The following is a 70573-nucleotide window of genomic DNA, read 5'->3' on the forward strand; positions in this document are numbered from 1 at the left end:
AATGACCAAAGCAATTATTATAAAAGAAAGCATTTCATTGGGGATTAGCTTGCAGCTTCAGAGATTTAGTCCATTATCATCAGGGCAGGAAGTCATGTGAGCAGAAACTGAGAGCTACGTCCTGATCCCTAAGTAGAGAGAGGGAGAGCAAAACATGGCCTGCTATGGGCTTTTGAAACTTTAAAGCCTATCCCTAGTGACACCCTTCCTTCCTCCAACAAGGCCACAACTACTCCAACAAGACCACACCTCCTAATCCTCCTAATCCTTCTCAATAATGCTCCTGGTGACTAGGAATTCACATATATGATCCTATGGGATGATTCCTATTCAAGCCACCGCAGAGTGCACACTATTGAACAGGACTAATCACTGTTAGTTTCTGTTTGGGACAGCTGGCTAGGGTAGATTTGCCAGCCTTTTCCACTATAAAGTTATTCACACCCACATCTGTTGTTTTGGGAAGAACATCACCACGTACAGCTTAGAGTTAAGGAGAGAGGTGTTTCATCCCCTTATCCCATACAACCATCAATTTCAGACTGTTTATGTAAATTATATAGACTTTCATACGTGAGAGAGTTACCTTACCTCCTAGTTGGGATGATCAATATATTTTTAAGGGATTTATTTTATTTTTATTTATGCATATGAATATGTGCGTACATACGCCACATGTGTCCATGGAGGCCAGATGAGGGCATCATGTCTTCTGGGACTGGAGTTCCAGGTGGTTGTAAGATACCTGATACGGGTACTGGGAACCAAACTCGGGTCCCCTGGAAGAACAGCAGCACTCTTAACCACTGAGCCATCTCTCCAGAGTCCAGGAAAGTTTAATATTTCATTTTGAACTTGTATTTTTTTATATTTTATTTTTTTAATTTATTTATTTATTAAAGATTTCTGCCTCTTCCCCGACACCGCCTCCCATTTCCCTCCCCCTCCCCCGATCCAAGTCCCCCTTCCTCATCAGCCCAAAGAGCAATCAGGGTTCCCTGACTTGTGGGAAGTCCAAGGACCACCCACCTCCATCCAGGTCTAGTAAGGTGAGCATCCAAACTGCCTAGGCTCCCACAAAGCCAGTACGTGCAATAGGATCAAAAACCCATTGCCATTGTTCTTGAGTTCTCAGTAGTCCTCATTGTCCACTATGTTCAGCGAGTCCGGTTTTATCCCATGCTTTTTCAGACCCAGGCCAGCTGGCCTTGGTGAGTTCCCAATAGAACATCCCCATTGTCTCAGTGTGTGGGTGCACCCCTCGCGGTCCTGAGTTCCTTGCTCGTGCTCTCTCTCCTTCTGCTCCTGATTTGGACCTTGAGATTTCAGTCCAGTGCTCCAATGTGGGTCTCTGACTCTGTCTCCTTTCATCGCCTGATGAAGGTTAATATTCAGGAGGATGTCTATATGTTTTTCTTTGGGTTCACCTTCTTATTTAGCTTCTCTAGGATCGCGAATTATAGGCTCAATGTCCTTTATTTATGGCTAGAAACCAAATATGAGTGAGTACATCCATGTTCCTCTTTTTGGGTCTGGCTTACCTCGCTCAGGATAGTGTTTTCTATTTCCATCCATTTGTATGCAAAATTCAAGAAGTCCTTGTTTTTTACTGCTGAGTAGTACTCTAATATGTATATATTCCATACTTTCTTCATCCATTCTTCCATTGAAGGACATCTAGGTTGTTTTCAGGTTCTGGCTATTACAAACAATGCTGCTATGAACATAGTTGAGCATATACTTTTGCATTTTGAACTTGTATTAACAGAAGAGGGTTTGTCCAGTAATGATTTGTATTGAAATAACAGCTTGGCTGAAAGCATTTCTAAACTCTGAACTAATGTTTGCTGGGCACTTGGTACCATGTGCTCTCCTGCACATCTTTCCTGTGTGTGGTTTACTATTCTGCATAAAGAAGCAGACTCAGAGAGGTTCGCGTTTCTTGTAAGCCCCATGTATTTCTGTACGTGTCTTACAATTACACCTTAAAAGTGGGGGTGAGTTTCTTCTTGCTCTCCACAGGCATATGTATAAGCCCTTCCATTCTTTCTCCCTCCATCTCTATAGTCATCCATCTTCTCTTCCCTCTCAGCCTGGCTATACAGGAACTAGGTGTTGAGATGGCTCCAGAGGCTACCACAGAATCAAGGCTTGGGTTTTCCCGTGGACACCCAAGTGCTCAGACAAGAGGACCCAGAGGCCTGAGAGCCTGAGTTTGAATCCATAAAAGTCCAGGTATGGCTGTGCATGCCCTGCAGTCCCAGACAGCAAGACCCTGGCCACCATAACAGCACCCCACCTCCACCTCACAGAAAGTGCCCTTGTTGCTCTGGGCATAAACAGCATTCACACCTATGAGGACTTGAGAGATCTAAGAGCCTGATTCACACTCTGAGCAAAATCCCCCACCCAGATGTTAAAAGGCGAGAGGGCATGGAACAAGGGGAAGATTCAGAAGCTGCTATGGTTGGAAAAGAAATCCTAATATGACCACCTGTGGACGGTTAACCCACCTGCCCCCACAACAGCTGCCGGGGAGTAAGGTTTGGTAAAGTCTCAGCAATGTCAGGATTCAAGCACTGATACTCAAGGTTTGGTCCTCCTCAGGGCTATCTCTAGGCTCTGTGCTAGGTGCCGTGATGAGGGGAAAGAGTGCTTGGGTACAGAATTTCACTATTTTTTTTCTAAAACCCTATAAGGATGTAGGGTGGGCAGTAGAGGGTTATATCCTCACTTCACCATGGACATTAAAACTCCCAGAAGCAGTAATTCTCCAGAAATGTTTCTGATCAGTGGTCACACCATTTTATTCCACATTGGGCTTTTGTGTGGATGAATTGACTAGAAGGAAGAGGAGGACAAGGATGAGGATGAGGAGGAGGAGGAGGAGGAGGAGGAGGAGGAGGAGGAGGGTTGGGCGCAGTAGAGCCAATGTTATGAAAAAAAATCAAGGGACAAGGGCAATGGCACAGTGGGTAAAGAATGTTTTCTGTGCAAGCACAAGGTACTGAGTCTGAATCCCCATCCCCTACATAAAAGCCACATATGACTGTGCATGCCCTTGTCACCCCAGCACTGGTGGGGAACAGAGACAGGAAGATCTTTGGGGCTTGCTGGCACACAACCTAGTTCCAGGTTTAGTGAGAGACCCTGTCTGAAAAGAAAACTGTAGTGAGTGATAGAGCAGAATGGCCAACGTTCTCCACACACCCACAGGTGAACACATTCACACAATTCATCCACACACCAGTCACAAAAAAGAATTAAACTTAAGCCGCCTCTATTAATTCCACTCCCAGGATTTGGAGCACCCTGGTTGATTAGAATGCCCAGTGAAACCCAAGGAGGGCCCCAGAGATAATACAGAACACTCCAAGGTCCTGCATCTAGTAGGTTTACCTGCCATCTTCTGGATAGTTGTGCCTGGCATGGGACCCTCATTTGGAAACCTTATTTAGGTGGCATGTGCCCAAGGAAGTCGTCTAGGTCAAGCCTTTCAGTCTAGAGAAGACCACTTCTGCATCCCCACTTGTGTGTGTCTGACGTCTGCTGCCACTTGGCCTACAGTGTAGACACAGAGGAGTCAGGTGAGGTCTGAACAACTAGAGTTTGGAGTACCTGGAAAAGGACTGATAATCAGAGAGATGAAGTTATGCTCTCATGGTCACACAGACAGTGAGTCAGCAGGCTATACAGTGCAGAAACCTTTACACCCCTCCTCCAGGCACACAATCCCTGCCTCAAGAATGAAAATAATACCTTTATCTTATCTTCTTCCATGTAACCCCAAACACCATGCCTGCCACATCCTAGGATCTAAAATAATGTTGACTGAAGTTTAGAGGTCTGGCTGCCATACCAAATTTGGGGTTTCCTTGTTGAACCACTTGAGCCACACTGGACAGAAAGTAGAGACAATGCATGGTCAGGTATAGGAAGAGGCCCTGGATGCAGAGCAGTGGCCAATGGCAAAGACAGAGGTAAAGGTCGGGAGGGGACACATCTCACTGGTTCCCAGTGCTGGTTCTGTCCCTTCTCTGGACAATGCTGTTCCCTACTTCTTTATTTGGTAACACCAACTACAATCTGTCCCCAGTTCTCAACTGTAGCGATCCCCTCATCCATCACGGGCTGGTTCAACACTTACCACAGATGAAGACAACTTGGCATTCCAGCTGGGTGATTATTTGATTAACATCTGTAGTCTGCCTTAGTGTCCAACCTATGACTTACAGGTCACATGTACAACTCTTGAGTTTGAACTTTGTAGATGTCAATGTTTTAACATAATGTCAAAAATCCCAGGAGGACCCTGTATTGTTCACAGTGGTTGTCCAGCATCCTCAATTGTCTAGCACTGAGCAAATGTTATATAAATGTGTACTAAAGTGAATCAATTCAAAGATGATGATTAGAACTTGATTGGTCTTAGTGATGGATTGATCCTGTGCCCCCTACCCTTGTGGTATCCACATGAATCCTGTGGTAATTGGAAAGAAAATGACCCCCTACGGGAAGGGCACTCATGGAAGGTGTGGCTTTGTTGGAGGAAGTGTGTCACTGTGGAGGTAGGCTTTGGGGTCTCATATATGCTCAAGCCACACCCAGTGTCTCAGACTACTTCCTGTTGCCTGCAAGTCAAGATGTAGGACTCTCAGCTACTTCTCCCACACAATGATGTCTGCACGCTACCATGTTGAACCGTGATGGTAATGGACTAAACCTCTGAAAAATGTGAGCCACCTCAATTGAATATTTTTTCCTTTATAAGAATTGCTGTGGTCATGGTGTCTCTTCACAAAAATAGAAACCCTAACTAAGACGATTTCCTTAAACTGTAAAAATCATCAACTACACAAACAGGGTCTTTGCAGGTATGGCTGAATTAAAGATTACAAATAGGGAGAATTAGCTCTATATTCAATCACATGTAAGGTCTTACATTTTTGTTATAAAAGCGAGGCAGAGGGAGATTTTGTTCGCACACACATGCTTGCACATATACACTCGCACACACATACACTTGCACACTTGCACATGCTCTCACATACATACTTCCATGAGGAATGTGACTCCCCTTACCTTAATTTGGCATAATAAACCCAGTTTGGGCGCCTTTGTTCCAGCAGCCACAGGAAACTAGAACACATGGCCCTTCCCCTTCACTCCAACCGGCCTTCTTGCCAGAAACTGCCTCTGTGCCCAGACAGTTCAGATTGAGAGAAGAAGGAAGAATCAAAAATAGAAACAAGAAATGGGGAAAGAATGAAAGAGGAAGAGAGAGAGGGTGAGGTTAAAAAAGTCTAGACATCAGAACACAGGGATAGGATTGCTCCCATGTGGGAGAAGGAATCCACACTGTAGGAAGAAAAACCCAGTGACCATGCTTGCCCTATCCCTGTTCCATAGACACCCCTGAGTGGAGGTGAGAGAGATGGAGATTCCCAAATCCTTTGTCTACTGGTCTCTGCCAGCCACTAGCCATGATTCACACGGAGACTCCAGCCTGTGGCCAGCTGAGCCTCTCTCACACACTGGCCTCACAGGTCCCCACCATGACAGCTTTGTTCCCACCCCATCACCTTTGCAATATTGCTCCCCTCTTCCCAGAACGTTCTCCATCCAGATACCCCCATGACTCCTTCACCCCCTCCGGGTCCTTGCTCAGAAGTCACACACTAGAGCGGTTTTCCCCATCCACCCTTTTCTCATGTAAACATTCTCAGCAGCACACACCACTGCCTGGCTACCATTTACACTGTTTGGTGGCCTAGATGACAGCCAGAGCATGCCAGATGCTCGAAAGCTGATTCCTGGGGAAGAGTCTCACTTGGGAGTGACTGGATCAGGATGATAACGTTTGCTTCAGAAACTGCCGGCTCATCTCCCATGGCAGCTCAGAGTCCTGTGAAAACTCTGCCAGGGCATTTCTGCAGCTCCTGTCTGTATTTGCACCCGTGGCATCTGCCCGAGGGATAGATGATCCCAAATACCTGTTCACAGGCCCCATGGCTCATCCTTTACCTGCCAGACTCCCAACTGGTCTATGACTGGGATTGCCTTCTAGGTGACTTTTTGTCTGTGGCGAGTGTGAGAGGGGTGGAGCCATGTGGACCTCCTCTGCTTTAAAATGGGCAGATAAAGTAATTATAGCAAGTTACCCAATGCAATAATGTTAGTTTCCTTTCAGCTAAAAAGGCACAGACCCTTTTTATACCCAGCTAGTTTGCCTGACACCCAGCTGAGTCTGTGCAGTTGAGCTAGTCACCTGATAGGGAGGAATGCCACAAGGAAGGCAGAGGCCCTGACATCAAACCAGGACCCCGGAAGATTTGTGCTACTGACTTAGGTTTTCATATGCAGAGGTTAGAGGGAGGAAAATTCAGTGGAGAGGCAAGAGGCATCGAGTCATAAGCTCAAGACCACGCTGTGATAGAAATCAAGCCAACCAGAAGGATCTTGGAAGCATGCCCTAGGACAGCCAATGGGCAAGCACTCAGAAATCACTTCTGTCACTTCTAAATGAGACACAGTAGTGACTACCTAAGAGAATTTAATGACTCTCGGAGCAGCTGCTCCTGATTTCCAGCTTTCCAAAGTGCACCTTAGACTTTCCGCAGTTTGTAACACGAAGCAGGAGTCTCTCTGAAATGCCATACCTTGTATCAGATATTAGTAAAATGTCTACATATTTATGAACACTTGATTTATGTGTGGGGTATGTGTATGTTTGTGTTTATGACTTACTAGATCCAAGAATTTTTGTGAATTTCTGAGAGTCATCAAAATTTTAAAGGTTTTGCCAGGCGGTGGTGGCACATGCATTTAATTCTATCACTTGAGAGGCAGAGGTAGGAGGATCTCTGTGAGTTCGAGGCAAGCCTGGACTACAGAGCTAGTTCCAGAACAGCCAGGGCTACACAAAGAAATCCTGTCTTAAATTTTTTTTTAAAGTTTTAAGAAGTGTAAAAGTGGTCTCATCACACACAAGAACTCTAAAAACATGCCACCAAAAAAAGTTTATTTTTCTTTCATGGGTCCTGGTAATTTTCCAGTTGTTTTTTTGTTTTTGACAACCTGAGAAGAAGGTCTGGGGCAGGGCAGTGCCTACAGAAAGGCCGTTTGGTGCTGGTTATCAAGATACCTGGGAACATGCCTACTCCTTTCAAAGTCATGAAGGTGTCTCTGTTTGAAACGTTTGGGGAAAGAAGGTGAGAAGACCATGGCTGGCTGTTCTTCTGTCTCCAAAGGTCAAAACACCACAGAATGAGCTTGGGGGTGAGGTGTGAACCTGACATTGTCTTAAGACAGCTCTTCCTCTCTGAGTTTCATTTTCTGGCAAATGACAAGTGCTTCAAGACTACCCTGAGGTCTTAGCTTCCCTCTTCCATGCCTTTCTCCCACGCGCTTAACTGCTGGCTATGTGCACGCTTCTCACCCGCCCTCCCTGGCCAGCCTCCAGTTACCGTTTCTTGTATTTGTTATTGATTCTGTGAAAACGTTAAAATGTCACTTTCAAAATGTCCTAGGAAGAGTGATGAGCCAGGACAGATGACCTGACATCCTAGCAGGGATCCTGAGGATTGGGGCCCTGGAAAAGGGATGTCCAAATGTAATAGACTATGTTTAGTCCACACTGGATTGAAAAAATACCCAATCTATATTAAAAATAACCATAGGAGCCTCAATGCCTTACGTGATCTTAACACTTTCCTCTAAGCTGACCATTCTTGTATTGCATTGTTATTTGTTGGAGGTCTTGATCCCCCAAAAGTACCAAAGTCTGACACATTTTTTAATCCCACTGTGCCTAGGCAAGGGTATCTGACAAATATTTGCTCACTTTAATCCTGATAGGTTGAAAAAAGTGCTGCCATATACATTTTACAGCTGAGAATTCTGGGATATAAAAAATCTGTGACTTAGACAAAGTCACTGATGACAACTGACAGGCCTAGAATTGAACCCCAGTCTGGGGTGTTTCTATCCAGCATACTCACTGCCCTCAGGGCTGTGACGGAACACAACCTTTAAATTCTTCAAGCCGAGAGGTTTGAAGGGGTCACATGTACTTTCTGCATCACATACTGGTACCATCTTTTTGGAGTCTCGTGTTTTCTGGGTGAACTTGCTTGCTCATGTACAAATTTAAAAGAAGAAGAAGAAGAAGAAGAAGAAGAAGAAGAAGAAGAAGAAGAAGAAGAAGAAGAAGAAGAAGAAGAAGAAGAAGAAGAAGAAGAAGAAGAAGAAGAAGAAGAAGAAGAAGAAGAAGAAGAAGAAGAAGAAGAAGAAGGACAAGACAAGCCTGTTGTTTGAAAGAAGCCTTGGCTATCCACAATGAGTCCAAACCGAAGTGCAGCATGTTTGGTTCCACAATGACTATGGAGTGTCTCCTTGGCCTGCCATTGGTACAAATACAAACCTTCATTTGCATGAATGGCTTGCTGTGATTGGGGAAACACCTTTCCTTAGAAAAGATAGAGAAATGGTTTCCTGTGGCTGAGTTTGAGCTGATGCATGTCTTAGGATCACTGTGCTGAAGTTGGATGAAACGAATCAATGGGATTCACCACCGTCTGGGTCACTGAAATGGGAGCTAAACATTGCCAAGCATTGTTTAATAGAGCCGAACATTGTCACATGCTGTTAGTACTATTAGTTCTGCCTTGAGCTTTTGTTAGGTCTTTAGTTAAAACACTCTTTTTAATGCTTTGTGTGAATTATTAAAACCATCAGAACCAGGACTGTCGGCAAGCCTTTCCCTTGCTCCTGGCTTCCTATTTTCCAAGCATTCCTCTTTGGAAAGCTGGCTGGCTGGTCTTATAGTAGCCTGGTTCCTTTGAACACACCACAAATGCCTTGCGGAAGCAACACTACAGTCAAAGCTGGGTTTTGCCTAAGAACCATGGTGCTCCAGCCGTGGCTATTTCAAACAACTCACACCTATCTTTCACGCTGTCACAAGCGTTGGTAAACTCTAGCAGCAAGTTTCATCCAGGTCAGAGGAGAAATATTTCCCCTTGGTAGCCCATAATTTTTCATTTACATGAATGGCTATGCCGTGACTCATAGAAACTTCTTCATACACCACTTCTGGCTATGTAACAAGCTGTTTGGCTGACTTTTGAGTGGGCTTGGAAATAATCTCCTAGGCTTCCGGTGCTGCAACATGGTGCCCAATAAAAATGATTCTGGAATGACCTTCACTCGCTCTTGATTCTTGTCATAAGAAGTGGACTGAGTTGGTTGCATGAAGAAGAGACGTTTCAGTGGGAGCAACAGTACCTCGGTGGTGGTGGCACCGCAGCAATGGCAGAGGTGCCAGTGCATAGATGGTAGTAACAGAAATCGGGTGTCTGAAGAAGTCCAGAGAACAGTCAGGAGGGGAGACAGTGGGGAACAGAAGCAGGGTAAGCAACAAGATACAGTGGAAGTATAGAGAAAACTTTAAGGACCTGAAGTCAAAGGACTATAGATCATAGAAGGAGTTACAAAGCTCTGCCTAGTCCTATGGGTAAGCGGTCTTGACACCTGATATAGAAATATAGGGATAAGGGTCTTAATACATAAGGCTCAAGACCTTAGGCATTGCTAGGAGTCATGGGTCCCCCAAAGGCAAAGCTTCAGAGTTCTAAAACAAGTTGGTACTGACTACACTATAGCAAACTGCTGGGAGCCAAAGCATGCATTAGTTGCACCAGGCACCAAAAAAAAAAAAGCCCACAATAAAAGCCGCCCCCCCACTTGAGCATTTAGAGCCATGAACGTCTAGTCTCTAGGGCAGTGGTTCTCAAACTTTATGTTGAGACCCTTTCATACGGTTCCTCATGTTGTGGTGACCCCCCAACCACAAAATTATTTTATTTATTCTTCATAACTGTAATTTTGTTACTGTTATGATTCATAATGTAAATGTCCAATATATGACCCTGTGGAGCGGTCAAGACCCACGGGTTGAGAATCGCCCCTCTAGCACCTAGACCCATAAACTTCTAGCTCTGAAGGCTTGGAACTGTAAGCCTCTGGATGTATCAGCTCAGCTCATATGGTTTGGGCACTTATGGAGCCAGGTCTGTGATTAAATAGCTACCCCTCACCTATTCCAGCCAGTTGATTGGTAACATAAGTACTGTTTACAGAAGCCTAGACAGCCCCCATGCTGGCTGACCGGGTCTCTTTCTCTCCCCAGGGGAACCACTGAGGGAAAGGCCTCACCTGCCACCACCTGGACCACAGCTTCTCTTCCACTTAGTATTAGTTAGGGTGAAGGCAATGTGTGTCTTGTGTGGTCCACGGGAGTGGAATCTTACCACTGCACCACAGCTGGGAATTCCTCTTGGAGGATGGCGAGGTTCCTTCTGTGAATCATCAGGAGGTAAAAGAAATAAACAAGAATGCGTGGGTTCCGGGAACAGAGAAAAGGGCCTCCTCTTTTATGGAGCGGCCTGAAGAAGTTGAAGATAGGGAGTGTTAGCCTGTCCCACTGTATAGACTGCCCAGTGTAGAATGGAACTGGGCTGGTGACCCTCCAGGTGCCTGTGCTGAAGTGATAGATTTATTGCTTCAATATAATTATAATTGCCATGTCCTGAAGCAAGTATAAATGGCAATACCTTGGATATTTTTGATATCTGCACATGTCCCACAGCGTTTTAAAATGCATCATGTCTGTGTACATGCCTGGAGCAGGCTGTCATAGCTCAGAAGTCTCTATGTGAGACAGAAAGACATGCTGGGAACCTGCCAGGGGGCTCTGGTCTGGAAGCCCAGCAACAGATCAACTTCCTTGATTTGGAAGACAAGGATTGGGGATGCTGTTATTTTTGAAGAAAGAGGAAATGATACCCTCAAAGACAGGAGAAGTCAAGGCCATCTGGGTTGTTGGAGGAAGGCATGCTCTCCTTTTAAACAACTGGGGACATTTCTGTGTGTGATCTGTGCTCAGCTGCTTCTATCTGAGTTCACAAGGAAGGGACAGCACATGGTCCATACCCTCTCCTGCCAAGATGGTGCTCCGAAAAATCACTCAGGTGAAGGGAGGTATCCCAAGAACACAGGCCCCTGTCACGCATAGCCCATACCACAGCCAGAGAGAAGCCACACAAATCCAGACTGAGGGACAGTGGACGGGCTCCGCCTATACAGCAGATGGCAGGTTCTGCTGGCTATTTCTGTTAACCACATTTGCTCCACTGGTGAAGGCTACCTCAGTCGTCTCCATATTTTTGTGCCCAGCCCTCCAATAGCCCAATAAGACTATAATGGTTTCAATCATGCAGAAGCTAGTAGAGGCCCAGGACCTTGGGCTAAGTTCACAAAGCTGGTAGTGGACAAGCTAGAATGAAGTGCTCCCTTTCAAAGGCCCATGGGTTCTGCTTTGAGTATCCATCAAGAGGAGGATCCTTGGCAGAGTGTAGGAGTAAGGAGGCTTTTAGCCCGAGTCTGCTGCTTCAAGCAGCCAGCAAGACTTTTACCTTCACCTGGAAGACCAGCATATCTCCCGGGTTCTTCCAAGCTAGCTGGCAGGACAAGCTACCATAGCCAGCAGAGTTCCACAGACTGAGCTGCTGAGACATGACAGGCAGAAGAACTTGAATCTGGAAACCATGGCTTGAATTCTGCGGAGTGAGTCACCAATTACTTAGCTCCACAGTCAGTGTTCTGATTCTATTGAAAATGCAAATCTGCTTCTGTCAACAAAGCAACCCAGCTGAAGTGCGTGCGGCAGCGGCGGCAGCAGCAGCAGCACCCTATTCAAGTCCCAGCCACTGTTCAGAGGACATCTCTTCTGAGCCCCATCATATTTAGCCAGCAAAGTGTTGGGCAGAGAGCGAAAGGGAGTGGTCATGAATTAGTTTCCACAGATCCATTCAGAAGGCTCCTCCTGGGACTAGAACCGGACTGAGCAGGCCTGGAGCACTGGCCTAGCCTTGGCAGGCCCTATACCTTGCACTTAATCCTTCTCACCCCAAGGTCTGCCAAGTTTCCCTAGGCAGCTTCCTCTTTTCTGTCTCTAGCTCAGACTCCATGGCCTCGGGGTTTCTCTGTTATGTGCTGCTTTGTCAGAATGATCACAAGGCCCGGAACTTCCCCAAACCCGAGTCCCGAGACAAGCTGTGCCTGCGGAGCACTGTTTCCTGCTGCTCAGATGACTGAGCCCTCTACCCCTGTGAAGTCCATGGAGACAACATCATCACAGGGACCCAGATGGAGCGGAGTGAAAGTGATACAGCGGAGCCATCCGGACTTCAGAGGTACTCTAAGCGCTGCCTTGGAAGCAAAATGTCTGCCTAACCTGCCTGGGCCCACCACCACACCTCCTTCTCAGTCCTGAGCAGCACCCCCCCCACACACACACACACTCATTCTCCTTCAACTCACTTGACATTGTGATTTGCAAGGATTCTTCCAAGATTCAAAGGTGCCATTGACAAAATAGGAAACAACATAAATACTAGGGTCTAGCAGCCCAGGACTGACCTCAGCTCTGCTGCGTACTGCGTGAAGGAAATCTCTGCCCTCTGCCCTGGTGTTCCCATCTACAGAACACCGACTGCTGGGGCCCTCTCGGTGGCTGACAGAGCGGCACAGGCAGGGGCAAGGCCTGGATTTAGCATCCACTACTGCAGCTTCACGAGGGTTAAAACCAGTCTCACACTGGGAAACAGGTGTCCCATGTTCCCAGAAGGAAAGGGGATTGCTCAGCATCTGGCTGATTCCCGCTATGCTATGAAGTGTTTTGTGGAGTCCTTGGTGCACCCCAAGAGTTCGAGCGCGTGAAAATCCTGTTACTTATCATCTGTTCCAACACAGGTGCTGACGGCAGAACCTCAGAGCAGATTTGTCAGATCCAAAGAGCAGGCATCACTCAACACAAAACAGCACGAGTGTGGGTCCTTCTAACAACTTTACTTTTCTAAGGGGTAGGAATTGTTTTTTTTTGTTTTTTGTTTTTTTGTTTTTTTTTGGTTTTTCGAGACAGGGTTTCTCTGTGGCTTTGGAGCCTGTCCTGGAACTAGCTCTGTAGACCAGGCTGGTCTCGAACTCACAGAGATCCGCCTGCCTCTGCCTCCCAGGGGTAGGAATTGTATGCCTGGTATAGCGTCTCCCCTGGTTGCGATGGAGGAAGGAGGGACAAGGGAATAGCTTGCACTCAAAGCTGGTTGGGCCCTGAGCAAAGCGTCAAACTATGTCGGCCCCTCAAAGTGTCCCAATCTCTTCCTATCCAACTGCTACTCGCCTACTGCCAACTCAGCTCTCAAGTCTCAGCTACCAGGCCACCTCCTCCAGGAAGCCTTCCCTGTTCTCCGCCCTGCATCCACTTGTTAGTCTGTACTTTCCTTAACAGAAACTGCAAACATCCCTGCTCACTTTCTGCCTCCAGCCAGGTGGTTTTTAGAGGAAGGGGTTTGGTTTTGGTAACACTTTCCCCCAGCATCGGCTTGTGACGGTAAGCGTTGGTCTATGAATGAACAATCTTGATCATCCTTCAAAACAGCCATGGAAGGGGGCTTTAAACGTCTTACAACTCAACGAAAAACTAAAATAAAAGGCTGCTGAAGCAGCAACACCACAGTGCTCTCTTTTGAAAGGGTTATTAGGAGCCAGGCCTTGGTGGCACACGCCTTTAATCCCAGTAGTAGGGAGGCAGAGGCAGGCAGATCTCTGTGAGTTTACGGCCAGCCTGGTCTGCTAGAGCTAGTTCCAAGACAGACGCCAAAGCTACAGAGAAACCCTATCTCAGAAAAAAAGGGGGGCGTTATTAAAAACAAGGAAGTGACGCCTGGGTTCTTGCGTCATACCCGGGTACTCCCAAGCAATGTATACTCTTACCAGTGGAGGGACAGGTAGTGTAAAAACAACAGTTTTTTTTAAAAAAAATAAATAAATCTTCACACATTAAAAAATCTGAGGCTTTCCAACTTAGCTGATGTGAGGGTGTGGTAACAAGGCTGTCTGTCCCCTGAGGGTGGTCCTGGATAACCATGTGTTGGATGCTGTGGTTCACAGCTATTATCCCCAACTAGCCATGGAGCTAGGGCAGCCTGCCCCCCACTGACAAGCACCTTTTTTAATGAGCACCCTCAAGTACAGAGCAGGGTCTCAGCCCACTCGGCACACACTCAGTCCAGTCCACTGGGCATAGTTCACCCATCCCCATTGTGTTTAAACAAAGCTCGTATCTCCACAAGCCATGGGGGGGGGGGCGCATCATTCGTTCCCAGGTCATGCACACAACGCTCGTGTCCCACACCCCAAGTTGGAGCCCCTTTCTTCAGGTAAGGGGTGTCCAAAATTTTTGACATAGTGGCAGGACCTTGTCATTTACAAAGTTCACACTGAAGAAACACTAAATTCGATTGCCGGGGGAGGGGACCCTTAATAAATATCTCATATCTGTACTGTTTTCAGTAAGTTTCCTATTTTAAGTGAGGCAGGACTGGGAGTTACACTGAGGATCACACAACTTGCTGATTAAAGGTCGGATTAAAGGTCGCCCATAGGTGCTCCACACAGTAGTGTGTCTTCAGTGTGACCAGTAGGCCCCAAGGGGAGTTGGAAATGTCCTCTTAAGAGCAAGAAATCCTAGTGACTCCAGCCCCCCCCTTTGTGCCCTCCCAGAACAAAACAGGGTTTCCAGGACAGCATATGTATGTGCCTGGCAGATGGGCCCGCAGGTGCTGTGCACATCTCGATTAAATTCGGTCGACATTCACCCTGAAATCCTGTGAGTGGTACACTCCTGTGGTAGCAGTGCCGCCTGCCAATAAGTGAGGTGGACAAAGCCTGGTCTCTCCCACAGTGACATCATTGGTGAAACAGGAAGGCAGACTGAGGTCTTGGCCACCGAAGAGATACTTGGGTGTACCAGGTCTCAAGACATCAGGCCAAATATCACCTCTAACCTGCAGATTCAAGACAAGAACAACCTAAAATGCACGGGGGGGGGGGGGGGGGGGTCGTGGACTCCCTCCAAAAGTATGAAGTCAGGTAGGGGACAGTCTCTCGCTGTTGGTTTAGCTGAGAGCTAGGGCAACACCGGGACTCTCACAAGTGTCCTCACACACCTGTGCTTTGGCCTGGCACAGCCAGTCAGTTCCTGGCCTCGCTGGCCACTATAGCTCTGCTCCCAACCACAGCAAAAACTTACAAGTTTCTACACCCTGGCCACCTGCACTGTGAACACACACACACACACCCTGCGGCCAGGCTGCCCCATGATGTTGGGAGCCAAGCAAGCAGAAGGGCTCAGCTGCACTTTCACCTTGAGACCAAAACCTCAGGAGATTCGCCTTGACTAGCCTTAGACTACAGAGGTTTCCGAACTCCGCGAAATGAGGGCGGGGCGTACCAAGGCCCCGCCCCCAGGCGGCGCTCCTGCCGGCCCCGAGGAGTCGGCGACAGTCTTCAATTCTCACAGCCGCGGCCGGCGGCGCAAAGGCCGGCTCCCGCAGACGATGCGGCTGTGCGCCCAGGATGCTGTCGCGTTTGCTCCTGCTCCTCGCCGCTCTCGCCAGCCTGAGCCAGGGCTCCCGCGCACACGGTAGGCTCCCCAGAGCTCGCTCTGTTGCTTTCAAACTTACACTCCACGGAGAATCGGCTTGGATGGCCCTCTCCGGACCTCCGCGATTCCCAGCTCCGGCTCCTTCACGCTGGCAAAATTGGGTCTTGGGCTCACTATTGTGAAAGTGGAGGAGGCTAAGATTAACCGTGGCAGCTCTGGAGTGGCCATCAAAGGATGTGTCAGGTCTATAGTTCCCATCCCGTTCCCCTGTTCCCATATCTATCCACCTCACAGCAAACCATAACTTAACCCTTGCTTCTCTAGGGCTCTGACTCTTCCATGACTTCTCCACTTCTTAGACTCCTCTCCCCTTACTGAACCCTACCCTACCATCTCACCCCTATCCTTCCCCTTCTCCCATCCCCCACTCCCTGACCATCGCAGGTAGTCCTTAGCCCTCAACTCATTGCGGCTGCCACTTACCCCCCTCCCACTTTACCTAACCCTAGGTAGGTTTCAGTGGCCCAGGAGAGATGAAACCGTGGACATAAATGGCATAGAGGCATGAAAACTGGGGTCGCAAAACACTTCTACAGGACTCCAAAATTTGAAGTAAAATCCACACAGCCAGTCATGTGATCTACAGCCGCATTGGGGATGTGTGGCCAGCCCAAACACCACAGACATGGGCTTAGTTTTTCACTCACCCTCCCAGAGTTTTGCAACCGAAACACAGTCTTGAGATTCAAAGGCAGTACACGAAAGGAAAGCCAAGGGGGCAGGGACGAGTGTATTTTCTGAGAATGACAGCGTCACTCAAAAAGAAACATGACTGCTGGAACTGATAGTTTTGAGAAGAAGGGAAGTGGGTGCAGAGCAGCCTTCTAGAGAAGTCATCTTAAAGGGTCAAGAAGGCTGGAGAGGAACAAGGCAACTGTTGGCATTGCACACTCTTAAGCTACAGAATTTAAATGGCAGAATTCATCAGCAGAATTCCCTCAGCCCCAACACATTAGCTGAAGGGAGCAGATTGCAGGAGTCTGGAACTAACTCTTTGCCAGTGTATCGACCCTGTACAAACCGCTGTCTTTCACGTAACCATGAAATGGACATTCTTATTTGAATCTCAAGACTGAGTTTCTTGCCTTAGAGACCTCTGGGAGGAGGTCTGGGGCCACAGCTGACTGATTCACTCTGCCTCTACGTCCAGATTCACCTAGGCATCTGGTTATAGCTAGAAACCAGGGAATGGGAAAAGCCCCAAGCCCCGGATCCCAAGATGTCTTCTGTGTTGGAATGCACAGTGATGTCCACAAGCAGTGTCTGTGTATCCAGGAAAGGCCAGGGGCCACGGCTCCAGGGCAGGGCTGGGATGAGAACTTAGTCTTGGGATAGTGCTAGAACAAGGACAGGGATTGGGCAGAGCCAGGGACTGGCTCACCTGCGAGCTCACTGCTCACACACATACCCCTCACTCCCAGGCATCTTCCTGGAATGTTTCAGACTCAGCTTAACCTTGTCAGTCCCTCCGGAAGATTCTGATCCCATACAGCTATGGATAGAAGGACAGGACACTAGCTGTGGAATCAAACACTTTCTGGATATAGGTCCTCACTGTGCCCCCTTACTAACTCCACTGCCCTTGGGCAAATCAGTTGACTCTCTGGGCTTTTGTTTCTTCCTTAGTAAAATTTGCATGTGTCTAGCTAGAGCCCAGAGCTGCTGTGATCACTAAATGGACTATAGTACCCGTATGTGAATTATAACCCTTCCCACTATCACCACCCTCTTCCTAGTCCCTGGGGATAGCTGTGCTTTCTCTAGTTTTGGCATTCTTTTCCCCCTAGGGACAGAGCTGCCCAGCCCCTTTTCTGTGTGGTTTGAAGCCAGATTTTTTGAACACATCCTCCGCTGGACACATATCCCAGTTCAGTCCGAAAGTACCTACTACGAAGTGGCACTCAAGAAGTAAGAAAGCAGGGCCCAAGGGGTGTGGGGGTCCAGAAGGAGATAGGGGAGGGACTAGGTGGCTGAGTTACTGTTGAAATAAGACCAGAAGGGACTCTGACACACCTCTTTGACACATCCTTGCTTAAGCATCATGAGTTGAGCAGTGTGCTGGGATCCCCAAGGTGGGTAGCTGTTGGCTCTGAGGGCTTCCTAGGATTATGGGAATGTACTCACAAGTGTAACTAGATGAAAGGAAGAAGGGGGATTCAGAGTGGGCTACCACATTCTTGTGGAGTATTGAGTTACTTAGCTTCCCAACCAGAAGCCCTCTAGACCATGGATGTCAATAGGGACCTTGATTGAGGAAGAGGGAGACTCTAGGACTAGGGCCGTGAGGGTTGCTGCTCCCTTTCTGTCGTTATGGGAACGTTCCACCCTGGCCTTTTCCTTCCCTCTTAAGGGAGAGAGGCATGGGTCTAAGCTGCCTCCCCAGTGCTTTCCCTGCTATCTCCTCAGGTACGGAAACACAACCTGGAAAGACATCCACAGCTGTAGAAAGGTCCAGGCATCTTCCTGTGATCTCACCAAGTTTACCCTGGACCTATACCGCAGCCATGGCTACCTGGCCAGAGTCCGGGCAGTAGACAACAACGAGTATTCCAACTGGACCGTCACTGAGACCCGCTTCACAGTGGATGAAGGTGCTTTGCCTCTCCTAGACCTAGAACATAGCCTTCTGGGACCCTTCCAGTCAGGAACTCCAGCCTAGGGCTTTTCTGTCTGATCTCATGGCTTCTCACATCACCAGGCTTCCTGGCCAGGGAACTTGTTGCCTCAACAGATCTGAAGCTGTCTGAGATTTTAAAGGGACCTGACATTGTTTATTCTCCGTAAAAGAGGTTGTGGATTGGTTGGCATGTCTGGGTCACGAGAAGCATCACTATGAACTTGTAGAGTTTAGGCAGAGGTACTCATCCCTAAGCAGGCAGAGACAGAGTTCAGATGAGACCTGGCCCCTCCATAAGGGTGAATCTCCCAGGTCTTGCCTTTGAGGCTGGAAGATGCACTGAAGAAAAAAAGTGAAGACAATTCGTGGGGAGTTCCAAGGGAGTCAGCCTGACCATGGTGGAATTCTTCCATCCACCCTGGGCCTGCACAGGATCTGGGTACGAGATGAGCTCGTTCTGTGGGATTCAGAGCTCGAGGTAAAACTTGGAAGATCATTGGAAGGTCACTGGAAGGTCGCTGGTTCCCACATGCAAGCTTATATGCGAGGGTCAGCTGCTTGCAGAAAGCATACCCTAGGGAGTAGCTTGAAAATTTGTATTTCCGGGAGCCAGGCTGACAATTTCAGATTTCTCAGATGCTAGAAGACCTATAGCATCTGTAACACATTCCCTATGAAGTTCTTATGTGGGATAGGGTTGTAACCCAAGGCCCGGGCTTTAGGGTGGTAAGGTTTGACCCGGGAGTCGGGCTGTGGATGCATCCCTAGTTCTCAGCCTCATGCCTTTGCCCCTCTCCCTCTCAGTGATTCTGACGGTCGGGAGTGTGACACTGGAGGTAACCCAAGACCGCGTCTTTGGGACGATCCATCCTCCCAGGCCCCAGATAGTCCCTGCAGGTGACGAGTATGAACAGATCTTCGAGAATTTCCGCAAATACATGGTTTCCGTCCGAAAGATTCAGGAGGAGAAGGTATGAGGTTCTCCAAGACCACCAGACCAGGGATACCTAAACTAGAATCACTGTCATATCCCCACTGGGGAGCTTGGCACACACAGGAAAGAGAGGTTATGGGGATCCGGGAGGAAACTGATAGAGGCAGATCTCTCAAACTATTCCCGGGAGACAGTGAGGAGAACACGCCTACCAACAGCAGTGAGCAAGGCAAACACAACCACCCGTCAGTGTTTTCTTCCACATTGTAGATAAGGACACAGAGCTTCCAGATGTACTGAAACCCAACCCCTGCCGGCTAGACTCCATCAGATGCTCCCATCTCAGTTGTTTCTAGTACTTTCTGTGAAGAGCTTCCACTTCTATAAAAGGCGCCCTTTGCTCTATTAAAGTAAAAGCAGTGGGCAGGGTGATGGCTGAGTAGGTAACGAGCTTTCTATGCACGAGCATTAGGATCTTAGTTCAAATCCCCACAAGCCACATAACGCCAGACTCAGTAGCACACATTTGTAATCCATTGCTCCGACAGTAAGATGGAAGCTGGAAACAGGAGACTCTGAGAAAGCTTTAGGCGAGCTAGGAGTACCCAGTGGCAAACAATAAAGAGATCTTGTCTCAAACAAAGTAGAAGACAAAGACTGATATCTGATTGATCTCTGACTTCCATGAATGTGCTGTGGCACACACACTGCATGTACACACGCACGCGCGCACACACACGCACACAAATGCACACATACATGTGTATGCAATAGATATCACACGCACACACAAACACACACACACACACAAATGATTAGAACAAAATTAGACTGGGCAGTTAACAGAGACGATGGGCTGCACTGACAGTCACGGGATTTGTTATCTTAGAAAAAGATGACTGAAGAGACTTGGCAGAGTGCTCTCTAGAGAGCCCCACTACCCCAGGGCTGGCTCACTTAGCAACAACCCCTGTCTGGCATCTCATAGCCCTGGGCTCATCTCCAGCAGAAAACCAAAACTAGGTCCCTCCCACTCTCAGCTTCTGTGTACCACGCATAGAAGGATTGTTTACTGTTGTTCTTGTTGCCATTTCAGAATACAACCCTGACAGTGGAACAGGAGACCTTCTCCCTCAAAGTCCCCAGAGAGATGGGAGAGTTCTGTATCAAGGTGAAGCCCTTGGTGGAAACCCGAAGTAACCGAGCAGAATGGTCAGAGGAGCAGTGCTTACATCTCACGGAGCAATGTGAGTGACCCAGACTGCAGACAGAGGGTGCTGGAACTGTCCAGAACAATCCAGAAAGCAATGCTCAGGGTGGCTGGTGCCCACACTGGGCCCAGAGCTTCTACATAGAGCTGTCATTCTTCACACGACCCATGGGAGAATTTGCCCCATCCTGCTTAAAATTATCCTAAGTTAAAAAAATTATCATAGGACATAAAAAGATGGTAAAATCTTAATACATTTTGGTTATGTCAATCACAATGACATCCCAGCATGCTTGTTTCTCCGTTTCATGTGCACATACACATTCAAAACAGAACTCCCATGGCTCAACTGAGCCCTGGCAACTTCTGCGTTATCTGAATAGTTTAAGGCTTGTCGTACAAATAGCATGGTGCCCCAAAATAGTTCAGCAGAACTATAACAATTCAAAAGAATTCAAAACACAAAGTCAGTCACTACCCAGTGATCACCAACAATGATTCACAAATCCCGAAGGCTTCAAGGAAGTAGGAAGATGGCTCAGTCCATACAGTACTTGCCCCACAAGCGTGAGGAGGTGAGTTCAAATCCCCAAAACCCATGTAAAAGTTGGACATGGTGTGTGTTTCTGTGATCCCAACCTCCCTCCTCAGAAGAGGGGCCAGAAAGAGGGAGGCTATGTCTCACTGACCAGCCTATCCAAATCAGTGAGCTCCTGGTTCAGTGAGAGACCCTGAAAAACAAGGTGGAAAACCAGGCACAATGGCACAAACCTTTAATCCTAGCATGCAGGAGGCAGAAGCAGGTGGATCTCTGTATGTTCCAGAACAATCTGGTTTACATAAGTGAGTTCCAGGCTAGGAATGTGCACAAGAGACCCTATGCTGCCCCCTACCCAAAAGAAAGAACACAAGCATGGTCCAGGAGAGACACTAATGTTGACCTTTGACCTGCACATGCATCCCACACACATGTGCACATACAACACAAACACAACATCACTACATCATACTACACACAAACACACACACAGCTCAAAGGACCCTAAAGATAGGAAATCAAAGCCCAAGTTTCAGCAAAGCAGGAGGAATTTACCAAGGGTCGAAACTTTCTTAAAAATCCAAACCAAGGTCCAAATACTAATTTCTCTGCTTCACCAAATAGAGATTAAAAAACAGATAATCCTGACCAAAGTGGGACAATTTTAAAAAATCTCCAGAATAGCATAGTTGAGGCAGTTATAAGGGATTCTTCAGTCTTTTCTTTCTGTCCATGATAACTTGCAGGGTGTGCTGGCATCCAAAGTGTGCCTTTTCTCTGGGCCACAACTTGCTAGAATTATTACCAGTCCTGCCAGCAGAACCTGTCTCGACAGCACCTGAGCAAGATCAGCCACTCATCCTCAGTAGTTTAATAAAGACTCAGAGTGAATGGCAAAAAAGGAAAATTTATTCAATGTGGCCACATGGGGATGAGAAACAAACATGACTGGTGGCCCTGAAAGCCGATTTTCCAGGGTATTAAGGGCATGAGAATCAACATGATGTTTATGTTTAGAGTGAAGGGGGTACATACAGAACTAAGCAGACCAGGTCAGGGTGTGTGGCCCCTCCCATTATGGTGTGTGGCTCCACCCATTATCATTATCTCAACTTCAGTCTCTCCCATTGGTCTGTTGTCAGAACTGTGGGAAATCTCTAGGAGACAAGTTCCCCTTGACTGGCATCAGGCTTCGGCCTTCTTCTCCTAGGGAAAGCCTGCTGTTCCTATAGTCAGATAGCCAAAGGAAGGGTGTTAGAGAGTCTCTTCCGAAAAGTTTCACTCCTGCCAGGAGGTGATACTGGGGTCCTTCCACCTGAGCACAGCTGAGCTTTCCAGGGACCCCTCTCTCCTGTTCCTGTTTGGTCCTCCTCAGGGCCATGGCGGGAAGGGCTCCTCCCTGCCCCGAGTATCCCAGAAGACACAGTGCTGACCTGGCTCCCTGACAGAGATGCTGGAGTCAGCAGAAACTGGTTCCAGGCCCTCAGCCAGGGGCCCAGGCCCTTTCTCAGGATGGGTTATCAAGTGTAGTTGTGTCTCATCCTTGAGAGCCTTTCAACCAGCTGACTGCCCAGAGGCAGCCATAGCTAGCAAGCCATGGCAGCTGATGTAAGCGTACATATTGTACCCAGTGTGTGCCCTGGGAGTGTCCCATCCAGCAAACATGAAAGGGACTCTTCACAGAGTTGTGGTATATTCCAGTGCAGCTCACTGTCATGAAAGACCCAGCGCAGAATAAGTCACCAAGTGTATGTCGGCAGCTTTGTGTGCTGCTGGGATTTTCATCATCCTTATGTACAAAAGGTTTGCTGGAATCTTGGCTTTATTGTTTACATGTGACCTAGAACGAGTGGCTTAGTGTCTCAGGGCCTCAGGATCTCAATATGTAAAATGGGTTGATGCTGGCATTGACAGCTAAGGGTCAAGCAACACAGGTGCGGTGTCTGACAAGCATCCTGAGGCAGTTTTGTAACTTTTCCCATTAAATACAGACAGTGGGGCTCGTATTCTTTATGATGGATTTGTTAGTTTATCCACAGCTCGTAAGAGGTACAGCTGGGATTTAGATCTAGGTACAGATGCCTCAGGCTCAGCTCTCACCTACCATTTTCTCCTGCCTCAGTGTTTCATTGGCCATTGTGGTAGTCCCCCAGAGGCAGAGCCCATGTGTTACTGAAGGAACTGGTGACAACCGAACCTTTCTAGGAACCTAGATACCTCTCGGGCTCTGATCCACCAATTGCCTATGCGGATGACCTGGGTCCATTCACCAAGTATGTTCTGATCATAACCAAGGGATCTCTGGGGACTGTACCTTTTGTGCCTCAAACCTATCTTTCCGGGTCTGCAGATTTCACCTTGACCAACCTCAGCATTATCTTCACTTCCATCCTGATACTCTGCGGAGCCCTGGTCTGCCTGGCTCTCCAGCACTACATCCGGCGACGCCCAAGGAAGTTGCCTGCAGTCCTGGTGAGTTCTCTGTCCTTCCTATATTCCTGCATGGTCAGGGCATCCTCATCCAGCAAGCACACACTAAACCCAGTCTGCAGAACAGTGCCTCTGAGTAGCCCAGAGACGGCATGCACACGCAGGTGCACACATGCTGAGTTAGCATGGTTTTGTCATCCAGGCAACGGCCTGTGGAGTAGCTGCTGTACACCATGAATTGGTCCTGGTTATTATCCTCATTTTAACCAGTGGTAAATTAGGTTGCTTGTGCTCACAGGGTCACACAGTTGGGAGAGGTTGTAGGGGAGGCTTGTTATCATCCTATCGTGAGGCTGCTGAGGGAGGAGGCTGCAAGACAGAAAGAGGGCTAGAGCGGTCCCAGAGAGGAGAGAGCAGAGTGGAGAGCTGACCCAGAGAGGAAAGTGCTTGTGGGGAAGCCAGGACCTCCTTCCTCTGTCAGACAGAGGCATATGTAATAAACCAGCCTCCAGAAACCATCCTATAAGAACTCTAAATCTCTACTGGTCTCTGGCCTGGTCTCAGGCTGTGTCAGAGGTGGCTAGCCACAGCCCCTGGACCCTGGATAATATATGCACTATTAATGTATGATAGATGGCTGTAGACCATGTATATATGGATCTAGTTGGACAGGCACTGGGAAGGGAAACAACCCTATAGAGAGTCCTGAAGTCTCTAGGAAAAATAAGGAGACACCCGTACACACATACATACAGGGAGAAGAGGGGGAGGGAGAGGAGAGAGGAGAAAATAAATGTATGTGTGTGTGTGTAAAGATGGGATGGCCTGGCCTAATCAGGACCTTTGCCTAGGCAAGAGTCTGTTCTCAGGTCAATGACCCAAATGTAGAGAACTCTAAGGAAGAGATGGGCGAGCCAGCCCTTACAGTTCTCAAGGGTTTACTAGTTCTTCCTGCATCTAGCTAAAGTTTGTCCTCGTCATCTCTCTCCGTGCTCCCGGGAGATTCAGTTCCCCAGACACATGCCCCTTGGCTTGTTCCAAGGGAATCTTAACTCATAGTCTGTGCAGGGCTAGGAGCCTGGGTGCTGGTGGTTTGGGGTGAATGAACCACACTGCTGAGCCTGGCTCTGTGGAGAGTGGGATCCAGGAAGTGGGAGAGGGCAGCCCTGTCCCTGGAGAGGCTCAGGGATGAATAAAGTGGTATTTGAGCTAACTACAGAGCATCCTCCTGAGTTACAAGTGCTGTCATGGAGGAAACTGACCTATGTAGCCTTTAGGGGTTCCCGGTACTTGATGCCAGCCCGTGCCAGCCAGGTGTAAATGTAACATGAAATAGGCAGAGATTAGAGATTTCCAGATGCCCAGAATGACAGGCAACTTCTTGTTGATTCCTTCTGGGCCTGTGCGTCGTAGCTTTGATGTTCCCATGAGAGCTTTGCTCCTCAGATTTAAACTGCCCAGGTCCACTTAACAGTTGCCCCTGTCTGTGGGGGTGACATGTGTGAGAGAGCCCTGGCACGTTCCTGAAGTTACTCTGAGCCATCTGCCGATTTGAGCTGAGCCTCCAGCAGGTCATTGAAGTCAGTTCTATGTCAGTTCTGTGAAGCAAACTGGGATCGCAAATCCAGATAGCTGTGTATAACTCGGGGTTTGTCCTTTTTGCTGGTGACTCCTAGCGTATCATCCAAGCTCTCTGAGCCTTGGGTTTTTCTCTAGGACACAGGGGTGATGAAATTCCCACAGAATTGCCAGGGAATATGATTCCACCCAGCATATATTTATCAAGTGTCTTTTACTTAACCCGGACGATCCAACCACTGCACACATTTCGTCTTCGCCATCAGAAGGCTCATGCTGTCGTTAATTCCATATATGGATGGGAAATAAAGTTTAGAAAAAGGATATTGGCACAGTGACAAGCTGCTAAAAGATACCACCTTCACCGCCAACTAGGTCCATAGTGGCCATAGTAACCGGGACACAACCAGCAGGCATTGCTTTGGAGTCATTAAGTGTCAGGGAATGCAGGCAGGGGTGCAGCAGAGTCAATCAACAAACCTGACTAGTTCCGGCTCAGCTCTAAAGAGAGGAGTAAGACTGGATGGTCACTGCCTCTAGAGTTTACATTGCAGTGTCTTAAGTAGAGTTGCTAGGGCTGCAGTGAGACGCTGGGACCAAAAAGCAAGTTGGGGAGTAAAGGGTTCATTGACCTATACTTCCATATTGCTCATCGTCAAAGGCAGTCAGGACAGGAACTCAAACGGGACAAGATCCCAGAGGCAGGAGCTGATGCAGAAGCCATGGAGAAACAGCTGACTGACTTGCTCCCCATGGCTTGCTCAGTCTGCTTTCTTTTATTTAATAGTGAAAGTTCAGATGTATTATGATTGGTATTGATATTTTTTAATTTAAGAAAATTTATTTTCATGATTTTATGAGTGTTTGCCTGCATGTATGTATGTATGCATGTATGTGTACCATCTGCATGCCTAATCCCCACAGAAGCCATAAGAAAGCATTGGACTCCCGGAACTGGAGTTAGGGATGGTTGTGAGTCACCATGTAGGTCCTGAGGACCAAACCCAGTCCTTTGCAAGAGCAGCAAGTGATCTTAGTCACTGAGCCGTCTCTCCAGTCCCTGATGAGTACCCAGGATCACTATTCCAGAAATGGCACCACCCACAATGGACCAGGCCCTCCCCTATCAATCACAAACGAAGAAAATGCCTTACAGCAGATTTTATGGAGGCATTTTCTCAACTAAGTATTCCTCCTTTCAGATATCTCTAGCTTGTGTGTCAAGTGGGCGTAAGATCAGCCAGCACATAGAGGAGCTAAGTTTAGGAAGAAGGAAGGAAGGAAGCATGGGGAAAAGGCTACAGCGCTGGTTTGGCCTGAGTGCCTGCAAAGTCCCTCTGAAGAGGTGGCATCCGAGCTGGACAAAGAGGACACAGACATGTGGAGTTCTAAGAGTATCCCTAGGACAGTGGTCAGCAAGGGCCCTGTGCCAGGGCTGCCCTTGCCTTGCTCAGGACAGGAAGGGTTCCACCATGGAGAGAGCAGAGGAACAAACTGAAAAGTGTTCAGTGGCTTCTCCGGGACCCTTAGCAACTAAGCCCTTGACTGCAAGCTACAAAACTCGAAGGATGGCAGGATAGAGAGATGGGGTGGGATGGGATGGGGTTAAACGCACTGGGACGCCTCGCTACTTACTCCCTGTGACTAGCGTCAGTGACTTCCCTGCGCTGCACACACAGGTGCTTACTTAGCAACTAGTTCTTACTTGGGGCTGGTGTCTGAAGAGTTTGAAATACACCTCAGTATGGGCCCAGCTTTCCAAGCCTCATCCAGGCCGCAGAGATTTCTCCAATCTCAGCAAGACCCCATGAAATGTGGCCCTGGGAACACTAGTTACCTGTGTCCCTGCCTGGGCTAAACTGTGAAGCCCCCTTGGGAGAAAATTCTAACGCCAGTACGAATCTGAGGAGCACCATGCAGGCTGCCCAGGCTCTGTTCCCACTCTACACCTCCCCGACAGTTGCTCACCTGACACCCGAGAAGGTCCTTGCAGGCGGCCACACCTCTCGCTGTATAAGTCTCATTGCTGTGGCAAAGGCCTGTGCCCGGCAAAAGCAGCTTGAAGAAGGGAGGGTTTGTTTGGGCTCACAGTTTGAGGTGCAAGGCCATCACGGGAGGGAAGGCATGGCAGCGGGAGCATGCGGCAGCTGGTCGCATTGCTACAGTCAGGAAGCTGAGAGGTGAATGCTGGTGCCCAGCTCACATTCTCGTCTCTTCACCCCAGGACTCCAGCCCACGGGATAGTGTCATATCCAGGGTAAGTCTTCCAAGCTAACACCCTCATAGACATACTTTGTAGAACCACGTGGTTCTCAATACAGTCAAACTGAGCATGACAGTCGTCACACTCACCCTGCCTCTCCTCCCAGGTCTTCGAGAAACCCCATGACTTCCTCCCAGTCAACCCTGTCTGCCCAGAAACTCTCAACACTGTCCACATCCTGGACCTGGACGCCTTCCGGAAGGTGTCCCCAGAGCTGAAAGACTCTGTCTTGCATGGCAGCACGGATAGTGGCTTTGGTAGTGGCAAGCCTTCACTGCAGACTGAAGAGTCCCAGTTTCTCCTCCCTGGCTCCCACCTCCAGGCACAAGGGACTCTGGGAAAGGAAGAGCTTCTGGAGCTACGGGACAGCTGTGGGGACAACACAGACAGTGGGATCTGCCTGCAGGAACCCAGCTTACATTCCAGCATGGGGCCCGCTTGGAAGCAGCCGTTTGGATTCACCAGTCAGAGCCAGGAAGACAATGACATTAACTTAATCCAGAGTACTCCAGGACAGCCTAAGAACACGCAGAGTGACTCTGCCTTGGGCCATGTCCATATCCTAGAACCTGGAGTCTCTGAGGAGAAAGACCAAGTCACAGTGACATCCCAGGGCTACCAGAAACAGACCCAATGGAAGGAAGGGGCGGCAGACCCAGAAGGACACATGGACAAAGAGCTTTCCTTGACAGATGACTTTGACCCTAAACTCAGGGTGTGCTTGCAGGCTGAGTTAACTTGGCCTCCACCAGCTCTGGCCAAGGGTTATTTGAAACAGGAATCCCAAGGGGTGACCCCGGCACCAGCAGGGACCCCGAGTAGGCAATGGAGTCAGCTGACTGAAGAATGGTCACTCCTGGGCGTGGTTAGCCGTGATGACCTAAGCACAGAGGGCTGGAATTTTGCCCCTAAACTTGCCCCTCTGGACTATGGGGCAGCCCCTGGTGGCCTCCTGGATAGCTTTGACTCTAACCTGGCCACCCTGCCGCTGATCTCCAGCCTGCAGGTAGAGGAATGACATGGTCTAAGGGCTCGTTGTATTCCAGCCATGCCTGCTCTCCTGCCTGCACTAGGAGGGCCCAGGAGTCAAAGAAATGTGTGGGCCTTTTTCTACAAATCCACCAAGGCCAGCTAGCCAAGCCCCTCAGGGCAGGAAAAGGCCATCTTGCTGGGCAAGTGTCCGGTACATGGGAGGTTGTGTCTGCTTCTGCTGAGATGGGCCCTGGGGATTCCAGCCTACCTGAGCAGGGTGGACAGAGACCTCACCTCTCAGGGCTGGGTTCTGTACTGGAAGAACCTGTGTTTGGGAGGAACCCCAGGGATTTCTAGATATGGTAAGGTTACCAGGCTGAAGACAGAGCAGCCCGGAGGTCCACAGAGGAGTAGGAGTAGCCAGCCTCCTGCAAAGTACAGAGGGAATAGGAACCAGGCTTAATGTTGTCACGGAGAGATGAGCCTCGACTTGGACATGGTACCTGTAACTGGAAGATCTTGAGGTGCTTTGCCACCCTGAATGATCAGCCAGCTACTTCAGAACCATGGGGTTCTGTGACCCTTGTGGGGTGTCTCTACTATCCATCTGCAGACATCTCCCTGTTTTGACATCTGTGTCCCCCTGGCTTATCTTCAGTGGCCAAGCCATTGCTCTTTGCCACTCACGATCGTGCTGACAGGCCAGACACACTATGGTTGTCTGTGTTAGCACACTACAGTTTATGTGGCTTTTGGGTGTAGACACTGGCCCAGCCTTAAGACTTAGATATCTGTATTTGCTGCTATTTTCTAAATACAGACCCAGAGAACAGGGTCCTGGGCTGGCATGACCTTGGTCCAGCAGCTTCTTCAGAGGGCTAAAATAAGAGTGAATCGTTAGGAAGTCCCTCGTGCTGAATGTTAGACAAGTTGGCCCAGGGGTGATAGTTTTGATCTTGCCATCTTCTGGGCTAGGAGGAAGTAGACTGTGGAAACCATCTGCCCACAGGTAGCTTCTGCCTCGTGCCAAGGTCTCAGAGATCTTGCAGGAGCTTAGGCCCTTGTGCCAAGATAGCTGCTAGTAACTGGGGCTCAGGGCTGGTCCCACTTCCCTAGACTGTATTTGAGACCTGCGCTCAAACAAAGGCAGTTTGCATCTGCCAAGCAAGGATGCTGGAGAAAGGGCAAGGCTGCTGATCCCCTCACAGTGCCTATCCCTGAGCCCAGAGTTTCTCCAAAGCCTTCTGAAAACAGGCTGTGTGACCTTAGAGAGTCAGCCATGAGCTTGCCACTCTGCCTAGAAGGCCACAATGCCAGTCTGGTACCAGAGCTCCTTCTGAAGTTAGAAGGACTCCTTGGGATTGATTGCTTGGGAACCTTTATTTATTTATTTTGCTCCCTTATTTATTGAAGAGGCAGCATAGCACAGGCGCAGGGCTTAGGGTCTCTCAGGAGCTCTAGTTTTGACTGCACTGTTTCTAGCTGTGTGACCTTGGGCAAGTCACAGTTTCCTCTTTGCGCCTCAGTTCCTGTCTGTATGTAAAACTTGAAAAGTTCCCAACAAGACCAATCCCTCGGACTGTGGAGTCCTACCGAGAAAATGGACATAAATGTGCCCCCAACGGCGAGCGAATGGTGCGTGTTTTCATTCCAATAAATGGGTTTTTATGAAAACCATCAAATTTCTCATGGTAACTGTGGACCACTGGTGAGGAGATAGTCTGCGGACCTGGGCCCACGCAGACAGACCCAGCTTCAGCATTAACTGTGACCTTGGGAAAGGCACGTGTTCTTTCACAGTTTCTGATTGCCCAAAGGTGACACGAAAGTGACAGTTGTCATGGTGAAGTCATGGGGTTGAAATGAGATCATGGATGAAAAGAGCTTACTGTGGTACCCACATCTGGCATTCTATGGGTAAACATCTGTCAAGGGCTGTTAGGGCCAGAAAGGGAAGCAGACTGCTTTTCTTAGAAACAGATGAAAATGATGGGGTGTTCTTTCAGAAGACTACATGGTAGAAAGTTCACCCCAGTGTTTGGGATGGGAGTTCTGACAGTGTGGGACTCCAGGACGGGAGTGAGCCAGATCTGCAGACTCTGTGCCTGCTCACCTTACCCTGAAGATGTGCCTGGGTGGTTCCCATAGGCTGGAAGCCTCCCGAGTTCTATTCTAAAGGTGTTTTCCACAACAATCAGTGTGTGGGTTGGCACAGCTCCCTGAACTCAGTCGTGTGGGTGCAGCAAATCTAGGGGCCACGCCCGAGTCTTGGGTGTCTGTGTGTCTGAGATCATCAGGACACCAGGTCCTTTCCCACTATCTCCCATGAGCCCTCCCTATTCACTCTGAGAAAGGAGGTCTTCTGGAGACACAGCAGTCTCCTCTCCTGCAGAGAACCTGAACAGCACCACAGTGTGTGTGTGTGTGTGCGCGCGTGCGTGCGTGCGTGCGCAGCATGGGCTTACTTCTGCCTTGGGGACCTTCTGGCTGGGTCGGAAAAGAGAGGAGCAATGACCATTCTTTCCGGAAATGGTGCTGGGAATGGCTTCTTCCCCATGGACAAGCTCCTGAGGCAGATGGGAAAGCGCCTGAGCACTGGATAGATAAAAGAGAAGAGAAATTATCATTGCGAGAAGCAGGCTTGCAGGACAGAACAGAGGCAGAGATGAGGTGTGAGTGTCAGCAGGCCTAGATCTGTTAGTGGGAGAGTCATTTGGTTCCTTAGTGAAGCTAGGGCTTGTGGGGTGTCTAGAGGACTCTTCCAGGCAGCAGCTGATGGAATACTTCATTCAGGCTTCTCTGGAATTCAGATTAAAGTCCCCAGTAGAAGGCCACACTTGGTCTTCAGCTGAGCACTTCCTTCAAGGGCTTTTCCAGGCTGAGGAATGTGTGGTTCTGGGTTTCTGTGAGCTAACGGAACTTCCTCTTAGCAAAGAGAGAAGGGAAATGGGCTCACACTGACAGAGGAGGAAATTCTGTGAAACTGTGTTTTCCCAAATTCGTAAATAACTAGAGTCGAGAAATTGCCTTGCCCTTCCCCCTCCCTCACCACAAATACCTCTGTCCTCCTCCCATATATACAGTGGCAGAACTTTCATCCCTCTGAGAGAGGTCAGGTCACACACACAGAGCCTACACTGCGCCTACAGAACGCTCAGCACCTCAAGAGGCTGGGTACCACCCACAGAGCCCGCACAGCACCTGCATCACAGGCTGGCAATTCTCAGAGCCTGTCATGGGAAGAGAAGGGAGCCTGAGCTGTTGCTTGCCTGGGGCCACACAGAAACTTGAAGGGCATGTCCAGGCAGCCGAGTACCGATGCAATCGCCCCCACCGATAGGACACCAGATACTGAGAAACCTGACTCACTCATTTCCTGCAGTGCTCATGGGTTTGAGGGTTTCTTTGAAGCCAACCCACAACTTAAAATTAAGTGTATTGCTATTAATGAGAAGGCCCATGGTGCCTCTCACTGATGGAGTGATCTGAACTTGGTTGGATTTCCCATAAATCTCCAAACAGGGCTGGGACTCTGTAAACACTGATGAGAAAGGACTGGGTAGGATGGAATTCATGTTCGTAAAAGGTGACCCTGGCCAAAGCACAAGTCATTCAGCAAAGAGAACTGGGCAGAAAACAGGGAGACCTTTATTAAAACCAGCCATTTCATTTTGATGGCCTTTCTTGCCAGCCCAGCGCTCCATTCCTTTAGCAGTTACCTTCCACATGCCAGATGTGAGATTCAGCCTTCGCTCCATGGAGCTGATTATCTGGATATGAAGGGAAACGCCAAGCATTTGAGTACTAACGGGTGTCGCCATCTGTGATAAAAAAAAAAACCAGTGTCCTGCACCAGGGATGAGGCAGGGAGTAGATAAGCAGGGTGGGAAGCTGCCTTCGCTCTGGCTATGGGAGAGCACCCAGCAACGGGGAAGGGCTTTAACCAGAAGCATGCTGGCAGCTGGGAAACTGAAGATCACTGTTCTAGCTCATCCAGCTCCCACTGAGGGCCATATTGAGGGGTGGGCGGGGACACCAACATTCAATCTATATGGATGTGTGTGTGTGTGTGTGTGTGTGTGTGTGTGTGTGTGTGTGTTGAGCGAGGGCAATGGGAATTGAGAAGGAACAAATTCAAATGACACTTCATAGAAAGCAAGATAGGACAACAGGCTGGATAGAAAGAAAAAGAGTCAAGTGTTAAGTGCCACTTGAACCTGATAGAGAGCAGTGCATGGCATGGGTACAGAAGGGGAAACATGGTGTGGCTGAGGCAGAGATGTTGGGGACCTAGAAGATGCTGAGCTTCAGCTCAATAGTGGTATTTCATTCAGAGGAAAGATATTTAAGTAGCTCTCAGGATGGGCCTGGCACTGGATTAGGGCTTAGGACTGGGCATTTTGAGGGCAAGTGTTCTGTGTTCTCTGTGAGCCTTGCATTGTGGGTGGATCTGCTGTCGTGGCACAGAGATGAGAAGACAGATCTGGAGAGGACTCCTGGCCATCTCCAGCCTGTGAACTTGGGGTATTCACCTAACTCGCTAGCTCAAGGAAGAGCAGGCAGCCATCCTATTGGCCTACAGTGTCTAGAACCATGCCTGAGCTCAGCATGTGCACTGCAGACCCCAGCCAGCAGCCTGGGGGATCTTCAGACAGCCACAGCCCATAGCCAGGGCTGACATAACAGTCAAGCGTTCCCTGTAGTGAATTATCCCACCCACAGAGTTGAGGGACTCTGGAGTGGGCATGAGCGGGGAACGGCAGACACAGTGCCACCTTCCTCCTTCCCCTCACAAGCAGCTTTTTAAAAGAGCAGCCACACTCACAGACTACACTCTACACACAGTATGCATGATGCATGAGTGGGCCACACCGTACAGCCCTGCAGCCTCTGCGGGAACCCACCACCCCTCAACACAACAGATCCCATCTTTAGCCACTGTCCAGAATCCCCCCAAAATGCATTCGTAGGGAACCCCAGCAACTCCTGCTTCCACAACTGCCAATCCACATTTATTTCTCCACTGCCTTCAGCGGGGTTAAAGTGGTTTACCCCTCACATCTCCAAACTGGAGTCACCACTTTCTTCTTAATTCTGATTGTCTCTGCTGGTTCTGAGAATGGTTAATAACAACCCCACACACACAGCCAAGGGGATCTTGCAGATTTTGCCTAATGGAAAAGGGACCGTTATATGGTTCCTCAGCCTGGCCTCTTTGGTGGTCTTGCAGCCATTCCATCCTGCTTCTTCCATGCCTGTCCATCTGGAGTCTTCATCAGCCCTCTCTGGTACCACTTGCCATAGCCTCCTGGTCAGGTTTGTTTGTTGTTTTTGCTTTCCCTCCAGCATCCCTTGCCACTAAATAATCTCAGCTGTCTACTGAGCTGAGGGATTGAAAATGCACATTTGAGCTTTGAGTTCTAGTGGCCAACGTGTAAGACAGCACTCAAAGCCTCTGCTCAGAAGCTTCTGCAGAACCACCTTCCTGGTTCCTGTCCCTACTGATTTCTTCCCTTCCACACCCTCACCGCTCCTCCCCTCCAGCCCTCACATCCACCTGCCTTCCCCCAACAAACTGCACTGCTCATGCCTCTGGTCTTCTATTCATGCTAGTTCCTCAGCCCCAGAAGCTCTTCTTCCACTGCTGTTTCAAGGTTGCCCGTGTGTCCTCTGCAAAGCAACCCCTGGGCCGCTCAGACTCTGAGTGTGCTTCCAACACGTGGCTTGTCACTACGGGGCCACCCTGGGAAGATGAAATGGGAAGTGTGAAGTCTCACTTTTGATGCCCTCCACACCTGCAGTGGTATGAGGCACCTCATAGGTGCTGGGTGCACTCAGGTGTGTGATATAGTAAGTACGCTAAGTGGAGGCAGGAAGGTTCAGACATGGAGTCCGTGACAGGCCGTAGAAGATCTGAGCCCAGGATACAAGGCTAGCAAAGAGCCAGCATAGGTAATACAGCCATGGCTCTAGACCCTGGGATGGTGTGGAGTGTAGGAGGCAGAGCAAACACATGGTATGTCTTCACTCAGGCTGATCAACTACTACAGCGAGGTCCACTAAGACTAACCAATGACCACAGCAAGACTATTGGGCTGGAGAAGCCCCAAGAGCATCCCCAGGGATAGGAAAGACCACTTCTCTGGATTCTAGGCATGATCTGTTCTTTACAAATGAGTCTGTCTGGACCTGAGCCTTTTGGTCTGTCAAATGGGGATAGTCCTGAAGCTGACTATTTTCCTTAGTTCTCTGGGACCACGACTTTCATGCAAGGTCCTTTAGCCAGCACTCATTCCAGCTCGCTGGCCGCAGGAACTCCTCTTGATTGATCTCTGGGCCCTCTACGCCCAGTCAATGGTAGTGCATAGTAATGAGTGCTCAATAAACTTTCGGTGCATAAATGAATGCATGAATGAGTAGAACTCTTCCATTCATGTCAAGGAAGCATTTGAATGCAGGTGGAGGCAGTTCGAGAAGCATCGAGATGATTATGATGGTCATGGAAGACTGAGAAAAGCAGGTGCTTGTGAGACGTTAGTCTGGACCTAGAAGAGAGAGAGAGAGAGAGAGAGAGAGAGAGAGAGAGAGAGAGAGAGAGAGAGAGAGAGAGAGAGAGAGAGAGAGTTATAGGTAACTCTGAGTGGAAGCTCCATTTCAGGTTTGCCATCCTCTCCTCTTAATAACGTGATTCTATAATTATTCCCTTCCTGTTTTCTTCACCCTACTGGGTATTGTGGGACTTAGGACTGCAGACCAAACAGTAAGTGAATACATCCAGGAGACAAGGCAAAGAGGCCTGCAAACATTCAGCATGCATTCACCCACTCTTTGGGCAAACATTCATCGGGTACCCACCATGCCAAACCTCCCTAGACTGTGACAGGCAGTTAGGCATGACCCTCCTGGCTGGCTCAATTCTGCATGCATGTGTATGCACACACACACACACACACACACACACAGAGAGAGAGAGAGAGAGAGAGAGAGAGAGAGAGAGAGAGAGAGAGAGAGAATGTCCACCTCCCCACCACCACCCTCACCCCAGCTTGGTGGAACCAAAGTTACCCACTGGGAAATAACTTCACAGCTGGAGAAGCCTCAAAGTTCTCAAAGCCAGTGGCAGCCTTATATAAACAAGGTCTCTGGAGCCCAGAGAGCCTCAACCCAGTCTAGAAGGAGAAGAACTGGGCTTAGAATAGAAACCGAGAGACTTCTTCCATTTCTCACACACCCTTCTCCCAGCCGTCCTCTGCTGGAGTCTGAGAAATCCTAACCTAGGCTTCGGGGAGGAGAAGCAGAGCCCATGGCTCTGCAAGAGACGTTAAGGAGAAAAACATACGGGAGAGCGGGAAGGGCAGGGTCCACAAGGGCAGGGTCCACTATGGCCCCCAGCACAGCCTCGCTTATTGTTTTGTTATTTTGCTGCTCCTCTGGGCAGACAGAACATTTTCACTTCTGGTCCCCAAGTGTGAGAATTCACCAGGCCACTGGCTTCCTGTTTTGTATCAGCTTTTGCTCAAACATCACCAATTCTAGCTGGGTTTTGCTCACTAAGCAGTTTTTAAAAATAATGATACTTCCATCTGTTCCTGTTTTGGCCTTCTCAAAGCCATGGAGCACTTAGGAAGGAGCACCATAGATTGTGGTCTTCTAGGTCCTGTCACCTACCTTATCTACTGACACTGGTTTGGGGCAAGGCCATGCAGACTCATAGAAGACGCTATGGCTTTGCTCACGTGTTAGACTGTCCTGTGGTGGGAAAGCTCTCCCTCTGTGTGCTCCCTTCTCTGGAAATGTATCTGATCACACACACAGGGCGGGATGTGGTTGAAGGCGGGCAGGAGAAGACAAGCGTAAGCTTTAAAAAGAGCACCAGGCACGGAGCAGGCTTGGAGCAATGTGCGAGATGCCTTTGAGAGACCAAGGAATCCTTTCACCCCGTGTCCTGAGAAGTTCCTGGAAGAGACTTAAAGCCTAACTCTGTTTGCAGGAAGTGCTTATGAAACAGGAGAGACCCAGTCCATCTCCAGAGAGGCTGGATTCCCCATGGGGTCTAGCCCAGTAGCTGGAGGAGTAAAGAAACTTGGATGGATGGGTGGATGGATGGATGGATGGATGGATGGATGGATGGATGGATGGATGGATATTATGAAGCTATGAGAGCCAGAGAGTATTTATAAGTAAAACCAGAAGAGAACAAGGCCTATGAGTCTTGAAGAAGGCTCTGGGATGGTATGAGACATGAGCCAGAAGGAAGAATGGGCAGAATGTGGTGATCTGAGAAATCAAAGAAAGACTAAAAAAGAAAAGGAAGACCAGAAAGTTGGTGAGTGAGAAGCTCAGAGCAGAGATCAATTCCGGCGGGGCGGGGGGGGGGGGCTGAGCCCTGAGAGCCCTTAGCCATCACTGTGAGGAGTTAGTATCTCACTGGAGGGAGGAGCCAGTTTCTTGGAAGCTGGGCGTCAGAGAGTAGCTGCCCCTTGACCTGATGCTCCAAGTCAGCACCCCAGGATTTAAGCAAAGTAAATTCTACTCCACCTGAGTATCTATTTCCCCAGCCTCTGTTTCCCTACCTTTGAGGCTGAAGTAAGACCAGGTACCTGGAGCCCCTGTCCTGATCAATCTGTGCCCAACAAACGTGAGTATTTGCCTTTCAGACGCTGACTAGTTTAGGATTGATCCAGGCTTCAATCCCACCTGATCTCTGCAAGACACGGGAAAAACTGGATAGTAGTTAGAGTCCCAGATGACTGGCATCTAGGGGACCTCAGCAGTCACCTTTTAACAGCCAGCTCCTACATCTGAGTTGACACTTTATATAGTAATTGCATCCTTTAACCGTCTACTGGGCAGCATTAGGGTGCCCAGGCCACTGGTGTAAAAGATTAGTTATTAATAGACAAAGGAAGAGTCAAGAGAACGTTCAAGAAAATAATCTTATCTTTTGCTTTCCCAGTGCTGAAATAGATGCCCAAATAAGTGTTGTGACCAGGCTTATGGCCACACAGCACCACGGGACAGATTTAGACCCAGATCCTTTTATACAATGGCCAGTCCTTACCCTGATCAGCCCTGAGGTGAGGCTGTGTCCCAGAGGCCACAGATTCTGCTCAGATTCCACTATAGCCAGTGAGTGCTGGACAGTCCTGGGCAAAGCATGCTACCTCTCGGACTCACTCAGTCTTCCTATGTTTAAAATGGGCCAATAATAATCTCTGTGTCACAGGGTGGCCACAAGGCTCAAAATGCGAAGCATGCATGAAAATATACTGTGTAAGCCATCCGGTCATCCTCAGGCTGCTGGACATCCTTTTCCAGAAAGAAGGCAGCCCTCTGTTTCTTCTCCAACCAATTCTATTCCATAGTAAGCTGACTTATTCTGCTTCGTTTGAAGGGTTGCTAGAGACCTCTGGCTACAAAGGGCTCATCCAGTTTGGGGAGGAAACCTGGCCATCGACAATAGAGACCAAAATGATGTCTAGTCTTGAGTCCTGGGGTGAGTCTCAGTAAAGACAGGGGATGAGGGCCACAGAGTCTGGGTGTGGACAGGAGGGTTGGGGTGTGGGACAAGAGGACATTCTAGGCTGGCACAGCCCTGGGAAGGATATTGAAGAAGAGCAGGGAAACAGAAACTGTAGCCCACAGAACAGCAGGCTCTCCAGTGGGGCACAGAAGGAAAAGGGAGGAGGCAGAAGGACTGGGGAGGCCCTGTCACGGTCAAGGATCTGACTGCCCCGTCAGTGCCCTGCCTCGCAGACCTGTTGCTTGGTTTCTAGTCCCTTTCTGAGAAAGCTCGAATCTGCCCCTTCACTGCCTTCAACAAAGGACTCCTAGGGCACAGAGCCACTGTTGAGGACGAAGAAAACTGCTATGCCATGGGCCTGCGGAAGTAAGGAGAGCAAGGGCACATAAATGGAACACAGAGAGCGTCAGCAGGCTCAGAAAGAGGAAGCAGTTCTCTCTCGTTTCTGCTTCTGGGCATGGGAAATACCCGCTGTTCTCCCAACCTCCAACAGCTGTCCTTGTCCTCACCTGAAGCCACAACACCTGGGCCCAGGACTACCTGGGACTCCAGTCTAATCATCCTTTCAAGTTTCCAGAAGGTTTCTGGGTCCTGGGCATCTCCAGGGCACCCGATAGGCCCCACAGATCATGCCAACCGTAACAGATATTGAGGCTGCATAGCCTGTGAGTTCAAAAGTGAGGTCCAGCCTGCAGAGCCGGTATCGAAGGCAGAGGGGAGCCAAAGACAACAGGCTCTCCTTTCTCCATCTCTCCCAGGAGCTCTTTGAGGAAGGGAGAGGATCCAAAGCCATGAAGGGTCCCTTTCTACATGTTGGGTGCATTATATCCAAGCCCATCTGAGCTGGGAATAAAAGCCCCCCACCCAGACCCTGGCAGGAAGCAGGAAGGACCTGCCAAGCCTGGTTCATTCCTTCCTCCACAGTCTGCTATAGGCCAGAGAGAGATTAGAGTAACAAAAACCAAAAAACACAGGAACTTCAGCAAAAATGAAGATAAGGAGAGCAAATATGGCCAGAGCTCCCCTTCCTGCCTCTGTTCTGGCCTCGGCATCCTTTAGCCTTGAACTTGGGGCCAGTTGATCCAGTGGCCGGCTTGAGCAGCACAGGCCTCTTCAGCACAGGCAGCAACCACAGCTGCTCCGCATTCAGCCTCTCTGGACGGAACCGCTTTATACCAAATACCTACTGAGCCAAGTCTCCTAGCACCAGCTCCGCCTCTTCCAGTAGGTCCCAGGCGGAGAAGGAAGTGATGACATGTTCTACAGTCCTTGTCCGTAGCTGCTTTGTTCAGCCTCAGCCAGGGGCTCCCCACTGCTCCAGACCTCCATTGCTTTCTGCTACATGGGGTTGGCTTCACACGGGACAGCAGAGACCCGGGGATAGACCCCACCCTGTGCCCCGTGCCCACCCCAGTTCAGGGGCCTAAACAGGGAAATGGTTTCTCATTGTTCTGGTCATATGTAGTGGGCACTGAGGTCTGTCACTAGAGGGAGAACCAATCAGAGGGAGACAGCCATGGTGGGGAAGGGTGGAAAATGGCCAAACCAAACACAGAGATTGAAAGGTCAAGATAAAGACCCAAGGTCAACCTTCAAGGAAGTTTGTCACTGATGGAAAAGTTAAAAACCATTTCTGAAATCACTCCTCTAACCACAGAACTCCCTAAAGAAAATGACTGGCTCTCCAGCCCCTGGTATCAACTTTACAGAATGAAATGGCAGGAGATTCCACATGACAACCTACTCTGTGGAGTCTGGGGGCCCTTTCCATTCTGGGCTGCATAAGAGAGGAGGAGGGCAGGCCTGGCTATGATTCCTGAGACTCTCTCTGCTGGAATACAGGGTCTTCAACCCTGGGGCACAGTTTCTTCTCCAAGTCCTCTGAGAAAACTGCTAGGAATAGTCAGGCCCATCCACAAAGGCCCAACTCTACGAGGGCTATCAGAGGACCCAGAGAGGGCTCCTCATTCTCCATACTTAGGGCCAGGCAAGTCTTTCTGGGCCCAGGAAGACTGAAAGGAGCTCATGATGACTCAGGAGCCTTTTTCTGGCCTAAAGAGAAGAGACGCTAAAAAGAAAAGATGGTTTGAGAAGGGCTTTGCTATGCCATCAATCTTGCCTGGCTTTCCCAGGAAAGAGTAGGACTGAGTGATGTGTTTCTGTTATGAGTGGTCCTTGGTGCTGGGCTTGACAGCCTGGACCCTCTTAAGAGCTAATGTAGACATCAGGCCCCACTGAGGTGTCTGCCCTCCTACTCACCTCTCCTGACCTCCAGAGGCTAGATGCATCTCTTTCAGACTCTTTCATTGGAGAACTTCATGTAGCCGCCATCTGGACTGCTCATGTGGCCACTGATGGTGAAGGGTGGCCCCACTTCCAAGTCCTTCAGGTTCCTGAGACAGAGTTCCAATAAAGCGGTTGAAACTGAGAACTTGGCCTCTCCCTGGGACCTGTCTCCCTAAACTAGAACCTACAGAATGGTTCCTAGAAATAAGGCCATCTCTAGGTCACTGACTTGTTGACTTATCTTTCCAGTGAAGACTCAGCTCATCTCTCAGGGCCAGAGGAGAAGCAGGCCTGGTCTATGGCAGGGAATAGGGAGATGATGCACCCCCAAGAGGTCTTCCTGATTTCTCTTCCTCAAATCCATGACTTCCTTTGATTGTTCTTCTTTTTTGAATCCCATACTGTGTTCAAGATTGTATTTTCTGCAATCAGGCTTGTCTCCAGCATTGACAGGGAGATGCTTAGGGACAGAGAATATGCCAAGCCATCTTTGTAGTCTTGGAAATAAATACCATAAAACTTGCTATAATAAAACTTTTCTTAATAAATAATAAACAGATGGGCGGGTAAGTGAGTGGATGGATGGATGGATAGACGAGTAGTGTGTAGGTGAACATGGATGATACACACATGCTTGGACGAGTGCATGGATTTGTATGTGCATCTATGAATGCAGAAGTACATGGATGCATGTATGGATTTGGGATGAGTAGTGGGGTTTGACGGGTGGATAAGGGGAGTAGGTGCGTGATGCCTAGATGAATTGGTAAGTAGTTGGGTGGGTTGATGATAGATTGATGACTAAGTGCGTAGGTGGGTAGGTTGATGGATGGCTAGCTGAATGGTAAGTGTGTGATGAATGAGTGGGTAAGCAAGTTTGTACATGAGTGGATGAGTGGATAGGTTGATGAATGCATGGGTGGCGTGATCTTGGCATGAGAGTGAATGCTGAGATATTGCTATCATCAGGGCCTCACATGGTGCTGTCTGTAGGCATCTTTGACTCTGAGAACTTTTCTAAATGGAGTATTTCTGGTTTACTTAGGAGAGAGCCAGGGAAGGGAAGCAGTAAGTTCCATTTCTGTCTCTTAATTCTTTTTTCATTATATTTAGCCCCCAGTGCTAGCCCACCCAGATCTGTCTTGGATGTACTCACCGGATCTGGTATAAGTTGAAGACAAAATTAGGCCCTGGGAAGACAAGCAGAAAAGAGAGTTAGGATCTCCAGGGGAAGTGACTGTCATCTCTCTGGGAACAGCTGGTGCTTCCTCCTCACCTGCCCAAAGGGTAAACAGGCTGACCTTGGGGTGTTGTGGGGGGAGCTCTCAAGACCCTTCACGGTCCTTCCAACAGGAGCCCTGATTACCCTAGGAAGGAAGCACTTCTAGCCCCCCTAACAACCAGACCTAGGCTTGACCCCAGCTCCATGTACCAACCCTGTAATTTTCACCACATATCCCTGTCTGCTTCATGGAAGCTGAGGGATGATAATGTCACTCAGTTGGGAGAGTACTTTTCTTGCATATGAAAAGCCCTGGGTTTCTTCCCCAACACAGCTTAAACTAGGTGTGGTAGTGTACAGCTGCAATCCTAGCACGTGGGAGGTGGAGGCAAGAAGATCAGAAGTTCAAGGTGTCCTTAGATGTATAGGTAATCCAAGGCCAGCCTGGGCTAGAGGCTATCTCAAAAAAAAAATGTAGGCTGCAGTGGAACCTGATGGCGCTTGACTAAATTCCCAGAACTCACTGGTCTGAGTGGGGCAGGATGATTGAGAGTTTGAGGAAAGCCTGGTATCCATATCAAGACCATATAAAAATAGGGGGAAAATATAATAACTTCTTCATGGTGTGGAATTATAAAAATACATACCAAGGGAAAGGACACTGGGACATGGTAGATGCTCAATAGATGCACACTTCATGGACACAACACACAGACACGGGTGGGGGGTGAAGGGAATGACAGGGCACATGAGCAGACCCACAGACAGAGACTGACACATAAGGAACCAGCCTGGCACCCTGGCCTTCCAGGCGTTGCCCTTGGTCTTGGGGAGTTCAGAAAAATAGAAGCTGGCTGCTTCCTCCAGTGGGAGGAGCCTCCATTCCCTCGATAAAGGCCCCGCCTCCCCATCCGAGCCCCGCCTCCCCATCCGAGCCCCACCTCAGCTGCTCAGATAAATCTTCAACCACTGCAACCGCCAGAGGAAATATTTTTGCATTCCTCTCTGCTGAAAGGCTTGCCACCCCGCCCAACCTTGCCAGCTCATAATCTGCTCTGATGATCTACTGATCAAAGCAGAACTTGGGGCTGTTTGGTATGGGTGGGGCGCACTCACCATCCCAGCAGTACCCGCGCTGGTACCACTTGGCCAAGCTGTAGCCGAGGACGGACACAAGCAGCAGGGACAGTCCCACTCCGAGGATCATGCCCAGTGAGCTGATGGAGTCCTCACCTGCAGAGAAGCCATGCATCTTCACATGCACTGCACCAAAGCCCAGCCCACCTTAAAACTTCCCTCCTCTTCGTCCCACTGGGATCAAAGCAAGAGTCCTCCAGAAGTCTGCCAGGCTAAGCTGGCTGCTTCAGCCCAACCTGCTGTGGAGGGAATATCTGATACCTGAATTTTAAAACTGCATTCATGTGATAGCTTCAGCATGTGGATCCAAAGGCTCAACACCCCTCTGGCAACGATATTTCAGAATTGGGGGGATTTCTGAAATCATGAGCATTCTACTTAATAGAAGATGCTCTGCCTTCTTGGAGAAGAGCCTAGAAGGCTAACCTCAGCATGATCTTGGTGGCCAGGAGACCCCCAAGAATACAGTCCACAGGCTGCCAGGTCTCTTCTCCTTTCGCAAAGCCCATGTACCCAGTGTACCCAAAGAGCACTCTGCTTGCTCTTTGCTCTTGCTCCTCCTTCCCTTTTGTGGTCTGAACTCTCTGCTAAATTTATATATTATTTGTAAGGCTAAACCAAGAGCAGGAGACAAAGAGTGGTTGGAAGTGTACAGGAAAATGAGAGGACCAAGCAGAAACAGAGGAGTGGCCAGGTTCTGAGACTGATGGTGGGTACACCACAAGGCAGCTCATCTGTGCCAGGACAGGGGAGGAAAGGCAAGCTGTTAAAACAGGATGGAGGAATAGAAGGACTCCCTGTGTCCATGGCCTGTGGGCAGAGGCTCCAGGGATGTCGCCACGAGTCTGGGAAGTGTGTTGGTTGAGCATAGACCTTGGGAGCAGGCTAGTGCTTGAAGTCCAGCACCATTGCCTATATAAGATGGGAGCCCTTAGTCCCTTCACCCCGTCTAGATTTCAGCAGTTCTGATGGATTATTATTATGGATTACAGTATACAAAACGCACAGTTATTGGAGCAATTATTGGAAATGTCAGGAAAAGAGGACACTTAGGATCAGACCTGGCACACACCACGTGCTCAATAGATATTAATGATATTGTTATTGTTGTCATCATTATCATCATCAGATCCATCGAATATGTAAGTGTTATCAATCTAGCACTTCACGGTTTGCTACCCAAGCCACTTTCCCGAGCTCCTTGATCGTTCTTCCCAGTAAAATAGCCAGGTTAAAACCAGATATGACACCACTTAGGAGGCAGAGACAGGTGGGTCTCTGTGAGTTGAAGGCAATACTGGTCTATATACTGAGTTCTAGACCTGCCAGAGGTACATCATGAGAACCTGTCAAAACAAGAAAAGACGGGTTATTATTCTCCACTCCTGAAGACAAAATGACTGTCAAATGCAGAAAGGAGGGGGTCTCTCTTTCTAGTCATAAGTTTCAGAAGCTCAGATCCACAGAGAAGGGGAAGATATTCACAGTATGGGCAGGAAGTGAGAGCAAGACTGGCCTCTGTCTATATTAGAAAAGAATCCATAGTCTCGGGCAAAATCAAGAGATGAAAGAAAAGCAGTTTACCAGGATGTCAGTAAGTCCCCAAAATTTTGCTTTTTACCCAAAAATCGAATCCCAAAGAGACAGTAGGATTCCCAGATAGGATTGTGGGAACCCAGAGCTAGGCAGAGCTACAAGAAGACAGAGCCCACTTAAGAACAGTGCCTGGGTAAATGGAGTCTCAGACAGCCTTAGAGGGCTGCTATGCCCGGTCACAGCCTGGGACAGTCAACAGATCATTATCACCAAGAGAGGCAGCGAAGTCATAGATTCTCTGCAGACCTGAAGAAGCTACATAGAAGGGCCTCAGGACACCTCTGCAGTACCGTGCCTAACTGATGCTCAAACCCATCGCCATGTAGATCACCATGGGTGCTGGTGGGAGTTGGTGACACCAGGAACTCTTGTTTTGTGTTTTGTTTTTTGAGACAGGGTTTCTCTGTGCAACAGCCCTGGTTGTCCTGGAACTAGCTCTTGTAGACCAGGCTGGCCTCGAACTCACAGAGATCTGCCCGTCTCTGCCTCCCGAGTACTGGGATTAAAGGTGTGTGCCACAACTGCCTGGTGACACCAGGAACTCTTCATTACTCTTCCCAGACCCCCTTCAATCCCTTAGAACAAGCTGGGAACAGGAATTTCCAATGCTACTCAAGAGTCTGCCATCTGAGAAAATTAAGATTAAAATTAGACATTAGATTCTAGGAACAACAGAGTCACATTTCTGGCACACATGAATTTGTCAACTGGCATTTGTGTCTGCTGCTAATGGCCAGATAGTAAAGATTACAAATGTCTCAAAAAGGATTAACAACCATACAGAAAGGATCGGTGGAGTGGGCTTGCACTCTTAGGTACTTCTGCAAATGTGTTTGGGCATAGCATCAACTGCCTACCCTCTTGAAGCAGAAAACAGCCCTTTTCAGACACCAAACCTATGGTATCTTATCTTGAATATCCCTGCCTTCAAAACCATAAGCAACAAATTCCCACTCCTAACAAATTAGCCAGTGTCAGATAACAAAGGACTACAGTGGACAGAAAAACCTGTAGAAAAGCACTGAACTAGAAGTGGCCTCAGTGGGGACAAGTGCAGGACCAGAGCCATGAGTAAACCTGTGCTAGCCCAAGACATTTCCAGTCATCCCACAAGCAGTGGATGGCATATTTCCTGCACAGCTACCCCCTTTATAGAAATAAATAGAGGAGACAGAACTCCATACTCTCATGGAGGAAACATTCCAGTGGAAGGAGACGGAACGAGAGAAAGAAAGAAAGAAAGAAAGAAAGAAAGAAAGAAAGGTAGAAAGGTAGATCAATATGTGAATATGTGAGACGGCAGTGCACGCCAGGGCAAACACACGGAGCAGAAGAGCTAGAAAGCCCTGTGGGGGTGGAGGGGAGAGTTTGAACAATGTGCTCAGGGAAGCCTCAGGAAGGATGAGTGGATGAGTTCAATGGAGATGAGAGAAAAAAAAATGCCAGGTAGACATCAAGAGTGAAAAATGTCCTCGACGGAGGAAGCAGCAAGTTCCAAGAGAACTGTGACACTCTGTTTGGTGAGCAGTGCAGGAACGGAGTGGTGTTATAGTGCTTCAGACACAAAGAGGAGAGCCCAAAATTCTCCCTGAGCAAACTGTGTGGTCAGTACAGGATTCTGAGCAGAGGCCATCTAAAGACAAAAGATCAAAAGCAAAACCAAAATTCCTATACTTAGGCATCCAAGACACAACTAATTGGAACCTGGTCCCAGTGACACATGGTGTCGAAATATTCGGAGCCTGATCATAAGGACCCACAGTGCGCTGCAGAAGGGGCCAGTCTTGAGAAGGACAGCCTTCACTTTAAACTGTACTGCTTAACAAGCTAGTGAGATGCCCACCTATCTAAGCAGATATAGACAGTTCACAAATGGCCTATGAAACAAGACCAGATAACCACCCCCCCATCTACTATAGAGAAAATCTTTCTCCCTCTTGGCAATATGTTCCCTGCCCCCAGAACTCACACACTGCCTTCTACCATATATTCCAATAAGTTCTCACTATCTGTTCATGTACTGGGTTAATTATTTTTATCACTCACATCACTGGCCTTTCTAAACACTGTCATGTGATGGAGGACATGATTGACAGAGGGCTAACCCCAACTGTAAATAAAGATAGAAAGGGGTGACACCGGAGAAGGACAGTCAGGAAGCTTTTGCAGAAGCTCAGACAAGTGGTAAACACCAGAGGAAACCCAAAACGGTAACCAAGGTCAACACAAAAGCAAGGTCATTGTCCTAGGTTGCTCTCTCTTGCTGCGACAGAAGACTCTGACCAAAAGAATTTTAGGTGAGTAAAGGTATTTGACTTTTACTTCCAGGTCACAGTTCATCACTGAAGGACGTTAGGGCAGGCACTCAAGGAGAAACCATGAAGGAATGCTGTGTATGAGCTCATTCGCAAATTCTGCTTAGCTTTCTTAGACACCCAGGTCTAGGGATGCTTCCACCCGCAGTAGGCTGGTCCCACCCACATCAATCGTCAAGCAAGACAATCTCTCATTGATATGGCCACAAGCCAATCTGATCTGGGAGGTCCCCCCTATTGAGTCACCCACAGATGACTCTGGGCTGTTATCAGGGTGACAGGTGAAGCAAACTAGCACCGTCACCTATGAGAGAGAGGACAGAGATTCCAGAAGCTCTTTAATAACTAAAGGCTGGTGACAAGCAGAGGGACAGGAGGACCACCCTTCACGGGTGAGTAGCACTAGCGGTGACTATTGAAGTGGAATTTTGAAGAGTTTTATCAAAGAAAGGTGGCCAGAAATAGAAAACACTAGAAGGAAAGCATGAATAGGGTAGTCACTGGCCTGAGCTCGGAGGCGAGGGAAGGAGGTTCCAGGTCTGTCTATGCCTCCTTTGCCCCACCCCCGTTTGTGCCTTCTGAGCTTGCTTGCAGAAACACTAATTACTCTGATTTACTCTCTCGATTTTTCCAATCTGCTCATTTAATAGACATATTAAATACTTAGTCTCCTCTTTATATCCTTAAATTTTTACCATAAAATATTCCTGCTATAGCCATACAGAACAGCATGGTAAGCAACACTGAGCTGACTTCTAATCACCAAAGATCATAAAATCGGGCCATTCTTGCTTATTAGAGATCTCAAGCACAGAGTATAACTGGTCAATGGGCAAGGAGAACAAGGCCTGTGAGTGCTCAGCCCTCAGCGGGATGTCTTTATCAGCCCCTCAGTCAGCCAGCTGAAGAGGACGCTGTCTTCTGGGTACAGTGTGGCTGTTGGTCTCATAAGTTCATAGCAGCTGTGGTCACTTACACAAGACCTGGGCAGGAACCAAGGCAGCCAAAGTTCTAGTGAGAAGGGGGAAGGGCCTCCCCGGGTCCCACTCATAGCTGAGGAGCTGCTGGCAGTTGGTAGTTGCTGGAGAAGGAAAACCTGTTCTCCTGTGGGGATGTGGACACTGGTGGGTCGCCCGTGCTCCAAGGGTATGTCTATAAGGGCAGCACTAACTAGACTTAGTGACTCGTTAGAAGAAAAAAGGGGACATGAAGTTGAGAGGCAGATGTGATGGCAGAATGCCAGGGAGAGTTGGAGAGGGAGATGGGGGAGCAATATATCAGATTTCATTCTATACATGAATGAAATTCTCAGAGAATAATTTCTCTTGAGAGCCCACTTTTAGACTAGCCCTTCTTTCTTTTCCACTTAAGTAATCCCTCTCCCAAATTCGGCATTTATCTTTCCTGTGCATATTTAAAAAGCTGTCCCTTTATAGTTTTTATATAAATTGCATAAAATACACTATAGGGCCATATCCACTCCAGTCACTGTGGAATAATAAGGATCAGATTCGCTTTTGGTTTTTCAAGACGATTTCTCTGTGTAGCCTTGGCTGTCCTAGAACTTACCTTGTAGACCAGACTGGCCTCAGACTCACAGAGATCTGCCTGCTAAGTACTGGGTTTAGAGGGATAGGCCAGATTTCCTTTTCATCTTAAATGACCAGAACTCCAAATAAAGTGTATAATGGGCGAGATGGGCTCTATACTTCCTAGGAGAAGAATGTGAAACGAGGAGGACCACTCTACATCCGGGTGTGGCCACATGACCAACTGCCCCATGCTCCCACCACCATGCCTCCACAGCCACGATATATTGAATGATCACTCTGCATCTGGGTGTGGACATATGACCAACAACCCTGTTGGGGACTGTGGGCCCCTAGACCCTGAATTTCCTGTGACCCCCTTGCCTGCTGGAGTAAACAACTTGTTATGCTTGCAGCTGCTTTGAACAAAGCACATGACCAGCTGCCCCATGCTCCCACCACCATGCCTCCATAGCCATGATTGACTCAGACCGTGAACGAAAAATAAACCCTCTGCCTCACTCCAGCTGTTCTTGCTGGGTGTTTTGACACAGCCATGAGAAAGCAGCTGACCGGTTCACTCTGCTTTCCATATGGATGCAGAAGAAAAGTAATGCAAAACCAAAGAAGAAGCAGTGGGAAGAGGGCAGATCCCATTTCCATCTCCCTGCAAGCTTACATTTTATTAGCAGGTGCACATATGACTTTAACGACAGAAAAATGAAGAGTTTTCTAGGAAGTGGAATTGAGCACCGTTTTTATTTTTCTGCATTCAAAAAATTTAACCAAGGATCAGCCCTCATCAAGTCATATTTTGAGCAATTTTAACAGCAGAAAGCCTTTGCCTTGTGTTTACTTTAGGCTTTCTTTAGTATTTTTATTACACTCGAGTGTGTGTGCCCACATATGCCTCAGTATACTTATAGAGATCAAAAGACAACTTTCTTCCTTCCACCATGTACGTCTGGGAATTGAACTTGGGTCATCAGACTTGGCAACAGGAACAGGTAGGTACCTTCACCTGCCAAGCCATTACGGCGACCCTAATATAAGGTTTTTAATTTAAAACTCTGTATCGTCTTTAAGGTTGCTGTGTCAGGATCACAGACCTGAGAAAGTCTTTATTATCATAGGTGCGTTTCTTTGTTTCTATTTTTAGCCAAACTTCAGCCTGTGACCTGTAAGAGATCTGTCTGTCTCTTTCTGTCTCTGTCTCTGTGTGTATCTATCTCTCTATCTCTCTCTGTCTTTATGTCTCTGTCTCTGTCTCTGTCTCTCTCTCTCTCTCTCTCTCTCTGTGTGTGTGTGTGTGTGTGTGTAAGTTTAAATGTGGAGACCAGAAAACAACCTTGGGTATCATTTCAGAGGTACAGTTCAGCTCACACTGCTGTTTGCTATTGTGGGAGACCAATTTTCATGGGCCTGAAGCACTCTGAGCAGTCTAGGCTGGCTGGCCAGCAAGACTTAGGGCTCTGTCTGTCTTCACCTCCCTCCCCAGCACTGGGATTACAAGCGCCGACCTCCATGCCCAGCTCTCTTGACATAGGTCTTAGAGATGGGGTTCAGGTCCTCAGACTTGCAAGGCAAACATTTTGTGAAATGAGCCATTTCCCCAGCCCCTGCGGTGATTACTTTTAATTGTCACTATCTCACTCTTTATTTCCTGTCCTACGATTTCCACGTAAGTTAAAACAAGCTCAAGGGTCACAAGGTCAAAAGTGGAAATGGAGACACTCTACAGTCACCAGGCTACTTGTCACACGTACGACAGGAGAAGGGAGCCCACCACCTTACGATGGCACAGCCCCAAAGACAGATCACTCGGCGAATGTCCCTTGGAATACGCGTCCATCGGGCTGTCAGCTGATGACCAGGCTGTGACTGACTGGAAGTGAGGAGCTTCCTCTGAAATTCATATTTTGTTCTGGATCCATCTGAGCTCTCAGCAACACCCGTGGATGTCTGTAGCGCCGCAGGACATCCTGCAGCCAGGGAGCGTTTGTCCTCATGCTCGGAGGGTTTCTAGGGAGCTCTCATGTGCCAAGCTCTGTGCCCAGTCTACACTAGGCAGAGAGTGGTCATGGCAGAGGAGTCCTGACTTCATGAAGCCTGGTCCATGGGAAGCCAGTTAGTTAATCACTCTAGGGATCATAGCTGTTTGCCGAAGAAGTACAGTGGATCAGAGTGCCAGTAGAACAGGGGAACTGACTAGTCTAGGATGCCTGAAAAGGCCTCCCTGAGTGTGATGCATAGGCAAGACCAAGAGGATAATGTGAATTTAAAAAAAGTGTGGAGCAGCAGCATTTTATATCCAGAAAACAGCATGGACAAATAGCTGGAATAGAAACAATGGACAATTAAAAATATTGAAAGAGTAGTGTGTGAGGCTGGAGCATACCTTGACATGGGGTAGGGGAAGGAGTAGGGTTGGTGTGGAGTAGGGCTGGAGTGCAGTGTGGCTAGTGTGGAGTGCAGTGTGGCTGGTTGGTGTGTAGTGTGGCTGGTGTGTAGTGTGGCTGGTGTGCAGTGTGGCTGGTGTGTAGTGTGGCTGGTGTGCAGTGTGGCTGGTGTGGTGTGTAGTGTGGCTGGTGTGCAGTGTGACTGGTGTGGTGTGCAGTGTAGCTGGTGTGCAGTGTGGCTGGTGTGGTGTGCAGTGTAGCTGGTGTGCAGTGTGACTGGTGTGCAGTGTGACTGGTGTGTAGTGTGGCTGGTGTGGTGTGTAGTGTGGCTGGTGTGCAGTGTGGCTGGTGTGGTGTGTAGTGTGACTGGTGTGGTGTGCAGTGTGGCTGGTGTGGTGTGCAGTGTGGCTGGTGTGGTGTGTAGTGTGGCTGGTGTGCAGTGTAGCTGGTGTGGAGTGCTGTGTGGCTGGTGTGGAGTGTAGTGTGGCTGGTGTGCAGTGTGGCTGGTGTGGTGTGTAGTGTGGCTGGTGTGTAGTGTGGCTGGTGTGGAGTGTAGTGTGGCTGGTGTGGTGTGTAGTGTGGCTGGTGTGCAGTGTAGCTGGTGTGGAGTGTAGTGTGGCTGGTGTGGTGTGTAGTGTGGCTGGTGTGCAGTGTAGCTGGTGTGGTGTGCAGTGTGGCTGGTGTGCAGTGTGGCTGGTGTGCAGTGTGGCTGGTGTGCAGTGTGGCTGGTATGGTGTGTAGTGTGGCTGGTGTGGTGTGCAGTGTGACTGGTGTGCAGTGTGGCTGGTGTGCAGTGTGGCTGGTGTGGTGTGCAGTGTGGCTGGTGTGCAGTGTGACTGGTGTGCAGTGTGGCTGGTGTGCAGTGTGGCTGGTGTGGTGTGTAGTGTGGCTGGTGTGGTGTGCAGTGTGACTGGTGTGCAGTGTGGCTGGTGTGGTGTGCAGTGTGGCTGGTGTGCAGTGTGGCTGGTGTGGTGTGCAGTGTGGCTGGTGTGCAGTGTGACTGGTGTGGTGTGCAGTGTGACTGGTGTGCAGTGTGGCTGGTGTGGAGTGCAGTGTGACTGGTGTGCAGTGTGGCTGGTGTGGAGTGCAGTGTGACTGGTGTGCAGTGTGACTGGTGTGGAGTGTGACTGGTGTGGAGTGTGACTGGTGTGGAGTGTGACTGGTGTGGAGTGTGACTGGTGTGGTGTGCAGTGTGACTGGTGTGGAGTGCAGTGTGGCTGGTGTGGTGTGTAGTGTGGCTGGTGTGCAGTGTGACTGGTGTGGTGTGCAGTGTGGCTGGTGTGGTGTGCAGTGTGGCTGGTGTGCAGTGTGGCTGGTGTGCAGTGTGACTGGTGTGCAGTGTGACTGGTGTGCAGTGTGGCTGGTGTGGTGTGCAGTGTGGCTGGTGTGGTGTGTAGTGTGGCTGGTGTGCAGTGTAGCTGGTGTAGAGTGCTGTGTGGCTGGTGTGGAGTGTAGTGTTCCTGGTGTGGAGTGTAGTGTGGCTGGTGTGGTGTGTAGTGTGGCTGGTGTGCAGTGTAGCTGGTGTAGAGTGCTGTGTGGCTGGTGTGGAGTGTAGTGTTCCTGGTGTGGAGTGTAGTGTGGCTGGTGTGGTGTGTAGTGTGGCTGGTGTGGTGTGCAGTGTGGCTGGTGTGGAGTGCAGTGTAGCTGGTGTGGAGTGCAGTGTAGCTGGTGTGGAGTGCAGTGTGGCTGGTGTGCAGTGTGGCTGGTGTGCAGTGTGGCTGGTGTGCAGTGTGGCTGGTGTGCAGTGTGGCTGGTGTGCAGTGTGGCTGGTTGGTGTGCAGTGTGGCTGGTGTGCAGTGTGACTGGAGTGCAGTGTGGCTGGTGTGCAGTGTGGCTGGTGTGCAGTGTGGCTGGTGTGCAGTGTGGCTGGTTGGTGTGCAGTGTGGCTGGTGTGCAGTGTGGCTGGTGTGCAGTGTGGCTGGTTGGTGTGCAGTGTGACTGGTGTGCAGTGTGGCTGGTGTGCAGTGTGGCTGGTGTGCAGTGTGGCTGGTTGGTGTGCAGTGTGGCTGGTTGGTGTGCAGTGTGGCTGGTTGGTGTGCAGTGTGGCTGGTGTGCAGTGTGGCTGGTGTGCAGTGTGGCTGGTGTGTAGTGTGGCTGGTGTGCAGTGTGGCTGGTGTGTAGTGTGGCTGGTGTGCAGTGTGACTGGAGTGCAGTGTGGCTGGTGTGCAGTGTGGCTGGTGTGGTGTGTAGTGTGGCTGGTGTGCAGTGTGGCTGGTGTGGTGTGCAGTGTGACTGGTGTGCAGTGTGGCTGGTGTTGTGTGCAGTGTGGCCGTGTGCAGTGTGACTGGTGTGGAGTGTAGTGTAGCTGGTGTGGTGTGCAGTGTGGCTGGTGTGCAGTGTGACTGGTGTGCAGTGTGGCTGGTGTGGTGTGGGGCTGGTGTGGAATAGAGCACAGAGTGGGGGATGAGAACAAGATGAAGAGATTATCTCATCCAGCCTATGGTCTAAGTGAAGCAGTTCTGCTTGTGGAAAGCCACCCAAGCAGGTAGCGGTCCAATGTCAGGACCAAACGTGACCTTTCTAAAACCTACTCTAGCTTCTGTATGTAGAATAAATTCAGGCAGAAAAAAATGAGGGATTCCAGTAGAAGGAAAGAGAAAATGGTAAGTTGACCTTGTGTGGTTACCTTGCCACAGGATACATGGATCAATTGTCAAGTGACCAGATGCCTGGCAGGTGGCTTTAGTGGAAGGATTCCACCTTAATCAGATAGCTAGGAAGCAGGGTCAGCCCAAAGAATTTTACAGCTTAAGGATTAAAGTGGAAGTAGGAGAGGAAGGGGAGAGAAGGGGGGAAAGTAAATTTAAAAGCTAAATACAATTCAAAATTTAAAAGATAGAAAAAGGATAAGAGGAGAAAAAGGAGGAGAAAAAGGAGGTGGATGAGGAGGGGGAGGAGGAGGAGGAAGTGAGAAAGAGGAGGAAGGTGAGGGAGAAGATGATAGGGAAAGAGGAGGAGGAAAGGGTGGAGGAAAAAGGGGGAGGAAAAAAGGGGGGAGAAAAAAAAGAAGGAGGAAAAAGAGGAGGAGGAAAAGGAGGGGGAGAAGAAAGGGGAGGGAAAGGAAGAGGAAGAGGGGGAGGAGGAAGAGAGATAAGATTCTGGCACAAAAACATAAAGATTATTTTGCTCAAAGTGAAACAGATAAGACTTAATTTTTTTTTAAATAACCATTTAAAGCCAACAGGCAAACATCTATCCTAGAAGATTTGTGAGAATTTGGTGAGAAAGGCAAGGATCTCCAACCTGCATCTCAGCTCAACAAATTGGAGACTCCACCCAGACTGCTCAGCAACAGAACCTGCTGTGTGCAGTGACAGCTGCAAGCCCTGGAAGGGAAGGAGCCTGGACCCAGAGCCTCTGCTGCACACGAAGAATGCTCTGTCCCTATAAAAAGAGGAAGAAGGGAATAAAGCCAATGCACTCAGATGAGCAACCAGACTGCAAGAATGGCTGAATGTTGGATTTAATAATAGTCACTGCAATTATGTGTCCAGAGCTAAAGTAAGATAAGATTAAAGAAGTAAAGAAAATTGGGTGTGGGGGACACCTGAAGTCTTGGCACTACCGGAGACCTGTGGAGGCTGGGGCAGGAGGATCCTTTGTCTGCCGGAGTTTGAGGTTATCCCCAGCAACAAAATCAATTCTGGCTGGGCTGTGGTAACACACACCTTTTATCCCAGCACTCAGGAGGCAGAGGCAGGTGAATCTCTGAGAGTTTGAGGCCAGCCTGGTCTACAGAGTGAGTTCCAGGACAGTCAGAGCTATTACACAAAAAAAAACCCTCTCTTGAGAAACCAGAGAGGGGGAGGGAGAGGGAGATGGAGAGGGAGAGAGAGAGGAACTAAAATTCTGTCTTGAAAATGACAGTAAGCAAAAATAACACATTCACTGGAAGGACTCCACAACAGACCAGAGCCAGAAGAAAAAAGAACAAGAAAGCTTGAAGCAAGCCAAATGACAGGCAGGGAAACATGATGTGAACAGCCAGAGAAATTGAGGCACTACTATCAAATGTAGCAGTGGTGTTATAATGGAGGAAGAGAGAAAAGATCAAAGGAACTACTCAGAAAATTATACAAAACTTCTGAAATTTGTTTAAAAAATACTAATAAGTTACACACCCAGAAACCCCAAATAAGAGATTTACAAATAAACCAATACTTGCAAAACAATGCTAAAAATCAAAGATGAGGGAGAAATAAAGACAGTGAGAAGACAGCTGGGGACTCACAAGGGGGCAAGGCCCATGCGATGAGCAGCTGCATCTGGGTGGAAACAGCAGAATTCAGAGGTAGGGTGCCCAAAGGAAACCCCATCAGCAAGAACCCCACAGTTGGCAAAGCTGTCTTTCAATAATGAAGACAAAATTAAGATAAAACATTTCAAGATTAAAAAAAACTACTGAATGTGTTGCTAGCTGGTCTACTGTACACAAGTTAGTGAAAGGATTTCTTCAAGCTGAGAGCAAATGATCCTGCACGATCATTTGAAAGCACACAACACAGCTCCACAGTGTAGCAGTTATAACCTCTGTCTTACATACAGAAGGCCCTGGGTTCAAGCCTCAGAAGAACCAGGTGCTGGACTACTAGTCTTGGATTCAGAGTATAGCTCGGTGATTAAGCACTTGTGTGAAGTAGCGTGAACACACACACACACACCACAAGCATTGATAAAGATAATTCTGTAACTTTTGTATCGATGTATATTTCTCTGTCCTTCACAGGTATAGAAAGCAACTGCATGAAACATTATATGTAGTAGAATGTTGGGGCTGTAACAGATGGAAACACACTTGTCACTAAATAGCACAAAGGAAGTGGATGGCTGCAAAGTAGTGTAGAGACAACCATGATTGCAACCGACGAGTAATTATAGCAGTATCTTCTTAGACTTATATATACCAGCACACAAAATTGGTAATGTGTCAGAGATATAGAGGAGCAGCAATCACTGCAATCAAAGTGATATAAATCTCAAGCTAATTCTGATAAATGTGTGTGTGTGGCGGGGGGGTGGAGTTCTAAGGTCATCCCTAGAAGAAACACATCCTAGAAAGAATCTGGGGAGATGGCTCAGAGAGTAAAATACATGAGGACCTGAGTTTGAGCCTCCAGAACCAAAGTTAATAAATAAACAAATCAAAGCTAGTAGCTAGCTAAGAACCTGTGGCTGGGGAGTCATTGACCCTAGAGGAGAACCTATTACTACCATTCTGCTAATACACATACTACTAACTGACCTCTAGACACTCACATGGGCACACATAGATTAGCCCAGCCCTCAACCCTCATCAGAGAGGCTTCATTCTGCAGTGGGCGGCCACTTACACAGAGACTCACAGCTGATCAGAATACAATGAATGAGTAGCTGTGGAGTGATTAGTCCTAAGTAAGATATCTGTATCACACTCCCTCCCCCAGGTGGCTCAGGAAACACTAACATAGACAGGATGGAAACATTGTAAGATCCAGAGGTTGGGGAGGAATGCTGTAAAAAAGTGTTTTTTCGACATGACATGGCTGAAATGGATAATGGTCAGGAAAAAGCTAAACAAAGGAGATTAGATTCAGGGGTCTTGTTCTGAAAAGAAAAGGGGGATATAGAAATAATAGGATGAAAGGGTAGGTCACTGAATCTACTTTAATCCAAAAAAACTATTAATCTCAATATTTTATATTCGTATGGATTTTAGTTTATTGATATAAATTTAAGGTTAATTTTGTTATACTGTATGTATATTTCTACTGTTGTTTAAGGTATTGTGCTTATACAGCTCAATTAAAAATGTAATATATAATTAAATACAGAATCACAAAAGTACAGTTACACATTAGTAATATTCCAACTTGTAGCCATGTTAGTTAGGTTTTCTAGATATACAAAGATATATTTCAGATAGATAGGTAATCTTCAAACATCAAAGATCCATAGAATATGACATTTAAGCTGTTTTAATAGCATAAGATTTGTTTTTGTTGCTGGTTTTTTTTTTAATGATGATACATGTCTGCTCCTGGCAGCTCCAATCTACTTCAGAGAAGAAGATAGGTATCAAAAAAAAAGTTCAGATGGAGTTTACTTTCTCTGTGGTAAAAGTTAGTCACTTGGCAAGAAACTGCCCTTCCTTGACTTCTGACAGTATGCTATCCAAATTGGACAAGCAGGCACAAAAGAAATTTTCTGCAATTTCTTAGTTTTGAAAGTTGTCTGCACTGCACTTCCTGTTTACTCAGGTAATATTATTTCCTTCTTAAGTCTCTGATGATATTTAAGACTAGATAGTTATATAGTTTTCCTTCTCAAATTCATAAAAGAAACTCACCCAAAAAAGGTGTAAAATATATAAGGTTGAGAGACAAAAAGATAGTTTTGGGTTGGTAAGACAGGTTAGTATAGAAGGTTAATTAGGTGAGCATTTTGAACTCACCAAGATAGGATAGATAATGGAGTATTTTCTCTGAATCTGCCACATGCATATGGACTAGACATTGTTAATGTAATTATTAACTATTTATATTTGTATTTAGTTATTGTACTTACTGCATATAGTTTTACTATGTTAGTTAAAACCTTTGCTTTTTATTTAGACAAAAAGGGGGAAATGTGTGATATTTTGATTGTGTTCTGACAAATAAAGCTTGCTTGGAGTCAGAGGGCAGAGCCAAAAACTAGCTGATCATAGAGGTTTGTGGACTGTAGAGAGTGAAGGCAAGAAGTATTAAAGCAGGGTGACCAAGCTAAAGATGATGGGAAGGAGATGGAAGGGGTCAGGGTCACTAGCCAGATGCAGAAGGAGCAGGAAATGAACATGCCATGCTAATAAAGGTACTACAATGTGGCAGAACATAAATTAGGAATACGTGTTAACTTAAAATATAAGAGCTAGTTAGTAATAAGCCTGAGCTATTGATCGAGCATTTGTAATTAATGTAAACCTCAGTGTGTTTATTTGGGAATTGCTGGTAGGACACAAAACCATTGAACTCACAAACTCAGAAAAGCTGTGGTTCCCTGCACAACACTAGCACAAGATAAAACCAGTCTTCATTCCACCCTTAGCTGCAGTGTGTTGACAGCTGAAGGCTGCCAGGATCGGGAGAGTTAGCTTTCTTCAGTGAAGTGGTGCATGGTAGGCTGCCCATGCTCCAGTGGATGACCTCACACCGGTGCACATACAGACAACACTGACTGTATTCTGTAAATCATGAGAAAAGGACATGGGAGAAGGATGTGGGAGAGGCCAAAGTCTGACAAGAGTTAGAGTTGGAGCAGAGGGGGTAGGTATCATCAAAATATATGATGTATGCTGTATACATCTATGAAATTCTACAAGAATAAAGTTTTTTATTATTATTATTTTTTCCTACGGCACGTACTGGCTTTGGGGGAGCCTAGGTAGTTTGGATGCTCACCTTAGGAGACCTGGATAGAGGTGGGCGGTCCTTGGGCTTCCCACAGGTCAGGGAACCCTGATTGCTCTTCAAGCAGATGAGGGAGGGTGACTTGATCGGGGGAGGGGGAGGGAAATGGGAGGCGGTTGCGGGGAGGAGGCAGAAATCCTTAATAAATAAATAAAGAATAAAGTGTTTTAAAAAATAAATGTCTCTCTTTTTTAAGATTTATATATTTATTAAGCACACAGTGTTCAGCCTCCATGTATGCCTGCAGGCCAGAAGAGGGCACCAGATCTCATTACAGATGGTTGTGAGCCACCATGTGGTTGCTGGAAATTGAACTCAGGACCTCCGGAAGAGCAGTCAGTGCTCTTAACCACTGAGCCATCGCTCCAGCCCAAGAATAAAGTTTTTAAAGAAAAAAAGGTGGATATGATGGTGTGTGCACTGGGAGACAAAGACAAGAAGAGAACATGAGCTTGCTGGACAGCTAGGCTATCCAACCAGTAAACTCCAGGTTCAGTGAGAGACCCTGTGTCAGAGAGAAAGAGAGGGAGAGGGGGGGGGAGAGAGAAGGTAGGAGAGAGAGAGAGAGAGAGAGAGAGAGAGAGAGAGAGAGAGAGAGAGAGGAAGAAGAAGGAGAGAGGGAGAGAGGAGAAGATGAAGGGAGAGAAAAAGGAGGGAGGAAAGGAAGGAAAGAAGGACGGAAGGAAGGAAGGAAGGAAGGAAGGAAGGAAGGAAGGAAGGAAGGAAGGAAGGAAGGAAGGAAGGAAGGAAGGAAGGAAGGAAAGAAAGGTCTTAAATGACCTTTTCTAGAGGGTCACTAGAAGAAGAACAAATAAACCCAGTGCAGTGGTTCCCAACCTTCCTAATGCTGCGACCCTTTAATACAGTTCTTCATGCTGTGGTGACCCCCAACCATAAAATTACTTTTATTGCCACTTCAAAACTATATTTTGCTACCATTACAGATAATAATGTAAATATCTGATATGCAGGATATCTGATATACAACCCCTGTGGAAGGGTCCCCCAACCACCAAAAGGGTTGCAACCCACAGGTTGAAAACCGCTGATCTAGAACAACAAGCAAAAAGAGTAAAAACAATGGTTAGAGTAGAAGTTAAATATCTAACTAGAGTTAGATAGTTAAATACAAAACCAAAAGAGACTACCGGTAAACACAAAAATCAGTTCTTTGAAATGATTAGCAAAAACTGACATCCCTTAAGCTTGATTAAGCAAAAAAACAAAAACAAAAAACACTCAAATGACCAGATTCATAAATGAAGGAGGAAAAGCCCCTGACTGCATAAAAAGGGTTCCAAAGGAAATCCAGGAGAAACCAGCCCCAACAAAGTGCACAGCTCATGGAATTGTCAGCTTTCTACTGCAAACTACCAAAGGTGACTCAAAAGGAGAAATGCTTCCCATTCGTATGACCCAATGCTCTATTGTCCTATGGGGAAGAGAGCAGGCTTCTTTTTTTTCCCATAATATCTCTATTAATTATTTCAAAATTTCATACAATGTATCCGGATCAGATTTGCTTCCTATTCTTCCCAGGTTCACCCTCTCACCCTTGCATTAACACACACACACACACCCCAAAAAAAGTAAAAACAAAACACACTGAGTCCAATTGTGTTGCCAATATACTCAGGGGAGCATGGTCAAACTCCTGGTGACCATCCCAAGACTCACCCATAAGTGAGCCCTTCCCCATCCACACCAGAAGCCATCAACGATGACGAGCCACACTTCAGCCTCCCTGTCACAATTCTTAAGGACTTTCTTCGATAGTTTTCTGTCTAGATTGTTTCTTTTGAGGAAGGGATAGGTTGCACAGAAGCCCTCAGTGTCTCTCATTCTCAGTTATGAGTCTACAGTCATCAATACCACTGGAAAACAAACAAACAAGCAAACAAAACCTTCCTTGCCCGTGGCAGCACAGATCTCAGACAACCAAGTGTTTCCCAGCTGCCCATGGATCATGGACATCAACATTGTGTCTGTAGGCATCACGGACATCAGCACAGACCGCGGACATCAGCAGCACGGACCACGGACACCAACATGACCTCTAGCAACAGCACAATCCAGAAAATGAGCCACCCTTCATCTTGGACATCCTGCTGCTGTTCAGTCAGGGTGATCTCTTGCTCTGTTCCGCCATCTTTCCCATCTCTCTAAGGCACATTCATTACTGAGGAGGCATCGCAATCCGTTGGGTGTCACGCAGTGTATAATTTTGCCCAAACAGCTTTACATGCCAATCCTTACTGCAACGAATCATTAGTCTGGTTCAAGGTTTCTAAAGCACCATAAACACAGGGATCACAGAGACTCACTCGCATATCCTGTTGCTACCCAGAGCCAGCGTGAGCAATTGTGCAGCTGGGCATCATATCCGGGGGCAGAGCTCGTGAAAGCTCCAGGCAGTTACACACCACCCTACCTCAGTCCCAACTGTTCTACCAGCACTGCTGGCACCCTAAACACAACCGTCATGCTTGCAGGGGCTCAAGTAGTGGCACCAACCTAGCAGACTGTGACAGGATGAGGCCAGCCCGGTGGTGGCCCGAGCCTCCCAGCAAGCCCAAGAACTGGCCCCACTTGGCAATGTCATGCTTCATTGTCCGCCGTGATGTCCACACCTGTCACCACTCTCGAGTTCTGTTTTTCTCCACCATACGTGACACTGTACCGCCATCTTCTCTTCCAATTCTATGGAACCGGTGTTAAAAAGCATCTTCCCTACCTTTTCAGTTGTTTCAGAGATAGTGGGCACTCTGTAGGCTCATCCTCTGCCACCAAGTTTTCCCTCAGTCTCCATGGGTCTCTCAAGCTCCTTGGAACCGCCAGGAGCCACACGGGTGCTGGTGGACACTCCCATCTTGAATCTGTCTCGGCAGAGTCTGCTTCTAACCAGAAGTGTATCAGTTCCATGGAACTGGAAGGTACCCAGCCCCACCCGCGAGCCGCTTTAGGTTCTCCAGGCCTCTGACTCCACAGGCTGAGACAGGAGTTACAGAGCTGGAAGGTACAACTGACACAGACTACTGAGGGTGGAGGTGAGCCGCCACACCACACCTGAAGTTCGGAGATCCTTTAGGCTTCTCTTAGCATTACTACACCACATACTTAAGGCTATAAAAGACCACAGCAAACCAATTCAGACAGGAAGATAAACAGTGCGGGCTTGTTAGGTCCAAGGTGGGCCCCCAAATGGACATGCTGGTGAAAACAGAAAAGCCCCAGAAGGTTTTCAGAGACATCAAACACATGAAAAGCACCCTAAATGTGTGAACCTCCACAGATCTTCACCCACTGGTGCCCAGAAGTCTGCCTTTAATCCCTAATGCAAGAATGAGTTTGGGCAGAAGTAGTCACCTCGCTGATCATAACTCGCCATGACACGGAACCAGGCTCAGCATCCGTCCCGTCCTCCTTAGCAATGCCACAGTGGTGTCTACAATACCAGGATGTGTGGTTCCCTTCCAAGCAACAGAGAGGTTAACACTAACCTTTACGCTAATGACAGGGTTTATGAAAGACAAGGTGGGAGCCTCAAGACTCTGGGAGTCCTCAATGTGGGGACTCCTACTCAGCTGGTAAATGCTTGCCTTGCGAGAGTGAGGATCTGAACCCAGAATCCACATGCAGCAAGCTGGGTGTGGTGACACCCGTTGTTAATTTCACTGTTTAAGAGAAGACAGGCATAAAGCATATCCCTGGAGTTAAAATTCCTTAGGCCAGTCAGCCTAAGCCATCTGATGAGTCAGGTCAGTGAGAAACCCTGTCTAAAGGGGCTGGGGTGTGGAGTTTGCAGTGCCTGAAGAACAACACCCAAGGTCATCCTTTAGCCTTCACACAACAGGCATGCATGTATGAACACACGCACACACATACACACACACGGGGGGGGGCATATATGAAGCATGAGTCCTTCTGGCAGACTGCTAGAAATATAATTTCAACGTGATTAGTTCCCTGCCACTCAGCCCTGAACTTCGCCTCACCCCAGTGTATCAAGGGCCCCAAGTCTGAGCCAGCTTTTTCCTAAAATCTAGGTAAGTCTGAAGCAGATGTTCCTATGCGCTCCAAAGTTCTCCATGGATCTCCAAAACTGTCCAGGGATCCAGGACTCTGCAGCTTTCCAAAACCCCTCACCCAGGTGATGAAGGACAAAGGGATGGGTTCACCTAGATGAGAGGCAGCGTAGGGAATTCCCCCAAAGAAAACAGCTCTGATGGTATCACCTTGAAGAGGAAGCAGGGGAGAGTCATTCTGAATGTACTTAAGTTCAGACAGAGGGATGCTTAGGTTCGGGGAAGTATTGTTTTGAGTAAAAGGATTTAAGGTAAATAAATATTTGGGATTTTTTTTTTGTTAGACGCCGTCCCAAGAATACTTGGCTCACTACTTCCTTGAGCATGATAAAATCCACGAGACAGTCAAAGCGAGGATTCCTTCTAATAAATGAACTTCATGAGTAAGTTGTTGAGTGTCACTGTTGATGGCTAATGTGATCGCAGAGGCATAACTGGAAGGCGCTGACAACAGAGTCAGAGAGAACTTTCAAAGGCCGAGCTCAGGCCCTGGTCTTGACTGCTGGGATTGGTATTCTAGGGCGCTGATAACATCTTTTTGTTGTTGTTTTGCTTTGTTTTTTGTTTTGCTTTTTCGAGACAGGGTTTCTCTGCGTGACAGCCCTAGCTGTCTTGGAACTAGCTCTTGTAGATTAGGCTGAACTCAAGCACACCTAGATCTGCCTGCCTCTGCCTTCTGAGTGCTGGAATTAAAGGCATGAGCCACCACCACCCGGCCATTGGTGACATCCTGATAGGATTGAGTGACACCCGGGGGACTAGTAAAGCCCACTTCTTTCTATAAGGGCAGATGATTGACACGTTGGAATACAGATAAGAGGGTAAAACCCTGAATGTGGATGGCAACCCAATAGGACAGGGAATATGTTATTTTTTTTCACTTAGACTGTAATTTTCTACAACAGTAGAGTACTGGAAGTTTTCTATAAATGAGCTGTATGTAGCCTCTGAACCGTTCCCAATACTACGCCATTGCTTGAAGAGAAAAGAACTCAACACTGCCTTGTTTTGTGCCGTGGTGGAGAAGCTAGCATTGGACAGTGATTGTTTCTGTGCATTCTGGTTCTTTCTACAGAATCAGCTTTCATCCTTGTACTGGATATTGTTTGGTGGTGTCCATGTGAAGCCAAAACGTCACCCAGGACTAGACATGTGTTGTTCATCCACATGCCTCCGGTCACTGCTATCTCAGACGACCCTAAACAGACCTTACGCTATCCTACCCAGACACCAGGGGTTGGGAAGCCACAGACAAGGCGCTGGGTCTGCCTGCACAGTCTGACTCCAGCGACAGAGGCAGCAGGTAAAGTATTTCAGGTGCCAAACAAAAATGAGAGGCCAGTCCCAGGTTGAAATATAAGCTGCAATTTCTTACCTAAGAGGCATCATGGACATGGTCCCTTTATATCAACCCAAGCAAAGGGCTTCTATGCCCTGAAATCACTGTGACCCTCCACCTCCACCCCAGGGCATCAGGTTTGGTGTCAAGAGTGGGCTGAAGAGGATCTGCGTCTTGGGAAGGGTGGGATGCTGAAAGCGGACTCAAGGGTTTTGAGTGGCTTGTTGCAAGCTGCTGAGGCAGGGTCTTTGGCCTCAGATGGTGCCTGGTCAAGAACTCACTCCATGGCTCTACATCAGTGCAGTTGTACAGATAAATAGAGAGGTCTCTCTTTTGTTTGACAACTTTGTGCATTTGTTTCAACGAACTTAAGGAGAAATATCATTAGCATGGCAAATCTGAATGGTGTGGATTTTATCAATTAGAACAAGGTTCACTGTCTTAAAGAGCATCCTACTGAAGAGGTCTGTCAAGCAAATAGTGGTACGGGTAACTTGGGGGCAAAAGGAAGTCATAAAGTGATGGAGAACCAGAGCTCTAGATTAAACACATGAGGGACACCCAACACCATCCCATCTCAGGAAAGATGGAGAGCCTGCAGAGAAGATGCTATTGTAATAATGAAAGTACCACAGATCCCGGGTCTGAATGGGAGAGGGGCCAGCTTCTCGTTTTTCCATTTCACCAACAGCCTCAACCTCAGGCTGAGGTCAGGGGTCAGGGGGTGCTGATGAGATAGCTCAGTTTTTAAAGTCCTTGTTGCATAGACAAGAAGACAAGAATTTAAATCACCAGCACCTGCGTAAAAGCTGAGTGCCACAGCGTGTCAGCAATCCCAGCTCTGGGGAGATGGAGACAGGAGATTCGCTGGCCAGCCAGTATAGCCAAATTAGCAAGCACCAAGTTCCATGAGAGACCCCGTCTCAAAGAGTAAGGCAGGAAGCCGTTAAGAAAGGCAGCCAACACTAACCTCTTGCCTCCAGACATATGTAAGCGTACACACACATACATGTATGCACACATACATAAATACATATGCACATACACACAAAGAAAAATTTTTTTCAGTAATTACATGGTGTTCTGGCAACTGAAAATTTTCTTAAGCTAAACATTTTCTGTGCTGGCCCAGTAAACGCCTCATGCAGCTACAAGCACAAGGTCTAGCAGCAACGGGAGATGCCAACAGCAGCCTCTGGACGCCACCTGCCTAGATGGCAGGGAGAGGCTTAGCAGGATGGTCGGGCCTTAGCCTCGAGACCTTGAAGCAGTGTCACAGAAACCCTCAGCCAAAGGAGAGGGCTGCTCTTAAGTGTGAGCAGTAACGTGAAGGGGAGCTCTGACCGTTGCCACTTCAACTTATGTTTTGCATGTGTGTTTTATAAATGGTTGCCTATATCAGTCAGTGTGTAAGTTCAAATGTAACTTGTACATGTATAATATTACAATACACACTCAATGTTATATACTGATCCACTGGATCACTGAGACATGATCCAAAACGTTTGGTGACAGTAAGACTGTGGTCCTTGTTTCTCGCATCCGCTTGGATGGCTGTCAGTGTTTTCCTGCGTCTACTAAGCCTCCCACACTGAATGCTAACAGGGGGCATTGGGAGCTATTGTGGATCCCTTGCCACTGAGTCCAGTCCACCCAAAGCTGTGTGGTAGTATCTCTGGGATCCTAGGCTTCTTGGGAGTGGATACAGACAAGTTGTAAGAAAAGTTGTAAGGATGGAGTTTTCTTTATTTGTTTTTATAATTTAATGTGCATTTGTGTATTGCCTGTATGTATGTTTGTGTGAGGGTGCTGGATCCCCTACAGACAGCTGTGAGCTGCCATGTGGGTGCTGGGAATTGAACCCAGCTCCATCTGGAAGAGCAGCCAGTGCTCTTAACCACTGAGCCATCTCTCCAGCCCCAGGACCACGTCTTGAGAAGATCTTTCTCTAAAACCCCAGCTGCATCTTGCACCTGCTGCCTGAGTCTGCGTGAGCCTCTCTGAACTTCAGGTTGGCCTTCCCTAAGTGATGAGAGGTGCCTCTTGCTTTGTGGTGAAGATCGTGGGAGATAAAGGAAGACAGGGGGAGGAAGAATGGTGAAGCCTCTTCCCTCACCAGGCAGGCAAGGTTAGGGAAACTCCACAAGCATGAACACCCAGGCTTAAAGGAGGGCTTGACAGTCTGCTGAACTCCATGCTGATAGGCCTGCCCACACCAAGCCAGCCTTCCACTTCAATGGACCAGAAGTCACACACACAAAGTACCTACTCTACCCCCTGTGCCTGCAGCTGGGGAGGGTAAATACCTTTGCCCTCTACAAATCTCATGTTGGCTCCAGCCGTAGACAATAATGAGCCTCATTCAATCTGCCTTTTGCATTTCTACCTCACAGTGGCAACCATCCCCTCATATCAGCCACTGCCCACCCCCTGTCTCACACATTTCCACCCCACACTGGCACCCAGCCCCTCACATCAGCCATTACCCACACCACCACCCCACCCCGTCTCATGCATTTCCTCCCCACACTGGCATCCAGCACCTCACATCAGCCATTACCCACCCCTACCCCTGTCTCATGCATTTCCTCCCCACACTGGCATCCAGCACCTCACATCAGCCATTACCCACCCCTACCCCTGTCTCATGCATTTCTTTCCCACACTGGCATCCAGCCCCTCACATCAGCCTTCAGTCCTTCCCACCATCCTTAGATTCCTGCATCTGCTGGGCAAGTTCAAAGACAGGGTCACATTCACTCTTAGATCTCAGGGAAGATAATATGCACCTAGAGACAGGCACCCATTCAGGGCACCCCAGCACCTGGCAGGCAGATGCTGACTCCCAACCCTTGCTTTCACTCCTTGGACCCTGGCTGGTTCATGCTCCTTGCAGGAAATAGGACAAGCCAAGGCTGCTTTGCCTGGCCACAGGGTCAGGGAGCGTAGGTTTGCTGGGTCTAGCCATGAGACATCTGGAAATACTTGAATACTTCGCGCACACACTAGCCCTTACATGTCCTGTCACCTCGGTCACTTCCATGCATATCAGACCCAGGCCAAGGCTCCCAGCTGGTATCCTTTGGCTGTTCCCTCTTGATTGGTTTCCGCTTAAGTACTTCTAGAGAACCGTGACTCATTTGTCTGTTAATCCCAAAGGGACCAAATGAGCTCCTGCCCCCCGCAAAGCAAGAGAACAGTTTGCTCGGGGTGGGGGGGTTAGGAAGGATGAGCGAGGATATGGGAGGCAAGCTTGACTTTGCCGGAATCGAGGGGGGTCAAAAAAGACCAACGTGGGTCAGAAGCAGCTGTCCGCTATGCCTACTGCACAAGCTACAGAGAAGCTGTGTCATCTGCTTGGGGCGGGGGGGGGGGGGGCGGTGCTAGGTTGTGTCTCTTACTGCGCCTCATGGAGTCAAAGTGAACACGTCTTCCCTAATTGAAGGCATCTCACGCTTGAGCTCACAGCTCATTCATTCCGTTCCATGCCTCCTATAGCCCAGCTTGGTCCGTGGCACACAAAGCCATTCCTAGATGCTGACCTTAGGACAAGCCACGTCAAACTCAGCATCATCTAATAAAACTGGATGCAAACAGACTAACAGACATCCCCCTCCCGTCCCTCCCCTGGATGACTCCCCCAGAACGCACACCTCAACGATCCTAAAAGCCAGGGCTGAGCTTTGGAGATCTAGTTCAGCGCCCATTTGAAATGTAGTTTTACCAAGTGAGAGCTCACCCTAGGTCACTTACCTCACCCAGGAAGGAGTAGGTGAAACAAGAAACAGATCACACTGTAAGGGTCAGCTCCGTCCTATCTGTGCCTACTTTTATTATTAGAATATCAAAATCAGGTCATCTGTGGTTTCATCCCAAGGTGACACATTTCTCTATATGGGTACCCAAGCCAGGCAATCTGGGCTGACTGTGAACAGGAAGCAGGGTGTCTGGGGAGAAGGTGCGGTGGCAGGGCAGCTACCTGTCATAAGTAAGGCCTGGAATTTATCCCTAGTGATAGGAGGCATGAGAGGCTATGGTGTCGCTGAGCGATAGAGCGTAGTTAGGTGTTCCTTCCAAAGTCAATCCTAAATCTATGGAAAGAGCGGTGTAGTCTTGGTCAGGTTCAAACTCCCTTGAACAACTGAAGGTTACTATCTACCTGGACTCCGTGTGAAAACTCACTGCCACCCACCTCCCGCTCCCCTCTGTCCCTCTTCATCTGGACAGAAGCCAGATACCAACTTCATGTGTCTTGCCTTCTACAGCTGCCCCAGGTTGCAGGAAACTCAGAAAGGGAAGCAAATGGGATCCACAGAGGAGTCACTTGCAGCAAGCAGAGTGGAAGCTAATGGCGGGTCAGAGCCCTTAGAGACAGTAGGGAAGGGCGGAAGCTGTGGCTCTGATGTTGAGCAGTGTCCTCCATCAGCTAAGGGAGGCTGCGGGCCCCTCTTGTATGAGCCTCTAAACTTCTCTACCTAATTATATATTTATTCCTGTTCTAAGAAAGCCTCTAAAGGACAGGGTAAACCCAGTGGTGATGAATACCTGCCATTGCAGCATTCCAGAGGCAGAAAACAGGAGGGTCTTGAGTTTGAGGCCCGCCCAGACTACATAGGGAGCTCCTAGTCCAGCCTGAACTATAGAACAAATTTCTAGCTCAAAAATTCAAAAACTTGGGCTGGAGAGACAGTTCAGCAGTTAGGAGCTCTTGTTGCTCTTGAAGAAGACCTAGGTTCTGCTCCAAGCACCCACATAGTGGCTTTAAAACCACCCATAACCCTGTTTCCAGGGGATCTGATGTTCTCTTTAGACGTCCTTGGGTACCACACACATGTGGTAGACAAACTTGGAGGCAACACACACACAAACATAAAATATAAATCTCAAATTTAAAAATAAAATTAAAAGTCACCAAAATCACAGAAGTGCATGCCTCAGAAAATCTGGATCTGCCTCAACTCCCAAGTCAGCCTCCCCTCTCCTCTGAGAAAGAAAACCATCCTCCTGCAATGGTTAGTGTCGATGGCCAATCTGACAAGATCTAGAACTACCGGAGAGACAGATCTCTGCACATTGGGTTAACTGATATAGGAAGACCCCGAGTGTGGCCGACATCTCGTGGAACTGGTTCCTGGATTGAATAAAGAGGATAAAACAGTTGGGAAGTGGCTCTATGGGTAAACCTGAGGACTTGAGTTCAGATCCCCAACACCCAGGTAAAATAAGGAAGAAAGCAATAGAGGGGAGGTAACAGATGTTGGCCTGTGTGTATTTGTACACACACACACACACACACACACACACACACACACACACACACTTTTTTTTAAGGAGAAAACAAGCTTAACAGCAGCATTCACCTCTCTCTGTTTCCCAGCTGTAGATGTGATGTGAGCAGCTGCCTCACCCTCCTGCCTCCATGACTTCCCCACGACGATGGACTACATTCTCACACTGCGAGCCGGCATAAAGGCTTCCCTTCCTTAAGTAGCTTTTGGGTCAATTGTCACAACTAGAAAACTAATATACTCCTGACCAGCACTCTCCACCTCACAGCCTCATCCCACGACTCCTGCCTGACACTGTCCTGTCAAACCCAAAGTAGACAGGCCAAACAGGTTCCTGCTTCAAGGCCTTGGCTTAGGACATTGTCCTGTCTGCTTTTGTCTTAACCTTCTGTATAGTTTCCCACTCACCTTCCAAGGCCCACAGCACATGCTGAGCTCAGCAGGAAACCATCATTTAAGCCCCAGATTCAACACTGCCCGTTCAGTATGCCCCTCTGTCACTGCCTTCTCTGGTCGCTGTGGGGTCCAGATTGATTTCCCCGGGTCTGTGTGCCCAGAGCCTGTACCCCCAGCTCAGGAAAGGACCCTCCCAGGTGCAGCACAGATGTTTCTTGAATGCATAAATCCATGATCAGGGCTAGTTCTGGAGACCACGGGGCCAGAGGGCAGTCCTAGGATCACACCAGAGTGGCTGCCACACTGTGGCCAGTCAGGCTCCCTATAAAACCTGTAATTTCTAACGGAGCCCTGAGATAACCATTCCTGTGATCCGTGCGCCCCCTAGAGGCTGAAATGATTCCTTCCCCCAAGAAATGGAGGTAATAGGCAAAGCCTGTGGGGTTTGGTCCCAGTGAGCTCTAACGCTCAGCCTCACAGTCTAGAGTCTCCTGGGAAGAGAGTATCAGCTGGATGACTGTCCACATCACAGTGGCCTCTGGGCACATCTGTAGGGCACTGTCTTGATGGTTGGTTGATGTAGGAGAGCCGAGGTTGCTGTGAGCAGCATCGTTCCCTGGACAGGTGGGCCTAGGCTATATAAAAAGCTAAGCATTGGTCAGTGAGTGAGCCAGCAAGCAGCCACCTCCTATGGTTTCTGCCCCGAGTTTCTGCTACTTGAGTTCCTGCTCTGGCCTCCCTTGGTGATGGGCTGTGCCATGTCCGGTGAAATCAACTATTCCTTCTCTCAAGGCACTTTGGTCAGAGTGTTTCATCACAACAGAAACTAAGAAAACAGAAGTCTTACACGCTCAGAAGCCTGGGTTGTACAGCTTCTGAAACCCCATGGCCGGGAAGGAATAATGAAAAAGTGTCTTACCCAGGGCCCCTGAAACCCCTATCCTGGATCTTGTTCCCCAGACAGAGAGAGTAGTCTCCATACCTGCCTGCTGGCTCTCAGAGAAGAAAAGGGAAAACCACCCGTGATTCCTGGGCTTGACATTGCTGCCTATGGCTTCCCAGGCCAGTGTGGCAGCCTCTGGCCCCAGTGCCTTTAAGCCCCTGGACATGTGCTCGGGCTAAGATGCGCTTAGGGACTCAGTCCTCCAGGGGATCACCACAGATGGCTCTCTGGGTGCTGGGTGCTTCCTGTTCCCTGATCCTGGGTTACCAAGGAGCCACCAGAGACGACACCAGCTGCCTTACTCTGTCATATGGTACAACTACTATTTCAGCCATGCTGCTGAGCCATCTTTCCAGATGCAAGATATTGTGCTTGATTTGATCTGGACAATTCCACATTCCTACATGATGGTGATATTTTCTGCAGGGCTGACCTTCTAAGGGACCTCCTCAGTAAACCATACTTAGACATTTCCGTTTGTCCCTCCACCCCCAGCTCCTGAAGGAACCTGAGTCAGATCCTTGCCCCCAGAAATAAGTCACCCACGTTCTTCCACAGCATTTCCCATCTGAGAAAACACTCCTGTGATCTGTACATCCCCTAGGAACCTAGAAATGGTCCCTTTCTCGAGAAGGGAAGGGTTCTCACGCAGAAGCCTAAAACGCATGTACAACTTCTATAATTGCCTTTTCTGGCAAGTCTGCCTTGGTTGTGTATTCAATTGCTATACACTGTTGTTTGTCAAAATGGTCTATGAGAGTAGTCCCAAGTGTCGCTACAGACAGGTCTCTAGTGGAGGAAACAAATGAAGGAAGTGTCTTTTCCAGAGTAGTGTGACATACTTCCACAAGGCGTAAGTTGTGGGGAGAGGTTCCGAGAACACTGCAAGGAGCCAAGATTTTGGGGGTGCTACTGAAAAGGCTCCCTGGGAGCAGAGGTAACACTAGTGCCATCTACATAACTGGGTGACATTTCGGCATCCAG

The 70573-nt window shown here is 48.4% G+C and overlaps 2 protein-coding genes across 4 annotated transcripts; one reads left to right on the plus strand and one right to left on the minus strand.

The window, feature by feature from the left end:
* Window positions 1–15392: 15392 nt before the first annotated feature.
* Il10ra (interleukin 10 receptor subunit alpha) lies at window positions 15393–29735 on the plus strand. Of its 2 annotated transcripts, XM_075966094.1 has the most exons (8): window positions 15393–15544; window positions 17353–17473; window positions 17972–18156; window positions 18987–19153; window positions 20213–20363; window positions 23215–23336; window positions 27097–27129; window positions 27242–29735. In XM_075966094.1, exons 1-8 carry the CDS (start codon window positions 15478–15480, stop codon window positions 28151–28153), a joined length of 1758 nt encoding a protein of 585 aa, XP_075822209.1. In that variant the 5' UTR covers window positions 15393–15477; the 3' UTR covers window positions 28154–29735. The 2 variants fall into 2 exon arrangements, with proteins under 2 accessions (XP_075822209.1, XP_075822208.1); XM_075966093.1 differs by lacking the exon at window positions 27097–27129 and having other exon boundaries at window positions 15395–15544.
* A 3166-nt stretch (window positions 29736–32901) lies between these two features.
* Window positions 32902–42369, minus strand: Smim35 (small integral membrane protein 35). 2 transcript variants are annotated; one of them, XM_075967807.1, is made up of 4 exons: window positions 42255–42369; window positions 41073–41106; window positions 39890–40023; window positions 32902–34652 (listed from the first exon to the last, which is right to left on the minus strand). In XM_075967807.1, exons 1-3 carry the CDS (start codon window positions 42343–42345, stop codon window positions 39924–39926), a joined length of 225 nt encoding a protein of 74 aa, XP_075823922.1. In that variant the 5' UTR covers window positions 42346–42369; the 3' UTR covers window positions 32902–34652; window positions 39890–39923. The 2 variants fall into 2 exon arrangements, with proteins under 2 accessions (XP_075823922.1, XP_075823923.1); XM_075967808.1 differs by lacking the exon at window positions 42255–42369 and adding an exon at window positions 41786–41860.
* Window positions 42370–70573: the final 28204 nt, after the last annotated feature.

Source organism: Microtus pennsylvanicus, chromosome 3 (assembly GCF_037038515.1).
Source record: "Microtus pennsylvanicus isolate mMicPen1 chromosome 3, mMicPen1.hap1, whole genome shotgun sequence".
In the NCBI taxonomy this organism is placed as follows: Eukaryota; Metazoa; Chordata; class Mammalia; order Rodentia; family Cricetidae; genus Microtus; species Microtus pennsylvanicus.

Excerpts from the sequence above, each read along its gene's own strand:
- Il10ra (XM_075966094.1), top strand. The coding sequence starts at position 15,478 with ATGCTGTCGCGTTTGCTCCTGCTCCTCGCCGCTCTCGCCAGCCTGAGC. Across the intron at positions 15,545-17,352 it reads CCAGGGCTCCCGCGCACACG|GGACAGAGCTGCCCAGCCCC; the intron begins GTAGGCTCCCCA and ends TTTTCCCCCTAG. Across the intron at positions 19,154-20,212 it reads GAAAGATTCAGGAGGAGAAG|AATACAACCCTGACAGTGGA; the intron begins GTATGAGGTTCT and ends TTGCCATTTCAG.
- Smim35 (XM_075967807.1), bottom strand. The coding sequence starts at position 42,345 with ATGATCCTCGGAGTGGGACTGTCCCTGCTGCTTGTGTCCGTCCTCGGC. Across the intron at positions 41,107-42,254 it reads GCGCGGGTACTGCTGGGATG|GGCCTAATTTTGTCTTCAAC; the intron begins GTGAGTGCGCCC and ends TTGTCTTCCCAG. Across the intron at positions 40,024-41,072 it reads TTCAACTTATACCAGATCCG|GAACCTGAAGGACTTGGAAG; the intron begins GTGAGTACATCC and ends ACTCTGTCTCAG.